The following is a 72,089-nucleotide window of genomic DNA, read 5'->3' as shown; positions in this document are numbered from 1 at the left end:
TCCCCTCTGTGTGGACAGTGACTGAGTTCTCTTGTGGGATTTAACCCTTACCTTCATCTGGAAGCTGTGCAAATTAGATGCTTTCACAAAGTAAGAAAAATAACTTCCCAACTACATTACAGTATAAACATTTTCCCTTGAAGTTGAGGTAGTTGAGTCATAAAAATGGTTTGTAGCATGGGTGGTCAGAATATGGAAACATAAACACAGAAGATGGAATTTATTCTGGAAAATATAATTTCCCAGTCTGGTAAAGGACCTCAAATGTCAGGTATTTTTGAAGAAATGTTAAATTACATTCTGTTTGTTCTTTGTCCTTCAAACTTTTTTGCCTTACGATTACTAAAAAGAAATCAGTTCCTTTATATATAGTGCATATGTAAAGTGCATACAGGGACACCTGGGTGAGTCAGTCAGTTAAGTGTTCGACATTGGCTCAGATCGTGATCTCATTGTCCATGACTTCAAGCTCTGCGTTGGGCTCTTTGCTGACAGCTCAGAGTCTGGAGCCTTGTTCTGATTCTGTGTCTCCCTCCCTCTCTTTGACCCTCCCCTGCTCATGCTCTGCCTCTCTCTCTCTCTCTCTCTCATATAAATAAACATTAAAAAAATTTTTTAAGTGTGTACATAACTTTCTAATATTTTGCCTCTTGGACTTAGGTTTTCGGGATTTACGAAGGTTAGCATTTAGGAACACAGGTTAAGGGATTATCGTGCAGCAAAAGTTGAGGGGTTTCCTGCAGTGACAATAAAGTCTTCAAATCCCCCTTCTCCACAACAAGAAAGTACTTTGGAGTTCTTGTGTACAGCTTGGGTGTTCAAGTCTGACAGGGTGAACACAGAAGAGCCAACGGCAGAGTTCATGCAGAGAATGTCTTTGCACTCATTACCCATCAAGTATGTGTGAGTGCTTACTATGTACGAGGCATTCCTCTAGGGCTTATGGATAGAATGAACACAGGAGACAAGATCCCTACTTTCCAAGAGTTTATATTCTAGTAGGGAATATACATTTAAGATTACATTGTATGTTCCAAAGATAAGAAAAGAGGACAATATGAGAGAATATAAGCAGAGCGAGGGACTGAGAGTACAAGGAAAAGCTATTGTACGGAAGGAAAAGGTTTTCCTTGACCTCTCAGTGTCCTTGTCTGGGTCTGAAAAGTAAACGGACAGAGTAACAGGAGAAAGGCATAAGAATTTATTTAATGTAAGTTTCATGTGACATGGGAGCCTTCTGAAGGAAATGAAGCCCCAAGACACTTGGATGGCTCAGTTGGTTAAGCATCTGACTCCGGCTCAGGTCATGATCTCAAGATTGGTGAGTTCGAGTTTTGCATTGGGTGAGTTCGAGCCCCGCATCAAGTGAGTTCACACTTCTCTCTCTTTCTCTCTGTGCATCCTGGGATTCCTTCTCTCTCTGCCCCTCGCTTACTTGCACTCTCTAAATAAATAAGTAACTAAATAAGTAAATAAGTAAGTAAATAAATAAATAAATGTTTGGAAATGAAGACCCCAAGAAACAAATAGTCCTGAGTACTCTTATGCTAGGTTTGCTGAAGAGTGGACAGGCGTGTAGATATGTGATAGGTTGAGGTGTGAGCTAAGTGTAGTAAACTGGGGCAGATTCTTCTTGTGGTCCCTTTGACTTAGGAGATAAGGATGCTTCTTTCCTCCAGATATAGGAAGGGCACGTCTGGCATAAAGTTTTTATCACTTGTTTCATAGGATATGGGAAGAAGGAAAAGCAGAATGACCTTCCTGCTTCTACTATTTTCTCAATTTCTTCAGCTTAAAATATTTGATGTGCCATATTTTGAAGTGCCGTGTCTTAATCTCCATCACTATACATATGAAGATCTGAGGAAGAGAATTCCAAGAAGGGGGGACAGCAGGTGTGAAGACGCTATAGGAGGAAAATGTGTGGGTTTTATAGGCAATGAAACAGAGGGAGGGAAATGGAAGAGTAGAAGGTAAGGATAGATGGTGTGCTTTCTTAGTTATATAGTTGGAAGACAGTGACTTACCCCAGGTGCTACATACAGCTTGGGGGGAAGTTAAGCTAACATCCTTGATATTTATCATTTGGCAGCAAAGTTCAGTTCACCAATAACAAATGTTTTATTTACTTTTTAAAAATTAAAAGAAAATTAATGTTTATTTTTGAGAGAGATAGAGACAGATCGTGAGCAGGGGGAGGGACAGAGAGAGAGGGAGACACAGAACCCAAAGCAGGCTCCAGGCTCTGAGCTGTCAACACAAAGTCCCACACGGGGCTGGAACCCACGAACCGTGAGATCATGACCTGAGCCAAAGTCAGATGTTTAACCAACTGAGTCACCCAGGCACCCTTCTGTATTTTTCTTGTTGTTGTTGTTGTTTAAGTAGGCTCTACACCCAACTTGGGGCATGAACTTACCACCTGAAGATCAAGAGTCATGTGCTCTACCACTGAGCCAGCCAGTCACCTCTCTTTCTCTGTTTTACTAGCAGTGAAATTGAGCCACAGAATGGTTAATGACTTACCTGTCTCCTGAGAACTAAGAGGCAGAGTCAGACTTAGAATTCAGAGCCCATACTCCTAACCACTGTGTTAGCTTGCAGTTTCCAACAATGTAGAAGGTTCACCAATATGAAAAGTACTCTCAACACAACACAGTTCAGCTATGCTGGACATGTGCAAAGACTGTGTAAACATTAGGAATGTTGACATAAATGCAACATGGGGTGCCTGGCTGGCTGAGTCTGTAGAGTGCAATTCTTCATCTCAGAATTCTAAATTTGAGCCCCATGTTGCATGTAGAGATTACTTAAAGATGAAAATCTTTAGAAAGCATATTTGCTCTTAAGTCATTAGCTGAAGTTAGACCATAAAGTCACGTTGGTGTTCTTATTTATGAATCAGTATATCCTATCTCATATGCTATTTGAATAACGCTATTTTGTAAGGCTTCTGTCTGTGTTCTAAAGGGGCTGACTAGTATCTGATCAACTCTCACTCAGTGCGAAAGGAAGGAAAGGCCATTGGTGTGGGAATAGAAAATGTATTACCCTTCACTAATCAACAGTAATGGGACTATGGGAGCAGGGCGAATTTTGCTAATGCAGATCTTTATGACAGTTTGAGGGATGGTTTATGCACCTACACCTAGCAATTATCGGTGCTTCATTTTTTTTGAAAGTTTTTGTTTATTTTGAGAGAGAGAGAGAGAGCATGAGTGTGTGCAGGAAGGGGCGGGGGGGGGGAGAGAAAGAAAGAGAATCCCAAGAAGGCACCACACTGTCAGCACAGAGCCTGATGTAGGGCTCGAACTCACGAACCATGAGATCATGACCTGAGCTGAAACCAGGAATTGGCCTCTCTACCGACTGAACCACCCAGGCACCCCTCTGTGCTTCATCTTTAATCTATAGGTAGCACTGAAAAATCATTAAAAGTAAATGGCCTCCAAAAGGGTAGAAAGCCATCTCTTTAGTAATTCTGCCTTGAGATTTTCCTTCCCCCTTATTATGTTGAAATGAAATGAGAAACAAAAAGAGAGAGACTAAAAAAGAAAAAGAGAAACAGAGCACAGACCCAGCAGAAAACAAAAAGGTTGATCACCTTCGTCAATTTTATTTTTAAGGTGACAAGTTAAAGAAAATAACACCCCATTGTTCTCGCTGCAATGGGGAGGAAGCATTGATATGTTAACTACCCTCTTGGCCTCTCTCGCTGAGGTGTGATTAGATGAAGAACGAAGTATTTTCAAACTTGAGATTGTAATTTCAGCCCTGCAGCTTCCTTAAATTCATTTGACTTGCTGTGGCTTTCGTGTTACCTTTCACAAAGAGCAATCATGTTATATGTTAATTAGATTTGCAAAACAGATTTTTCGGAGAAGTAAGCACATACAGACTCCCTTGAAATTCCTTCCAACTCTCTCCCTTCAGCTCTCTCTTTGTCCTGCTGCCTGTCCTTCCCTTTACATCTTCCATTCCCCCCTTTACTTTGCACTTTATTCTTTTCCTTTTCAAATGACTAGATTGCAATAAACAGTTTTCCTTCACACACACACACACACACACACACACACACACACACACACACATCCATGCACCAGTCTCCCAACTGCATCCGCTACTGATTGGCTTCTTCCAAAAAGGACAAAGGGTCAGTAAGAGGAGCCATTCCTCAGTTAGCTTGTAGAGATTTGGCAGACCCGGCTGAAATCAGTAGAAGTGACTGTCATTACAATGTTGCAGACAATCAAGTAATTGGATCCTTATGTGCTGGCTTAGAGGCTCTGAAAAAGAAGTTAACTTCTCAGTGGAATTCTGATTTCAGTAAGAAAGGGTGCAGAAGTAAAAGGACACACCTATAATTATTCATCTAGTTTACCCTTGCCAAGTTAGTACACCAGTCTTTTATAGAGAATTTGTACTCATGCTATAACAGATTTCTGCACTTGTATTATAAGGAAATTGGATCTTTTCAAGTATTCACAAGAAAGTAGTAGCTTAATCTAACTTTATCATTATTTTTTTAATGTTTATTTTTGGGGGAGAGAGAGAGAGAGAGAGAGTGCGAGTGGGGGGTAGGCAGAGAGAGGAGACAGAGGATCCCCAAAGCAGGCTCTGCATTAGGAGTGGAGAGCCTGACGTGGAACTCGAATTCAGGATTCGTGAGATCATGACCTGAACCAGAGTCAGACGCTTAACCCACTGAGCCACCCAGCTGCCCCTAAATTCCTTTAAGTACATGCATGCATACCTACATATACTATAACTCTGTAACCATTATATTTCTGGACAATAACATTTGCCGAGGAGTTCAGCAGAGTCAGAAATCCAACATGATTCCTTCACTTGAAGACCAGACCATGAGTAAAAGTTAAAATTCAAATAAAGCTTTATTAAAACCATAAAATTATTTTTGCTTAAATACTAAGGGAAACTTCACAAAGTTTAATATGTGATAAGGGCTGTTTTACCCCTGCATCTGAGGTAGCTTGCAACTCGGAACGGAAACTCTGGGGTCCCACTGACTGTATTCAAACCGTAGGTGTTTACTAGCTTGTAATCTTGGAAAACCATCTCATTTCTCTATACCTAAGGCACTCAATTTATAAAACAAGCAGAACTATGGTTGTTATGAAAATTGAATTAGTTAATCAAGTGAAGCGCCTACAATACTTGGCATATAGCAGGTGACACAGAAAGGATCTTTCACATTAAATTTGCTTCTAGGGGCACCTGGGTGGCTCAGTTGGTTGAATGTCTGACTTTGGCTCAAATCATGATCTCACCGTTTGTGAGTTCAAGCCCTGAATAGGGCTCACCGCTGTCAGCACAGAACCCTCTTCAGATCCTCTGTCCCTGCTCTTTCTCTCTCTGCCCCTCCCCATCTTTCTCTCTCAAACAAATATAAATAAATAAATAAATAGACAGACAAACTTGCTTCTAACAAGAGCCATAACTGGTGCATATTTGTGCTATCATAAACTTGCTTTGGCTTTCAGGAGGCCATTGAATACCAGTTTTCTCATTTGTATAAAGAAAGCAGATCAGACTTCCTTTCTTTCTTTCTTTCTCTTTCTTTCTTTCTTTCTTTCTTTCTTTCTTTCTTTCTTTCTTTCTTTCTTTCTTTCTCTTCTTTCCTTCCTTCCTTCCTTCCTTCTTTCTTTCTTTCTTTTCTTTTCTTTTCTTTTCTTTCCTTCCTTCCTTCTTTCTTTCTTTCTTTTCTTTTCTTTTCTTCCTTTCTTTCCTTCCTTCTTTCCTCTTTCTTTCTTTTTCTTTCTTTCTTTCTTTCTTTCTTTCTTTCTTTCTTTCTCTTCATCTCCAACATTCCTCCTAGAGACATTTCTAGGACCTTTAACAGACTTCAAAAGCACATAAACTGGTAAACTGGTTTAAACACTGTTGTGTGTGATATAGGCTCAACAACTCTAAAAACATCGCAGTAATTGAGTAATTGGCCACAAACACTTCTAGTTCAGATGCCAAGGTTAGGGAATGCAGAAGTAACAGCCTAATAATAAATAATCAAATACCCATACCATTCCAGCTGGGTCGAGAGGCATAACAGAGAGCTGTATCCCACATTATCAAATAGCCCCCGTGGGCACTCACTGTAGAAAGGAGAGAGTTGGAAATTATTCCTGACTAGTTATCAGGAAGACAGTCAGGCAAAGAAAGTATGGCAGTGCTAGACGACAACTGGGCTGAACATCCATTGGACTGGATTCTCTGGGAAGCAGAAATGATATAGTGCAGAATGCTACTAGGGAGTGAAATAAGGGTCAGGGTTGAAAGGACGAATTACTTGGAAATTGATCAACAAAATTTTCTGCACTTTGTCAACCACACATCAATTAGTATGATACCATCCTACTGTTCTGTCTGAGTCGTGGATGCTTTGGGCTTACATTTTTCTTTCTCATAAACTGCAACAAAATCTCTACATATATTAAGTGTTCACTTCATGTTTATTAATAAATTAATGAGCCCTCTTAAATTTTCAGCCAAAGGAAATTAAAATAGAGCCAAAAGCTGGGGTTTCAGAGAACTTAAAATTCTATGAATTTAAAGTTGAAATACCTCATTTTTTAAAAATTTTTTAACATTTTTGTTTTTGAGAGAGAGACAAGGAAAGACAGAAAGAGCACAAGCAGGGGAAGGCCAGAGGGAGAGCGAGACATAGAATCTGAAGCAGGCTCCAGGCACTGAGCTGTCAGCACAGAGTCCGACATGGGGCTCGAACCCACAAACTGTGAGATCATGACTTGAGCTGAAGTCAGGCGCTTAACTGACTGAGCCACCCAAGTGCCTCATTATTTTTATTTTGTAAAGAGAGAAATATTACTAATTGGGATCTCTTCTAAGTCACTAAAATGATTTTTACCTCATCTGGTTTTGGTGAGAAAAATATGTAAAAATCACCAATATCCCCTTCAATGGTACCACAATAACAAAACGACTTCTTGATGCCATTTGGTCAATCACTTTAACCCAGTAAACAAGAATCACCATTACATGGGGGCCATCTGAATATTCCAGATATGTTGCCACCTCTATTACTTTCGTACATGATATAATTAAGAGTCTACTCCATCCACAACCATGTTATTTTTTTCAGGTTTGCCAGGCACATGAGGGTTAGGAAGATTATCCATACTCTTCAAAAGTGTATGTGGTTTGTTTGTTTTTTTTTGGACTTATGGTTTCTTGTGAAAATATATATTTTGGCTCAGATATTAGCTCGATGCAGCGTTTATGATCAGTAATGTTTTTTCAACCAGCACATATGCCCAGGAAGGCCCTGGGAAAATGTTTGAGGGAGCATTGTACTGAATATATGTTTTTACCACACTCAATATTCTAATTTTAAACATTTGATATTTTCAATGTATCTAATTCACCATTTTCTCCAAACAGGGAGAATGCCAATTCCGGTCACTCAAGTCTTCAAAATAAATATTTTTTTATTTATTATGATTTCATTTTTCTATAATTTTGGTTGTTAACTCCTCTTCAGTGTTAATTTGGGGCCCAAGAATGGCAGTAAATAATTATGGGAGGCCTGGGAGAACTCATGTAGGGAATGAAGACAAAAAGCCTGGGATTGGGGCGCCTGGGTGGCTCCGTCGGTTGTGCGTCTAACTCTTGATTTTGGCTCAGGTTGTGATTTTGTGTTTGGTGAGATTGAGCCCTGCATTGGGCTCTGCGCTGACGGCGTGGGGCCTGCTTGGGATTCGCTCTCTCTCTCTTTCTCTGACCCTCCCTCCCTCATACACTCTCTCTCTCAAAATAAATAAATAAACTTAAAAAAAAAGGTGAAAGAACAAGTCTCTCCATTCAAGGGGTTTTTATTTCTGCAGAGCTTCATATGTCCTCAAGAAACTGTCAGACCAGGATGAATGTACTATGGCCCACAAGGGAGACTTAACTGTTATGGTGGTGAAAAGGCTATGATAACAAAGGAAACTTTCCAGATCCCCAGGAGAGCTGAAATCACTTTCAGTTGGCAGGAATCAGAAAATACTCATGGAGGAGACCTAATGTATTTCTTTTTTTAAATTAAATTAAGTCAGATAAAAATTTTTTTTAAATTTTTTATTTATTTCTAGGAGAGAGAGAGAGAGAGACAGCGTGAGCAGGGGAGGGTCAGAGAGAGAGGGAGTCACAGACTGGAACAGGCTCCAGGCTCTGAGCTGGCAGTCAGCACAGAGCCCGACGCGGGGCTCGAACCCACGAACCGCGAGATCATGACCTAAGCGAAAGTCGGACGCTCAACCGACTAAGCCACCCAGGCGCCCCAAGTCAGATAAAATTTAATGAACATTAAATTCAAGAGTGGGAACTATGTCTGAGTCCTCATTTTATCCCTGATATCTAGAACCAGAGCCCAGAACATAGTAGTAATTTAATTACTCGACAAAACACTTGTTGAACTGATCTTGAGTAATTGAATTAAACTCAAAACAACTAGTAGGGCTTCAATGAAATAAAATTGAGACACACAGACCAGGTCTTTCCAAAGTAAAAAAAAAAAAACAAAACAACATACAGCATGAGCAAAGAGGAAAACGCTAGCAGGGAGTAATCCATCCTAATTGGGATGGATTGACATTTTCACAGACACGGTTCTATTTGAAAGTTTAATGATTTTATATGAGACGCACAGGTTTTAGTATCATGGTTAAAGTTGGAGTCCAGTATCAGAGAGCTGTACCCGAGAAGGTGGTGAGGGAGTACATCAACGAGGGTGGACTCTTTATTTCAGACTTCTGGCTGAATGAAGCTGAATGCAATTGGGCAAAGACAGAATTTTTTGATTAGAGAGAGCACATTTATAGGGAGAGAGAAGGACAGATTCAGATGCAAGTGGGAAAGAAGGCAAGTTAGGTGAGCAGGGTCTCCTAGGGCAAATGAGGGCCCCGGATCAAAATCGAAGGAGGAAGACGTCCAGGGCCAGACCGACGCAAGCTGCATCTTGGCTTTGCTAGTAGCCATTTAATTTAATTTGGGACAAGTCACTGAATTCTCTGAGTTTGTTCTCTCACCTGCAAAATAGAGATGAAACTTAAATCATCAGCATATGGTGTGTAAATAAAACAACTTCTGTTAAATTCCTGACATCCATAGTATGCCACTATAAAAATAAGTATGTTTTTTTGTGGAATCATAGAGGCAATGTATCTACTCATAGAATATAGGGCTATATATAAGTGTTTTGGTTTCCTGGGACTTCTGTAACAAAGTACCACAAACCGGATGGCTCAAAACAATAGAAATGTATTATGTCACCATTCAGGAGGCCTTGGCACTCCTTGGTTTATAGCAACATAAATCCCATCTGTGCCTCTGTTGCAACATGGCCTTCTCCCTGTATGTCCCTGTGTGTTCCTGTGTCTCTTCTCCTTTTTCTTATAAAAACACCAGTCATATTGTATTTCGAGCCCACCCTATTCCGGGATGATCTCAATCTTAACTAATAACATGTGCAAAGACCCTAATTACATGTGCAAACAAGATCACATTCTGTGGGTCCAGGTTGACATGAATTTTGGGGGGACACTATTCAATCCAGTATAAGAAGTATATTCCTAACTTTACTTTCATAATGGCTTCAACAGACTATGATTATAAGAACTAGGATTTGGGCTAGGAGGGGAGGAAACCAAAATGACTGAGGGCTCAGTTCATGAACTTTGAATTCCATCTCTTCCTCTTCCCGGTTATATAGCCTTGGGAGCCATACCCTCTTTAGTTGATAGTTTTCTCATCTGATAAACCTGGAGTAGTACTTCAGTGTGTTTGGGGGCAGATTAAGTGAAGTAATATATGCAATGCCTGTAGCCTAGTACCTGGCCCAGAGGGACAGTGCTTGGCTCACTCCAAAGAGCCTGACTTGTGCTGTAGGTAGGGTGACGTGGAGGTTTTTGTTCACATAACCAAAGATGATCCATCATTTTCATCTAGTTGCAGACTAGAAGTACTGTTTGCAGAGCGACTTGCATTGTTTTGACTAATCATTTTGCTACTGAGATTTCTCCATGTCTTGTTGTTCAATACCAGCATAAATGATTTACCACCTTTGGTGATTCACATTCCAGAGAAGTGCTGGACCATATGTCATTGTCCTTTAGTGTCCAGCATTTTAGTTTGCCCATTGACTTAATTTTTTTAATTCTAAAAAAAATGTTAACTATTTTTGAGAGAGATAGACAGACAGAGAGAGCATGAGTGGAGGAGGGGCAGAGAGAGGGAGACACAGAAACCAAAACAGGCTCCAGACTCTGAGCTGGCTGTCAGCATAGAGCCTGCTGCGGGGCTCAAACCCACGAACCATGAGATCATGACCTAAGTGGAAGTCAGATGCTTAATTGACTGAGCCACTCAGGCGCCCCCTTGCTAAGCCTTAATAACTCTTACAGGTGGAAAACCTGATATTTTATATCAAGTTTTTAAAATGAGAAAATTGAGGGGCCCCTGGGTGGCTCGTTTGGTTAGACAGTTGACTCTTGATTTCAGCTCAGGTCATGATCTCGTGGTTTGTGGGATCAGCCCTGCTTGGGGTTCTCTCTCTCTTTCCCTCTCTCTTTACTCCAGCTCCTTCTCAAAATAAAGAAACTTTAAAACAATTTAAAAAAGAAATGAAATGAGAAATTTGATGTTTAAAGTAGTTACATGACAAATACAACACTTAATTGTATCCTGTTTGATGAAGAGGTCATATAACTATATATTCCACAAATATATATCTTGGCTTATATTGGCCATATTGTAGGAGTTCATTGTTTGTCATCTGATAATGACATATAAAAATTTTTAATCAACATATTCAGTCTGTGGTAGTCACTATTTTATCCTGAAGAAAAGTCACTATTATACCTCTGAATATTCTTTTTTTAAATTTTTTTTTAATGTTTTATTTATTTCTGAGAGAGAGAGTGCGTGAGCAGGGGAGGGTCAGAGAGAGAGGGAGATACAGAATCTGAAACAGGCTCCAAGCTCTGAGCTGGCTGTCAGCACAGAGCCCGACACGGGGCTTGAACCCACTAACTGTGAGATCATGACCTGAGCCGAAGTCGGACGCTTAACCAACTGAGCTACCAGGCGCCCCTATACCTTTGAATATTCTTAAAACTTGGCATGAAGTTATATTGTCAAAATCTGTATTGGTTTCCTGTTTTTCCTGTTGGTTTGCTTAAGTTAACACTCAATTTTGCTAGTTTGCTGTCTTCCTATATACTGTGCTGAGAAGTCTGAAAGAGAACTAACAATTTGAATAAACCCTTTGTTATTCATGGTGCACTTTTAATTTTTACTTTTCTAAAAGTTTATTCTCTTTTATTTATTTTTTAAATATTTCCTTACTTTTGAGAGAGAAAGAGGGAGAGAGAGAGAAGAAGAGAACGAGTCGAGGAGGGGCAGAGAGAGAGGGAGACAGAATCCCAAGCAGGCTCTGCGCTGTCAGTGCAAAATACGCAAAATATGTGCATCTCAAAGCCACAAACTGTAAATGACCTGAGCCAAAATCAGACACTCAACCCGCTGAACCACGTAGGTACCCTTGAGTTTATTTAGTTTCAAGTAATCTCTACACCTGGCAAAGGGCTCAAACTCACAACCATAAGATGAAGAATTACATACTCTTCTGATTGAGCAAGGTAGGGACCCTGATGCACTTTTTTTTTAAGTGTATTTATTTATTTTGAGAAAGAGAGAGTGCAAGCAAGGAAGGGGCAGAGAGAGGGAGAGACAGAATCACACACAGGCACCTCGTTGTCATCACAGAGCGTGATGTAGGGCTTGAACTCATGAACCACAAGATCATGACCTGAGCTGAGGTCAAGAGTCAGGCACTTAACTGACTGAGCCACCCAGGCACCCCAAAAGATTTCTTTTTTTTTTTTTTATTCATTTTTGGGGGGGAGAGCATGCGCACAAGCATGAGAGGATCAGAGAGAAAGAGAGAGAGAAACAGAGGATCCAAAGAGCCGATGTGGAGCTCAAACTCAGGAACTTCGAGATCATGACCTGAGGACAAAAGCAGACTCAACGAACTGAGCCACCGAGGCATCACCTGATACACTTTAATATGAGTCCAAACTCTTTTATTTCATTGATTTTGTGGAGCGACGTACAAATACAGCACAGTAGTGTAGTACTCCTTAACACTATGTTTCCAGTCATTAAATGGGCAAATCATCTTTGATATGAAGAACTACTGTATACGATTGCCTGTTATAAAGTACACGCATAATTAGGCAGGCAGGGAATTTTACAGACTGACTTGAAGAACTAAGACAAATCATGCATTAAAGTCAAATCTCCAGGAGCTCAAGGTTGTGTGCCAGCTGCCTGAACCTAGGGAAGTAAAACACAACAGAATGCCAGGTAGTTCGTTCGTAACAAGTTGCATATGCTCTAGATTTGGTATTTTGGCTCTACTTGTATCCCAGAGTGTATCTATACTTTCCTTTTGGTTCACTTTACAGTGAATACATGATTTCCATTTGTAAGAGCTACATATGACAAGGAAGTGCTTCAAAAGGTCTCAGAGCACATGTGCAAGAGACAACACTAGACTGTTCCTGTCTTCTGAATTCAGTGGGAGATAAAGTGAGGATTTTTTCTCCGTGTTTCATTTCTGTGTCTGTGCTATGTTAGCCTGGTATTCCACCACATATAAAATTTTTTTTTAACCGAACCCAGATTTCATGAGTTTGTGGCTTTCTTTTAAAAGTCCTGGATGGTATCGCAGAGGAAAGTGATCCCCACTACTTTTTAAATTGCACTTTGCAAAATAAAAATGTAAACATTTTTCAGATTTATTTCGGAACATTCGAAAACCCCAGGAATGTTTGGTGATATAAACCCACACAGATTAAGCAATTTAGAGATTTGGAGCAAATAGGCACCACTCAGCAGCGGGTTTAGTAAAGAGAAAGCATTTCAGCACACGTTCTGCCACAAAGTATTTGGGAGCCTTAAGTCAGAGCTTCAGAATTCCTTCTGAAAAGGACAAAAGAGAGACTTCCTGTCATTTCGACTGGTTTCTGCATGTGGGACCAATATGGGCAATTCAAAGTTTAAACAGATGCAAATGGTGAGGGGTGGCGGCAAAGCCCTGCCTTGTTTTACATATTTCTCCACATCCAGATCGTCGTCAGTCTCTCCTAGGAACTTTCTCGGTGGACTTCCACTACATTACAGCACGCTTGAATGGTTTATTTCACCAATATTTGCTTATGGAAATAAAGGGGAGTGACGGGGGAGGGGGAAGGAGAGGAGGGGAGGAGGGGTTTGAGACCGAGGGAGGCTCGACCACAGCACCAGTAACCTTGTCTGATGTGATCATTAACCTTTCTGGAAAACGCAGCTGGCAGTTCTCTGAGGCTCGTCATTAGAATGTGAGGAGAGCCACACAGATATTGCCCAGACTATTCAAAGATTGTTTGGTTTACGCCAAGAGCTATTGCTCCGCTCCCGTGTGGCAGAAAAATGAGGTTGCAACAATTCTTTTTTGCATTTTGTATTTTTGTGATGAGTCTTCTTCTTACCAACGGACAGAGACCAGGTAGGACTTTGATACATTTGTACCGAGTATCTTGTTTATGCCTGTTTGGGTTCGTGGGTCTGAGCACGATTATGTCCTGTTGAAAAGCTCTTAGGTGCGCTTAGAGGCATTGGGGGTAAATGTGTAGGATTTCGGAACTATGCTATCTCTCCTTTTAGGTCTATTATTTGTATATTTTTTAAAGTTGACAGATTTTAAAATGATGATAAATATTTTGCCACTGTTTTTCTAAATTCAGAGAAAATTTATTCCGAAGCAATTTTAGATATGTTGTCCTTACAAGTAAAAAGAAATAGACCTTTTGGTCTATTCATTACAGAGGCAAACAGACTTACAGATTTTTAGGTAAAATACAAAATTCAAAGCAGTTTATTGGAAGAACATTTTGCTGGCTAGAGTAGGGCAATATTAATAACTTGAATTAACAACATGAACACCATGTGACAAAATGCAGATAAAATCTTATAACAGGTTATTGTAGCTGTTATTTGTGGTTATATACTTAGATGTCTCAATTAAAAATACGAGGTTTAGTATTATTGTGCTTACAGAGCCAAAAATATAAAAAATATTTATAGTCAAGATAATGTTAATTTACTTGACACATTTTTCAAAGATGATACCTGTTGTGTTCTTAACCAACAGGAATTTAGTATGTAGAGTTATTCTAATGTGCTTTTACTTCAAAACCAAATATCTAAGATTTCAAAGCACTAGCACATAAAAAAAAAAAAGAATAAAGTTTTCTGACTCAGGAAAGAGCAACCCAGACTTAAATAGAAAGGTGAAAATATCCATTCCAAATATGTTAGATATTTTTTTTATGGTCATGTACTTCTCCGTTTAGAGTGGACAATGGTGCATAACGGGTTAAAAATTCAGTCTCTGCCTTTTAGTTAAACAGAAGTTTGATCACTGAGGTTATTTTGGATGATGTCCCCTGGTTTGCCCTTTTACATAAATAAGAAACATTTCCAAATCAGCAATTTGGAAAGCAGTTGATCCCTTCTAATTTATAGCAATTGCTAATCAAACTTTTCTGAACTACAGAACACCTTGGACAGTGTTCTCATAAAATACCTGTGATTAATTCACTACATGAGATGAAAAATCCAAGCATTTAGGAAGAAGTCCTGTGGGTGGAGGAGATTATGACTGCTAGATCCTGATATTAACATGAACTGTTAGGAATATACTCTGGGTCTCTGCATCGCGTTAATTTTTATGCCACAATCACATCGGGACAAGCAGCAAATAATCACAATATAGTTTGGATCCAAAATATCCCCCTACATCCTCTAGGTTAAATAACAGTTCATTTTCTGAAAAATGCTCCTAATATTTCTCCCTCTTTTTTTTTTTTTTTTTTTTAACTCAGCTAACTTGGCATTAAGAAGAAAATTGCACAGACACAACTGCCTTCAGAGGAGATGTATGCCTCTCCATTCCCGGGTGCCCTTCCCCTGAGGTATTTCTGATAGGAAATTGTAGGCAATATCCCAGATTAGAGATATTGAAGAAGGTTTATTTATATTTTGTAATATGTGCTAATACCTTTAAGGTGATACCAGTTTGAGGGATGCGTCCTAACAGATGAAACAGTGAATGGCCTGATATTTGAGAATTGTCGGAAAATCTTGATAATTGCTGAATCTGAGAGATAGCTGCATGGGGATTAATACTACTGTTTGTGTTTGACACTTTCATAATTAAAATATCACATACCAGGAGAATATAATTATGAGAGTATCTTTATTTTTTTTAATGTTTTATTTATTCTGAGAGAGAGACACACAGTGTGAGCAGGGGAGGGTCAGAGAGAGAGGGAGACTAAGAATCCGAAGCAGGCTCCAGGCTCTGAGCTAGCTGTCAGCACAGAGCCTGACGCGGGGCTCGAACCCACAAAGCGTGAGATCATGACCTGAGCCGAAGTCGGACGCTTAACCAACTGAGCCACCCAGGCACCCCTATGAGAGTATCTTTAAACATGTGTTTTGAAAAACACTGAATAGTTCTGTCCATGCTCCAGAACAAGCACATTTCCCACTAAGACCACTGAATCCTTAAAAGCGTTTGGACATATTTGCCCAATGACACCATATAAATGATGTACTATCCTTGCTATTTTAATAATTTATTTTTTTAAATAAATAAATAAATTATTAAAATAACTTCTTTTTCTTGACAAGATTTCTTTTAATGCATGCAATCAATTTCATAGTAACCGCGTGGAAGTTTTCCAGCCTTCCTCTAGAATTGGCTTTGATGTTTGTTTCATCTTTAAGGATAAATTCTGAAAAGAATTTTGCTCTTCTCCCCTCTTTTTTTTTTTTTTTTAACATTCGCTGAAATTCCATTGAGTTTATACCACCACCATTCCCAGTAATACTGCTTGAGTCATTTAACTTCAAACGCTGCCCAAGTTTGCATTTCTTCATACTAAAAACTAAATGACTTGGCATTCCATTGTAATTATGTTAAGCTCTCTTAATTCTTATAAAATATCTCATCCTTTAAAAAATGCTATAGAACTATCCCTCAGCTGGTTAACGTACACAGGCAGTTGTTAAATTAGCTTCTTCAGCTGGTCTGTAGACTGTAGTGTTTATGGCACTATTCATTCAGACGAAAGAATGGTTGCCCTGCCTATTGTTTAATACATGCTTTTCAAACCTGGTGAACGTCTTGTAGTAAAGTAGGACATTAAATGAAGGAAGAGCAATTCAGTAATCACGTGTCAGGAGGACTAAGACAAAAAGCCAAGTTCTCTGCACCTGTATCTATAACAAATTACCCTTGCTATCAAAATATGAAAAATAGCTTTGGTGGAGAAACCCAGAAAGATACAGCCAATTACTAGGGACTAAAACATTCTTGAAAAGGATTTTCTATGCTAACAAATCCTTTGGCGTGTGTCACCAGTGCATTTCAGTCTCACATATAAATAGTGGTAAAATCTGTGCTTAGGAGGAGTGGAGAAGTTCAAGACTTTCCCAGCACTCCCCCACAAATAACAAAGGAGAGGAGGAGGTTCGCAGTAGCAAGAGAATTCCTGCATATACAGGGAAAGATACCTTGCATAAGGCAAATAAAAGCCCTCAGTTAGCCTAGGGTTGTATCAGCTTTCTCCACAAACCACCTGCCATAAAAACTAGGGTTGCAAGTAAACAAGATAGAATTAACGAAATTCGAATTGTCAAAGTTAAGGAACATTTTGATCCATAAACCAATAAAAGCCACGTAAGCCGTTTACTAACGGCAATCCTGTACAAAATTTGGCTGATGGCTGTGAAGAATTGCTCAGGTTACAGCATCCATTTTCTCAGTGTTTAGACTAGACCTACATGCCAGTAAACAGTTCTTTGAAGAATGTATAAAACTCCCATTTTGGAATCCCTCGATAGCTTAAGAGCCAATGCAGGATAAATATTAAGATAATTTTCCAAGATCTTGCTCAATGAGTGCTATAATAACAAGTGCTACCTTCAAATATGAAAACATAACTCTCATTGTCCTAAACTTGGCGTATTTTTTAGTATTCCTACAACACAACTTGAGAACCAAGTAAATCACTATCGACCTAAGTGGTGGAACTTTAAGACAGAACCTCCCCCTCTGTTTTCTGCATGTGTTATTTATTTATTAGTGATTTGTCTGTTTGGTTACCTACTTGCTGTCTTTTACTTTTTACGTAAGCTCTACACCCCACGTAGGGCTTGAACTCCCCACCCTGAGATCAAGAATTGTGTGCTCTACTGACTAGCCAGCCAGGCATTCCTGTTTTCTTCACGTTTTAGATAAAAGTCACGCATTTGATTTGATTCAGTTAGGGTCATGGAACACTGTAAAAGGATAGGTAAAGTAAACAGTTGACTTTGGAAGTTTTCCGGATTAACCTTTAAAAGTAGTTAAGACTTGGGGCGCCTGGGTGGCTTAGTCGGTTAAGCGTCCGACTTTCACTTAGGTCATGATCTCGCGGGTCGTGGGTTCGAGCCCCGCGTCGGGCTCTGTGCTGACTGCCAGCTCAGAGCCTGGAGCCTGTTTCAGTCTGTGACTCCCTCTCTCTCTGGCCCTCCCCTGCTCATGCTGTCTCTCTATCTCCTAGAAATGAATAAAAACATTAAAAAAAAAAAAAGTAGTTAAGACTTTTAGGTCCCTTAATAGGAAAGCACTATTATCTTTACTTTGTCAATCTTACCAGCTCCTAGAGTCCTCTCAGTGACCCTCAGTGACATTTCCTACATTGTACAGTTGAGTTAATTAAGTAGAAAAATCTGTGCTGTGTAAAATTTATTCTCTTGATAATTATTTTTTCTCGCTGAAGTATGTTAACATCGCATTCAGTCCTAAGTGAATTAGAGTGGAGGAATACAAGAGAAAATGTGTCAGGAAATCAACTTTGCAGGTTAATAGAGAGCTTTAGAGTGGAAAATGAGGTATGACCTTTAGATTCTAATGATTTTCGGGGCGCCTGGGTGGCTCAGTCGGTTAAGTGTCCGACTTTCGCTTAGGTCATGATCTCGCACCTTGCGTCGGGCTCTGTGCTGACTGCCAGCTCAGAGCCTGGAGGCTGTTTCGGATTCTGTGTCTCCCTCTCTCTCTGACCCTCCCCTGCTCACGCTGTCTCTCTCTCTCTCTCTCCTAGAAATAAATAAAAATATTAAAAAAAAATAGATTTTAATGACTTTCCTCTTCCAACCATAAATCTACATACATATATACTCTATCTACTTTTTTTTTTTTTTTTTAAGTAAACCCAGGGAGCCTGGTTGGTCCAGTCAGTTAAGCATCTGACACTTGGTTTCAACTCAGGTCATGATCTCACGGTTTGTGAGTTCGAGCCCCACATTGGGCTCTGTGCTGACAGCATAGAACCTGCTTGGAATTCTTTTTTTTTAAAATTTTTTTATGTTTTTATTTGTTTCTGAGAGAGACAGACAGTGTGAGCAGGGGAGGGTCAGAGAGAGAGGGAGACACAGAATCCGAAACAGGCTCCAGACTCTGAGCTGTCAGCACAGAGCCCGATGCGGGGCTCGAACCCACGAACTGTGAGATCATGACCCAAGCCGAAGTCGGACGCCTAACCGAATGAGCTACCCAGGTGCCCCAGAACCTGCTTGGAATTCTTTCTCTCTCCTTCTCTCTGCTCCTCTTCACTCACACAGTCTCTGTCTCTCTCAAAATAAATAAATAAACTTAAAAAATAATAAAGTAATCTCTATACCCAACATGGGGCTCGAACTCACCACCCCAAGTTCAAGAGTTGGATGCTCCACTGAGACAGCGAGGCGCTCCTATCTAGCTTTTTAGTAATAATTATGACATATGCTCATGGTGTCAAATCTTTTCCTAACAGTATGAAAGAATGTAAAGTTAAAGGTAAAAGTCTCCCAGTCTACCCTACTACCCTTTGCCATTTCCCAGAGGCAATGGCTATGAAAAGTGTTTGGAAAAGGTACATTTTTAAAATATCTATTTATTTATTTTGAGAGAGAGAAAACGCAAGCAGGAGAGAGGCAGAGAGAGAGGGAGAGAGAGAGAGAGAGAATCCCAAACAAGCTCAGTACTGTCAGCACAGTGCCTGACAGGGGCCTCCATCTCATCGACTGAGATCATTACCTGAGCCAAAATCAAGAATCAGACTGACTGAGCCACACAGGCACCCTGATAAAGGTACATTTTAATACATTATTTTAAATTGAGACTAGCTAATACTCTCTTATCACTCTTGATTACGATTCAAAATGTTAAGTACTTCTAGTTCTCTATGTCCTGCCATATTCTTACCCCTCAAAGTTATGGGCTTCTGTCTCCTTTGACCAAACGTCTACCCGTGCCTGCCAGTTTTTTCTGCAATTGTCTGGTTTATTGTCTTGGCCCTTCTCACTCCATGCTGCCTCTTTGGCTGAACTGAAAGCCAGCTAACTCTCTTCAACACAGAGTCTCTACTTTTGCGAGGACTTTGTCCACAACGTTAGCAAGACTTTCTGGGCAGCTTTTTTTTTTTNACTTTGGACTTGAACTCACGTCCCCAAGATCAAGCACCACATGCTCTTCCAACTGAGCCAGCCAGGTGCCCCTGGGAAGAAGTCTTCAGCTTACCTTTAGGCACCCCTTATTCCCATTCGCTCTATTTAAACTCTAATGACCTCTAGTTTCCTTCTCAGAGAAAATGGAGATCAACAAGCTTTAAAATCAGACTCTGCATTCAAACTACAATCATTTCCATCTGCTACACTTCTATTTTCCCTTTGTAGTCTTTTATTAGGAGGTTCCTCTCCTGGGTATGCTCAGTCTCTTTACACCTCAAGAACCTGATCTAACCATTAACTCTCTTTCTACAGATTGTTCAATATGTCAAAGCTGATCTATTTTACCTTTTAAACGAGGAAAACAGGTGTACCACTGACCCCATGGTGTTCTTTAGTGACCAACCCGTGTTCTCTACATAACCAAACTTCTTTAAAAGATAGCTATTTTATTTCAATACACTGCTCCCACGACATTCAGGGAAAGGTCCCCAGTGACGTTCTTCCCAAGCCAGTGAACCCCATTTTGGTTCTAGTCTTGGTTATCTTGCTGTAGGTCAAAGAGTGAATAGATTTTCCTTGGTTTCTGTGCTCCCTTTTGATGATTAATCCCTGAAACAAACCACTATTCCTTTCAGGACGTGTACAGGGTGTCCAGTTGCCCACATGGAATCACCTTAGCTGTTCTAAGTCCCTTCAAGTTCATGTCTACAGTACATTTGCAAATCTCTAGCACGGCTTCTGCACAGCTTATTGCTGTAACTCAGTTCTCTGTTCTAGTACCGTGGTTGTCATCAGGAAGGACTTCCTTGATGGTCCTTTCTTTAAAAGAGCAATCCCAAAATAAACTCGTATTATAAAAAAGCAGTACCTCACCCTGCCCAAGATATTTCTATTTCCCTTTTCCTGGTTTGTTTTTCTCCATAACACCTACTGCCATCTGACATAATACACATTTACTTCGTTATTGTTTAGTTAGTCTTTGCCTCTCTTCATTACAAATGTAATTTCCATAAAAACAGGAACTTTGTTTTGAGCACAGCTATATGCCCAGTGAATCTAGTGAGCTCCATAGAAATATCTGATGAATGAATGAATACTTAAAAGTAAACTCTTCAATTCTGCCCACTCAGACATTTCTCCTGTGTTCTCAGAATCTGGAGAATAATTGTAGATCTATCATATATCAGATGTTTGCTATGTATCAAGCACTGTGCTATGAAATATACATTTTACTGTCTCAATGTAGATTTTTGAGCTGGTACCCTAATATTCAGTTCTAGCTGGTTTCTCAAGCCTGTCATTTCTACCTTGAAATATTTTTGAAAATCTGCTCGCTCCTTTTCATCTCTGTTACCATTATCTTAGTACCTGTTACATCTCTCTAGCATGACTTCGACTCCTTAACTGATCACTGCTCCAGTTCCGATTCTAGAAAATCCATTTTTTCTTTTATCACCTGATCTTTCTGAAGTATAAATCCTGTCATGTCACATCTTGATTAAAATTCTTAACTGTCCCTGTAGCCTTCAGGACGGCGAGAGCTCCCATAATTTGACGAACAACATCTCAGAAAATATACCTCTCCACATCATCTGTCACCTCCTCTCCCCTTCCATCTCCTAAAGGGGATGGATTTGAGCTCTGGCCACAAGCTTCTCTGTGGTCATTGGTAAGTCACTTGTCCTCTCTAAGTCTCCCTCCACTTCCAGCCATATAAGGAACTAGTAATGGTATTAACTTTGCCCTACCATACCTAGCACATGGTAACTGCTAAATCGATGGTAGCTAGAGTTAATATTACTAATTATTATTATTATTTTAATGTTTCTTTATTTTTGAGAAAGAGCACAAGCGAGGGAGGAGCAGAGAGAGAAGGGAACAGAAGGTCTGAAGCAGGCTCTGTGCTGACAGCAGAGAGCCTGATGCAAAGCTCCAACTCACCAAACTGAGAGATCATGACCTGAGCTGTTCAGACGCAAAACTGACTGAGCCACCCAGGTGCCCCTAGAGTTGTTATTATTAATGTTACTTTAAAACTAGTCTATTCTTCACCTCCTGTTGTCTGCCTGCAATGTTTTTTCTTTACTCTTCTCCTCGCTAACTTTTTTATACGATCTGAAGAGAAACCAGAGTATTCCTCGCTAACTTTTTTAAAGTTTTACTTACTGAAATCATCTCTACACTCAGTGTGGGGCTCGAACTCACAACCCTAAGATCAAGAGTTCCATGCTCTACTGACTAAGCGAGGCGGGCACCCCTTTTCCTCACTATTCCTCCTTCAAAAAACCTTTCCAGAGTGTGATACAAATTATGGGAGATCTCTACGTTTTGCTCTCTACCTATTTGAGTAATTCTGTCCAAGTACTTGGCTCCCTACACTGTAATACCTTGTTAACTGGCAGGACTGCTCATTCCCTTCCTCAGCATGCTGTAAATTCACCAAAGGCAGAAAGCCTGTGTTCTGACATTGTTAAATTAACATTTGTTACAGTGGAGCACCTAGTAGAGAACAATGAGGCAGGTGAGCCTTAGTTCAGAAGCTGACCATAAGATAAATTGTAATAGAGATGTTTATCACTCATGGGTACTGGAGGAAGTACACAGCATGCCTAGGGGGGCCACATGGGAGGGGGGTAATCAAAGGACAATGCAGACCTACAGAAGGATGTAGAGCACACGCCTTTATTAGAGACTGTGGGTGGAGTGCTTTTGGGTTCCTGGGCTGGAGTCTTATTGATCAATTCAAAACAAAAGGTGGTGGGGAGGGGGACTTGAGGGGGAAAGGGGTGAGGTGGCTGCCCCCACCAGAGTTCTTATCTAAGGAATACTTAAGACAATACAGGTCCTGGGAGGCAAGGGACATTTGATCACAAGGGCTGTTGGGGAAGTGGTATCTCGAGTTTACATAAATTTGCTCGTGACTCTGTGGCAATATCCATATGAACCTGCAGGAGGCGCTAGTGTCCTGCAAGGTCCCTGCAGGCCGCGTGGCCACACAAAATGGATGCCAAGGAAGCAGTACCGGGAGTGGCACAGTTAATCTCTCAACAGTGGGTTATATTGACCTCTGTAGCTGATGAAAGTGTCCCGAATACAGCAGGCACTCCATAAATGTTGCTAAGAGAAATGAAATGAAACGTTTAGTTTTTATCTTAGCATTTAAGACTTAGTATAATGAGGTTCGTGGGTTCGAGCCCCACGTCGGGCCCTGTGCTGACTGCCAGTTCAGAGCCTGGAGCCTGTTTCAGTCTGTGACTCCCTCTCTCTCTGACCCTCCCCTGCTCACGCTGTCTCTCTCTCTCTCTCTCTCCTAGAAATAAATAAAACATTAAAAAAATTTTTAAAAAAAGACTTACTATACTATAATGAGACCCCAACACACATTTTCAGGAAATAAACGAATAGTTGATAGGGAAAAAATCTGTTGTAAGATGACCAGCCGGACTGATAAGGAAGTACCTGTCCCTGATCAAAGGCTCCCCTTCTGGGTTCTTCTTCCCACCCTGCTTGTTGCATACATTAATGAGGAATGCGTAAGTAACAGGCTATAAATTATTCTCTCTGCTGATGCTCTGGGCTCAGATCTCTGGAGAAGGATCTCCTCTGAGCCCACCGGTGTAAAATAAACCTCCTCCCTTCCAAGCTCTCCAAGTGCCACTTGGTTCTTCCGCCAGGTGATCCAGACCAGATTCTGTAACAGAGTAACTGCCAGACAGAATTCTGATTTTTATCTCTGTGCTGGAAGTGTTTCTACTCCTAGGAATTGCTTCCTTCATCTCATTAAGTTCAAACCCTTCCCCTCCCGAAGGAATCTCTTCCAAGTTCCATTTTCTTTATGAGGCCCACCCTCATCCACTTAGCTTAAAATTATCTTCCACTCTCTCAACAATCACAGCATTTTTATCAGTATTATTTTTAGACTATCATATTCTACTATTTCTTTTTGCCAGATTTTATCAGTATTGGAATGTCAGCTCCTTGAAAGGCAAGATTTGGCCCCTAAACCTTAGAGTATAAACTTTTATAATGTGTGAATGGCCTGAGGGTGGCTCTAAAATATAGGGGATTTCTGCATGGATGGTAATATCTGTAGGATCTCTTACTTGAAACTAAATGAAAATCTTAAAGAAAAAAAATTTGTAAACCTAAATGAAATACAGAAAATTACCATTTTCTCAATTAATTATAGTCCACTGTCCAGAAACCGTACTCTAAGAAAATCTCTAATGTTGCTAACTTAGTGATGAAATAAAACTTTTCTGCAAAAATCATGCCTTAATGATGATATACTAAAAAATATATTACATATTGAACATACAAATCTATAAAATGTAGTTATGTTATAGATGATGTATTATAATAAATATTCCCCTACCAAAATGTGCATATGATAGACTAAACCCTAATTCCAGAGTTTTCTTTCACTTTGGAAACTGAATTAGTTACAAAGTATATAAAAATTACTTCTGCAGATATGCATTTAAAGTACTCTATCATGTTCAGATATCTAAAATTTTTTTGTAACATACATCTTTTACCTTAGTTTGTTCTCAGAGATGTATTCAATTAGTGATCGGTCTACTAATACCTGGTTGACTTTATTATTACATAACAGTAACATTTGAAAAATATTCTTAGATAACAGCAAGTATTTGTTGCTATTTGGGTGATGAGAAGAACAAAATCACTTACTGTTAACTACCTCACTACATTTCACACGTGGATGTATTTTTTTTCTTTCTTGATAGTTGCCTATTGAGGCTACTGGATGGCTCAGTTGGTTAAGTGTCTGACTCTTGATTTTGGCTCAGGTCATGATCTCGCGGTCTGTGAGTTCAAGGCCCTCATTGGGTTCTGTGCTGTCAGCTTGCGCTTCTTTGTCTCCCTTTCTTTCTGCCCCTCCTCCCCAAATAAATTAATGAACATTAAAAAAAAAAGTGGTGTATAGTATTGAATGCCACAACTCTTTCAACACTAACCATAGTACCAAAATGTAAACATGAATTCTGAAGTTCCTGATCTTAATAAAATTCTAAACAATCCTCACCAGAAACATTTAGATTCTTGTCACTGTATCTACAATTGCTCAGAATAGTGCTAATTTATAATTAAAGTCCTTGATACTTTACCTGTTACCACTCAGAATATTTATTTATAAATAAATAAATACTGTAAACCTTCTCACCTCTGCTTTGTTTATTAGAGAAGACAAATAGGCAGCACTTGCAGGCTTTCCCAAGAACTTTTCCTCCATCCGGTCTCAGCCGTGCACACCCAGTCAGCCACTGCCACTATTCTATTCCAACACCTTCCACCCTCCTCCAGACCTACTGGTCCTCTCTGGTTTTTCCTTCCTCAAGATCATACTCTATAATTCATTATTTCTATAATTGCTGCCAACATGACAGGTTCCCCTGCTGCTCTGTCTTCCTCACATTGTTCTGGAAGAATCCTGAAGTCTCCATCCAAGCACGTTACTGCTGCTGGAGAATACACGAGAAGTCAGACCTGAAACCACTTTTAAATTGATCATCTGCCACTCCCGTGCAGCAAGCCTCCTACATCTCTGGTCAGCTTGCTGCCTTGTGCTCCGCAATACTTCCTAGTCCCTCAGCTTCCCAGCACCAAATGAGAATCTTATCGAATCCACTTCCCAACCTGTCTACCCCCAGCCTCCTCTTCCCTCTTGCTGCCAAGGAAAGCATAACGATTCCTCCATCTAGGTTGTGGGTCTTGCCATCTGTTCGTGCTTTCTCAGGAATCTGAAACTGCCATTTACACATTTTCTTCATTCTCTTTGCCCTCGGATTATGTATCAACATGGAGGTTTAAATGCTGATAAGACTACACATTAAAACAAACAGTGCACACACCCCTGCACATCTCAAACCAGTCTTTTGTACCCCTCATCTCTGATCCTTTTTTTTTAATATTTTTATTTGTTACATTTAACTTTTAAAAAATAAACTGCACACCCAGTCGAGGGTTTGAACTCACACAACCCCGAGATTAAGAGTTGCGTGCTTTACCAGTTAAGCCAGCCAGGCGTTCCATCTGATCCATTATTTTCCATTCACATCTCAACCCACTCTAATCTGTCTTACACCTTCTTTAAAATAACCATCAATCACCTTCAGTTTCTAAATTGACATAGGTTAGTCTTCCTTTTTATTTCTAGGCAGAATTTAACAACTGAATACCCAGTCTGCAAAAATCCCTTCCCTTCTCTTCAGTTGCTGACACCATACTTTTACTTTTCCCCAAAGTTCAGCTAACCCCCTGGCTCCTAGGCTGGTTTAATCATACCTACAAAGACTTCCAAGGTGGAGTTTTTCTCTACTCTCTTCTGCTCCGTTTCAATCACCTCCCCCTCCCCTTTTTTTGAAATTGAAGTGTAATTGACACACAATGCATTTCACCCATCCCTTTGGCCTCAATCACCTCTTTATACTGACTGATAATAACTCTGGCGGGGGGGAGAAAAAAAGTCCATCCAGATGAGAACAAGTAAAGCTTATTTATCCAGAGCTTGCTAGAGCAAGCGAGTCAGCCACGGTCACTTGTGTTTGACAGAGGACCAGAGACAGACTGGGGAGTTGGAAAGTTTTATAGTGGAGAAAGGGTAGGTTGTATGATATGATTGGAAGTTGTTGGTATGGAGAAGTTGAGAGTCAGGCTACCGAGAAGTGGGGCTTCCTAGGTGATCGGTTTGGGGTGCATATGGCTTTCTTTGGTTAGTTCTGAATTGGAATGAGGAAAGAAGGGGCAAAATTAAGAGAACCTGGCAGTTATTGAGCAAATCTTGGCCGCTTGAGCCCAATTGCTACAGAGTAGTTATGGTTTGATTTTCTGGTTTGGTCGCTGTAGAGGTTGTGATTCAGAGTTGTGTTTTAATATATAGCCATTGTCCATTTGTGCATTCAGCCTCTCATTTCCAAACTTATTTCATCTCCAGTCCACACCACCCAAGTCTATTACTCTCTGCCTTGCACCAGCCTCCTCATACCTACTTTGTTTCTCTTTTGTCCATTCTTCATGTTATCGCTTCATACCGCTCAAGATCCTTTAGTAATTTTTTAAAATAATTTTTTTCAATATTTATTTTGAGAGACAGAGCACAAGTAGAGGTGGGGCAAATAGAGAGGGAGAGAGAATCTTAAGCAGGCTCCATGCTTATCACCCCCATAAAGATGGACCCACACCCCTTAGCAGACACTCCCCATTTCTCCCCAGCTTTCTAATTCTAGACAACTACTTTCTTCTTACAGATTTGCTTATTCTGTACATTTTATATACATTCATATAATTTTTTTCTTTTGTGATTGGTTGTTCCACTTAGCTTCATGTTTTCAAGACCCATCCATATAGTAGCAGGCATCAGTACTCCCATTCTTCTTTAATGATTAAATAAAATTCCATTGTATAGAAAAATCATATTTTGTTTATTTTCACTATTTGGTTATTAGGAATAATTCTGTTCTGAACATTTGTTTATAATTTTTAAGTTTGTTTATTTAGTTTGAGACAGAGCACAAGCAGGGGAGAAGCAGAGAGGGAGGGGGTGAGAGAATCTCAAGTAGGCTCTCTACTGTCAACACAGAGCCTGCTTCAGATCCTTTCTGTCTCTTTCTCTGCCCCTCCCCTGCTCATGCTGTCTCTCTCAAAAATAAATAAACATTAAAAAAATTTTTTTGTTTGTTTGTTTGAGAGGCACCTGGGTGGCTCAGTCAGTTAAACATCCAACTCTTGATTTTGACTCAGGTCATGATCCCATGGTTCGTGAGTCTGAGCCCTGTGTTTGAGCCTTGCGTTGGGGTCTGCACTAACAGCACATAGCCTGATTGGGATTCTCAGTCTCCCCCTCTCTCTCTGCCCCTCCTCTGTTCAAACGTAAATAAAACAAGGATGCCTGGGTGGCTCAGTGGATTAAGTGTCCACCTCTTGGTTTCAGTTCAGGTTATGATCTCTCAGTTGGTGAGTTCAAGCCCCATACTGGGCTCGGTGCTGGCAGCACAGAACCCGCTTGGGATTCTGTCTCCCTCTTTCTCTCTCTGCCCTTTCCCTCATCCCTCTCTATCTCTTTCTTTCAAAAATAAGTAAATAAACATTTAAAAATAAATAAAACATTAAAAATGTTTTTATTTGAACATATGCTTTCAATTCTTTTGGGCATATACCTAAGAGTAAAATTTCTGGGTTATATGGTTATTCTATGTTTAACTTACTGAAGAACTGCCAAACTATTTTCCATAGCGGTTGCAGCATTTTACATTTTACGTTCCTACCAGCAGTATATAAGGGTTCCAATTTTTCTGCATCCTCACGAACACTTTTTATTATAACCATCCTAGAGGTTGGTACCAGAGTCCCCCCCTGTCCGTGATTTTGTCGCCCATGGTTCCAGTTCCTTGCAGTCAGCAGTGTTTCAGAAGCAGATGCGCCTCCTTCTGACCTATCTTCAGAAGGTCAACAGCTGCCTAACAGTACATGGTAATGCCTACATCATTCACCTCACTTCATCTCGTCACCTAGGCATTTTATCATCTCACGCTGCCACAACAAAGGGAAAGCATAACATTGTAACGTATTTTGAGAGAAAGACACCACATTTACATGACTTTTATTAGTTTATTATTTTAATTCTATTTTGTTACTAGTTCTTGTTAATGTCTTACTGTACCTAATTTATAAATTAAATTTTATCATAGAGATGTGTGAATAGGAAAAAACACATAGTGTATATAGAACTTGGTACTATTCTGTGGTTTCAGGTATTCAGTGGGGGGTCTTGGAAGATCTCCTTCGGGATAAGAGGAGACTTCTCTGTCTATCTCACTGTGATTTTGATTTGCACTTCCCTAATGACTAATGGTGTTGAGAATCTTTACATGTACTTACTGGCCATTTGTCTATGTTTGGAGAAATGTCTCTTTAAATCCGTTGCCCATTTTTCAGTTGGCTTATTTGTCTTTTTATTGTTGAGTTGTAGGAATTCTTTATAGTTTGACGACATGGCCCATACCTGCAATTTGCAAAGATAGGATTTGCAGTTCTTTTCTTCCATTCTGTGGGTTGTGTTATCACTTTCTGGGGGTTATTCTTGAACGCAAAAATTGTTAGTTTTGTTAGAATCCAATTTGTCTATTTTTTCCTTCCGTTGCTTGTACGTTAGGCATCATATTTTAAAACCATTGGCTAATCCAATGTTACAAATATAATTTACACATATGTTTTATCTGTGAGATTTATAGTTTTGTCACTTACATTTATGGCTCTGATCCCTTTATTTATTTATTTTTTAAATTCTTATTTTTATTTATTTAAGTAAACTCTACCCCAAAGTGGGGCTCTAACTCACTGTTCCAAGATCAAGAGTTGGATGCTTTACGGACACAAGCCAGCTGCCCCTGACTATGATACCTTTTGAGTTAAATTTTATTTATGGTGTGAGGAGGGGACTTCCGGCCTCCTTTTTGTGTAGATAACCAGTTCTAGCACCATGTTGAAAACACTATTCTTTTCCCCATTTAATTATGTGGCTACTATTGTTGAAGATTAATTGTCCATAAATGCTAAGGTTTATTTTTGGACTCTCAGTTCTATTTCATTGACCTGAATGTCATTTCTTGTATTAATACTGTACTGTCTGGATTATTGTAGTATTACAGCAAGTTTTTAAACAGGGATGTGTGAGTCCTCTGGCTTTGTAGTTCTTAAGATTTTTTTGGTTATTCTGATTCTCTTGAATTTCTATATGAATTTTAAGATCTGCTTGTCAATTTCTGCAAAGAGCCAGCTGGAATTTGAATATGGACCGTGTTGAATCTGTCAATCAATATGGGAAGTATTGCCATTTAACAATTACGTTTTCTAATTCAAGAACATGGGTGTATTTCCATTTAGTCAGATTTTTTTCAACAATGTTTCATAGTTTTTAGAATATGAATTTTACACTTATTTTCTTCAATTTATTCCCAAGTATTTTATTCTTTTGATGCTATTGTGAATGGAATTTTCTTAATTTCATTTTTGAATTGTGCATTGCTAATGTATAGAAATACAATTTAACTTTTGTGTATTGATCTTATCTGTTGTAAACTTAATGAAATTATTGATTCATTCTTATAGTTTTTTTGTTTTTTTTTAAATTCATTCTCATAGTTTTTAGTAGATCTGCTATGTATAAGTTCATGTCATCGGCAAATAGATATTTTTACTTCCTCCTTTTCTTTTTCTTTTTTTAAGGTTTTCTTGTTAAGTAATCTCTACACCCAACACGGGGCCTGAACTCACAACTCCGAGATCAAGAGTTGCATGCTCTACTGACTGAAGCCATCCAGGCTCCCCTACTTCTTCCTTGCTAACTGGGTGTCTTTTATTTATTTTCCTTGCCTAATTGTCCTAATTAGAATCTCTAGTTCAATGTTGTATAGAAGTGGTGAGAACAGACATCTTTGTCTTAATCCTGATTTTAGATGGAAAGCATTCAGTCTTTTACCATTAGGTATTTTAACTGTGGGTCTTTGTGTACGTCCTTTATCAGGTTGAAGAAGTTCCCTTTTATTCCTAGTTTGCTGAAAGTTTTATGGTGAAGGAGGAGTATTCTATTGAAATCATGTGTCCTATTAAAATATTAAATGTTTGGGGAAAGAACATATTAAATGTTTGGTAAAAATTCACCAGCAAAGCCATCTGGCCTAGGGTTGTCTTTGTGGGAAGTTTTAAAAATTGCTAATGCAATCATTTTCATTTGGCATAGGTTTTTTTATTTCTGGGGTGTCTGGCTGGCTCAGTCAGTAAAGTCTGTGAATTTCGATCTTGGGGTTGTAAGCTCAAGCTCCATGCTGGGTGTAGAACTTACTTTAAAAAAAAAAAAGATTTTTGAATTTCTTCTTGAGCAATTTTGGTAGCTTGTGTCTTTCTAGGAATTGGCTCATTTCATCTAAGATATCTAATTTCTTGACACAGAGTCATTCAGAATATTTCCTTTAAAAATTTTTTCTATAAGGTCAATCAATAGAGACGCTTTCATTTTCATTTCTGAGTTTAGTAATTTCAGTCTTTCTTCATTCTTGGTCAGTCTAGGTAAGGTTTATCAATTTTTTTTTATCTTTTCAAGGGACCAACTTTGGGTATTTTCTTTTTCTTTATAGTTTTTCATTATTTTTACTCTCATCCTTAATTTTTTCTTTATTCTGTTTGCTTTACACTTCATTTGCTCTTTTTCTCTAGTGTGTCGAGGTGATGATATGTCTTTTTTTTTTTTTTTAACAGAAAGAGAGGGCACAAGTAAGTGAAGGGCAGAGAGAGAGGGAGGAAGAAAGAAAGATAAAAGCAAAGCTCACCCAAAATGGGGCTAGTGTTCATTCCATGCAGGGCTCGAGCTCATGAACCGAACATGCGATCATGACCTGAGCCGGTCAGATGCTTAGCCAACTGAGCCACCCAAGTGTCATGTCTTCTCTTTTTATACAGATGTTTAGTGATAAATTTCCCTATAAGCATTACTTTAGCTACATCCCATGTTTTTATCTCAAAGTATTTTCTTATTTCCTTTGTGATTTCTTCTTTATTGTTTAGCAATGTGTTGTTTATTTCCACATATTTGTGAATTTTTCATATTTATTTGCTATTCATTTCTTTTTTTTTTTTTAATGTTTTATTTATTTCTGAGACAGAGAGTGAGCAAGGGAGGGTCAGAGAGAGAGGGAGACACAGAATCTGAAACAGACTCCAGGCTCTGAGCTAGCTGTCAGCACAGAGTCCGACACGGGATTCGAACCCACAAACCATGAGATCATGACCTGAGCCAAAGTCGGACGCTTAACCGACTGAACCACCCAGGCGCCCCATGTTTGCTATTGACTTTTAACTTCATCGTGTTGTTGAGTCATCTGTTTCTCCTTTTAATTGTGTCAGTTTTTGCTTCATGTATTTTGAGGGCTCTGTTTTCTGGTGCATATATCTTCATAATTCTTATCTCCTCAATTGACCCCTTTTATCATTATAAAATGCCTTTGTCTCCAATAATATTTTTGTCTTACCGTTTATTTTGTCTAACATTAGTATATCTACTGCAGCTGTCTTATGGGTGCTGTTTGCCTATCTTTTTGTATGCTTTTACTTTCAAATTATTTGTGACTTTGAATCTATAAGTGTGTCTCTTACACAGAACATATAGATGGATCATGTTGTTTTTTTTGTTTTAAATTCAAGTTAGTCAACATATAGTGTAGTATTCATTTTAGGAGTAGAGTTTAGTGATTCATCCCATACATATAATACCCCGGGCCCATCCCAACAAGCACCCTCCTTAATGCCCATCACCCATTTAGTCCATCCCCCACCCCAACACCCTGCCAGCAACCCTCAGTTTTTGTTCTCTGTATTGGAAAGTCTCTTATGGTTTGCCTCCCTCTCTGTTTTTATCTTATTTTTTCTTCCCTTCCCCTGTGTTTATCTGTTTTGTTTCTGTTTGTTTGTTTTTTTATTCAGTCTGACAAGATCTGCCATTTGAATGGATTGTTTAGTAGATTCACATTTTTTTAAGTAGGCTTCATGTCCAACATGGGGCTTGAACTCAGGACCCTGAGATCGAGTCGCATGCTCTTCTGACTGAGCCAGCCAGTTGCCCCAGATTCACATTTAATGTTATTGATAGGACTGGATGTACAGTTGACACTTGAACAACATGGAGGTAGGTTGCGCTGACCCCATGTGCAGTCAAAAATTCATGTATAACTTTTGACTCCCCCAAAACTTAACTCATAGTCTACTGTTGATGGGAAGCCTTACTGATAACATAAATGGATCATTAACGTATATTTTTCATGTTATATATATATCATATAATGTATTTTTTACAATCTGTGTTGTTTTTACCAAATCTGTGTTGTTCAAGGATCAACTATATATCTGCTATTTTACTTTCTTAGTTGTTGCTCTAGGACTTAAATATATGTCTGAATTTATCAGACTCTACTTCAGATTATACTATTTTAAGTCCCGGGAGAAACAGAAATATCTGTATAGCTATATTCTCTCTTGCCCCTTTTAATTTCAGCATGGTTATACACATTACATCTATATACATTACACATACAACTTTGTTAAAATTATTACTTTCTACAATTTTAGGTGTCTTAAGCCTGAGAGAAGAAAGGAGAGGAAATAACTATATGGAGTTGTTATATTAGCCTTCTTACTTACCATTTCCAGTTCTTGTCATTAGTAGATTTTTCTGGGGTCTTAGTCTGTTCAGGCTGCTATAACAAAGTACCATAGACTCAGGGCTTATAAACAGAAATTTATTTCTCACGGTTCTAGAGGCTGGTTCATAATGTCCATCTTCTCACAGTGTGGAAGAGGCTAAGGAGCCCTCTGGGTTCTACTTTATAAGGGCATTAATCCCAATCATGAAAGTTCTACCCTCGTGGCTTACTCACTTCCCTCACATTGGCATTTAGGTTTCAACATATGAATTTGGGGGAGACATAAACATCCCATTTATAGCACTTGAATCAGTATTTCTCTATTTGCTGTATTCCCTCAGACAATTTCCAGAGACTTTTCTTTCTCTTTTTTTCTTTAATTCTTTTAATGTTTATTTATTATTGAGATATGGAGACAGAGAGCATGAGCATGGGAGGGGCAGAGAGAGGGAGACACAGAATCCAAAGCAGGCTCCAGGTTCTGAGCTGTCAGCACAGAGCCCGAGGGCAGCCTCGAGCTCACAAACCTGAGATCACGACCTGAGCAGAAGTGAGACACTTAGCCAACTGAACCACCCTAGAGACTTCTCTTTTTAAAGAAAATTTTCACCAGCTAAGATTGGTCCACCTGGAAGAAGAGTTCCTTATATTATCGTTTAAGAATTCCCCAGTTATGCATTTTTTTTCCTTTTAAGTAAGCTCTACATCCAGTGTGGGACTTGAATTCACCACCCTTGAGATCACTGGTTGCTGGATTTACTGACTGAGTCAACCAGGCACTTCTGGTCTGTGCGTATTTTAAACATGGATACCTAGTGGTAAATTGCTCTCTAGAAAAGTTACACCACCGAGGCACCTGGGTGGCTTAGTTGGTTCAGCTCGGGTCATGATCTCACAGTTTATGGGCTTGAACCCAACATCGGGCTCTGAGCTGATAGCTCAGATCTGGAGCCTGCTTTGGATTCTGTCTCCCTCTCTCTGTGCCATACCCGCTCCGCTCACACTCTGTCTCTCTCTCTCTCTCTCAAAAATAATAAACATTTTTTAAAAAGGTGGGGGGCACCTGGGTGGCTCAGTTGATTAAGCATCTGATTTTGGCTCAGGTCGTGATGTCATAGCATGAGTTCTAGCCCAGCATTGGGCTCTATATTGACAGCTCGGAGCCAGGAGCCTGCTTCTCTTCTGATTCTGTCATATTCCTCTCTCTCTGACCCTCCCCTGCTTCCTCTCTTTCTCTCTCTCTTTCTCTCTCTCTCGCTCTCAAAAATAAATATTTTAAAAAATTAAAAATAAAGAAAAGCTATACCACCTTACATTTCGAATAGCAGGTTGTGAGAATGCTTATTCCCCAAACTTTTGCCAACACTAGGTGTTATTAATGTTTTTAATCTGTGCTGATCTGATAAGCAAAATGCCCATCTTATTTTTATGTTCAAACTTCAGACAGTCTGAGGTGATTTCCAGAAGAGGCATACCGCTTCTTTCCACTGCTGAATTATTTATAGCTGCCATCCCATCATGATTGTCAGGAAAGTGAAATCTTAAGTAGATGGAAGCTTCCAAAAATGAAGCAAAACGGCCTGCCTTCATGTCTTTGGGAGGAAAACCAAACAGATTGCCTAGGGAAACCTTGATACCAGTGATTGTCTTCTTGCAAAAGATCCATTTTCTTTAAAAAAAAAAAAAGTTATATGTTGCTCTACCATATATTTAAAACTTATTGCTAAGTACTAATCATTACTTTTATAACATTAAAAGATTCCTAGGGACCATTTTATTGGCTAAAATACCCCAAATTAAGATATTCGTTCTAGGGGTACCTGGCTAGCACCTGGTTCAGTTGGTAGAGCATGTGACTCTTGATCTTGGGGTTGTGAGTTCAAGCCCCACGTGGGGCATGGAGCCTACTTGATAAGAGATAGTGGCTCTGGTATGTTTTTGTTGACCTGCTCCAAATTAAACTGTCTAAGCTGGTATAAATATCAGAAATCCAAATCCAAAAATAATTAAGAAAATTGAACTAATTGGTGAAAAATAATTTAGTGAAAAAAATCTCTTTAATAACATAAATTCAGGCTTTTGAAGGAATATGGGTGCTATTTTCATATTGAAAGGTAAGAAAATATAAAGTTGCTTTTAGCACTGAAAAACCTTGGTAAATTTTCATAATTCATTATCTATTAAAAAAAATTAAGCCTGGGTAAATTAGTGTGCTGGATAGCATTTCTTATTATACTGTGTTTCTTGTTTGTCTCCCCAATGTAGATCTTCACTAGCTAACCTCACCTGGTCTGCCAGAAGAGGCGTGAAGAAAAGATACCCACCCACACCATAGAGTGACTGCTTAGAAGTTCCTGTACGAAAAGGAATCATTTGAAAGTACCTGCGATGGTTTATTAGTTTTACAGGATTCTCTTTTTCCTGGTTTCTCTTTAGAGAGGAAAATAACATAAATTCAAAAGCAATTCCAGTCTGAAGCACAATTATTTGCTTGTATAACAAAATCTCTCATCTTTTTCTGCATATTACTATTCTTAGATGAGTTAAAAAGAAATGTACTTTTTAATGTCTTAGAACTCTCTAATATTAAAAAGTACAAGAATTAAAATTTTTCTTTCATATTCCTGTAATTTTCCAAAAGTATTAAAATAAATATTTATATGTTTGAGTGATTTTTTTTCAAAAATGTTAAATCTGAAATCAAATGCACTGATCATTTGGCTTTACAGAATAGGGATAAATCAATTGTTTCATTGATTATTTATATAGAGAGACTAAGAAAGAAGCTACCGACTGCTACCAATTTTATAGTCTTTAAAGTTTATGAAAGTATTTTAAATTTTAAATACTATCCATAAAGTGGTAAAGAAAGTTTGAAATACTAACTGAAATGATCATTTCTGAATCTATTTCTCATTATGTAATTATAAAAACCCAATGTTTGATTTTCTTTGAAGTTCTGTTAACTCTTTCCAAGTTGTTAAATACACTCTTAATTTGTATTCATTGAAAAGATCGCTCAATGTCATAAGTTTTTATTTTACCATAAATTATTCCAGGTATGAAATTTATAAATTCTTTTCTTGATTAGAAATTTTGCTTTATAAACATTATAGAGTAGGAGAAGCCATAAGCCATTACCCTTATTTTGTTAAAATAAAAGGCTGGGATTGGTATACTATAAAGAATTTGAGATAGAAATTCTGAAATCATGGAGTTTGTCTCACTTTCACAGTTTCTTAATGGTGTCTTTTGGGATGAAACATATTTCTAGAAAGCACTGTAATTAACTTTAAACACAAAAGATGTTTTATGAAATGTGTTACCTCATTTAGATTGGATATTTTGGGGGATTCTTTTTTAAAAAAATTCTTTGGGGGCTCCTGGGTGTCTCAGTCAGTTAAGTGTCCAACTTCAGCTCAGGTCACAATCTTGCAGTCCCTGAATTCGAGCCCTTCGTCGGGCTCTGTGTAGACAGCTCAGAGCCTAAATCTTGTGTTCGATTCTGTGTCTCCCTCTCTCTCTGCCCCTCTGCTGCTCGCACTCTGTTTCTCTTTCTCTTAAAAAAAAAAAGTATTAAAAAATTTTTAATAAGTTAAAAAAAAATTAAGAAAAAGTTTATTAATTGGGAATGCCTGGGTGGCTTAGTCAGTTAAGCGTCTGACTTTCGCTTAGGTCATGATCTCGCGTTCCTGGGTTCGGCCCCGCGTCGGGCTCTGTGCTGACAGCCAGCTCAGAGCCTGGAGCCTGTTTCAGTCTGTGACTCCCTCTCTCTCTGACCCTCCTCTGCTCACGCTGTCTCTCTCTCTCTCTCCTAGAAATAAATAAAACATTAAAAAAAAAAAAGAAAAAGTTTATTAATTAAACTCTACCCCCAATGTGGGACTGGAACTCACGACCAAAAGATCAAGAGTTGCATGCTCCACCAACTTAGCCAGCCAAGTGCCCCTAATTTTGGGGAAATTTTAAATAATTTTCTGAATAAATTGTAATTCCTTTACACAAGTGCATTCTAATAGAAACATAAGCTATTGTCAGTTATATTTATTTTTTAAACAAATACTTGTATATATATTTTGTTCAAAAAAAGAAAAGCAATATTTTATACAGTTCAAATACATCTCATTGAATTCAAGCCAATACTTTTTCAAGTACAGACTGACATCCACAAAGTTAAACCAGTCATACCATTGTAAGGTATTAAATGATTGTAGATTTCTATTGCTACAACTGCAATAAGTTTTCAATAAAACATTTGAGTGTCTAGTTGTCCTTACTGTGTATAAGAAACATTCAAAGTGTTGAGCCCAGCACGGTAGAAATCGTTCTGAACTTGTCTTTATTTCCATTGTTTGTTCCTTTTAATTGAGGCATTTGAGACTATACAACCGTGATATATACCCTGCCACTACAGACTTTTTACTTAATTCAATTTATCAAAGTGGACAGATTCTCAAAATCTACAGAAATCCAACAATAAAATCTATAAAAACTCATGAATGCTGAAAGTGGCATACCAGAACAAAACATTACAATGGAGCCAAATTTAGTCACTAATGAGATGGAGGAGGAGACCAGAAGAATGTCAAAGATGTATATTGGGGTTTTTTTTGTTTGTTAGTTTTTAGAGAAAGTGAGAGCCAGTGAGCACGTGTTGCGGGTGGGGGGAGGGGCAGAGAGAGCTCCAATGTTAAGCTGTCTCCTTGCTAGGCACAGAGCCTGAAGGGGTAGTTGGGAGGGGAATCTCGATTTCACAACCGTGATATCATGGCCTGGGCCTAAGTCAACATGTGGTCGCCTAAACAACTGAGCTACCCAGGCACCCCCAAAAATGTATGCCCTAAAGTTTCCCTGTGATTTTGTGTTTGTTTTATTATTTTTCTATTAAAAGTTCTTTGTAATTTCTGGGGCGCCTGGGTGGCTTAGTCGGTTAAGCGTTGGACTTTCGCTTGGGTCATGATCTCGCGGTTCGTGGGTTCGAGCCCCGCGTCGGGCTCTGTGCTGACTGCCAGCTCACAGCTTGGAGCCAATTTCGGAGTCTGTGTCTCCCTCTCTCTCTGACCCTGCCCTGCTCACGCTGTCTCTCTCTTTCTCCTAGAAATAAATAAAAAATATTTTTTAAAAAAAGTTCTTTGTAATTTCTAACCTTTTCAGAACCTTAAAGGAAAGTGGATTTTACATAGCTTAATGGAGATGGTTAAGGAATGGGGTGTCTGGGTGGCCAAGTAGTTAAGTGGCCAACTTCAGCTCAGGTCATTATCTCACAGTTTGTGAGTTCGAGCTCCCACAAGGGCTCCCTGCCATCAGGGCAGAAGCTGCCTGGGATCCTCTGTCTCCCTCTTCCTCTGCCCCTCCCCTGCTCTCTCTGTCACCCTCTCAAAAATAAATAAACATTAAAGAAAAAGATGGTTGGGGTTCAGAAGTAATGGTGCACCCCAATTTGGGACCATGAGGTGAGACACTGAAGTGTAACAGATGGAGGGTGGTGGACCATATATGAATTGGAAATGCTGATCCCTCTCTCTTGGCTCAGTTCCTTCCAAACTCTTAAGTCAGTGCAGTCTTTGGTCACATTCCTGCACTATTTTTACTCCTCCATAGGACCAGGACTAGAATATGTGGACACAAAATTTTAGAGTGTGCTCAAAACCTCACTGATTGGGGCGCCTGGGTGGCTCAGTTGGTTGGGCATCTGACTTCCGCTCAGGTCATGATATGGTTCATGGGTTCGGGCCCGCTTCCCTCTCTGTGCTGACAGCTCGCTCAGAGCCTGGAGCCTGTCTTTGGATTCTGTATCTCTCTCTCTCTCTGACCCTCCCCTGCTCACGCTGTCTCTCTCTGACTCTCAAAAATAAGTAAAAGCATTTAAAAAACCCTCACTGATCAAGATAACATTTTAACACCATTTTTGCGAAAAAAATTTTAACATAAAAAAGGCATAATGAACAAAATATAAAACTTTTAGATACAGAATCGACTGAGCCTTGTTACAGCCTGAGGCAAAGGGAAAAAGCTAGTAATTCTAATCTGGTAACAAGAACCTTGTTTTAGTACATTGGAGCCTGAGTTCCAGGCTTGGTTTCTTCCCTTCATTCTCACTTCCCAAAATGACTTCACTCCCTAAACTCTAGATCTGTATCCCATTTTCCGTTCTTGGCCTCCACTACGCCAAAATGTTCATGGAAAGAACATTGGATTCTAGCCCTGGCTTCTTTTTACATTTACGCTCTCATTCTTCCATAAAATTATAATTGGATTCCAAGCAGTCATGGTAAGTGGTAGTGAGGTTGATGATTTGAGGCTCTGGTCCCTATCAATTGCTCTGGAGAAGAGTTCTCAACTTCATCTGGGAGTTTGTTGTTTGACTACAGTACTAATCCCAAGAACTACCTATGCCGCCATCTGACTACATATTTAGGAGTATTATAAACTCAGTTCCTAGAAGTATTCAAAATACTTAGTATCAACTGTTTTGTATCACTTGCTATGTAGTGACTATAGAAAATTCTCTAAAGCTTTTAGCTTGGTGATGGATAAAAGTAAAGAATATTTTGGTATGTATCCATTTCTCAATTTTTCTATTCTTTTTTTAAAGATTTGTATTTCTTAAGTAATCACTATACCCAGGGTGAGGGGGCTCAAACCCACAACCCCAAGATGAAGAAATGCAGGCTCCACCAACTGAGCCAGCCAGGTGCCCCACACTTTTTCTATTTTTAATGTAACATTTCCTGGGAGAATGTGTTAATATGTCAGTTTCCCCACTGTTTTTTCTTCCAGTGAGGTGTTAACAAAATTTTTGTGTTTCATAACTCAAACTTTAGTCATGCTTAACTAAATACGACTTGTATAAACTGAGCCATAGTATCATGAAAAGTTCAAATACAACAAGTAAGCCAAAACAAAAATATTTCTAATTCTTTAACTTTTGGTAAGAGAGTGAGCACAAGCAGAGAAGAGGGGCAGGTGGAGAGAGAGAAAATCTTAGGCACGCTTTTCATGGAGCCTGACACGGGGCTCAGTCTCATAACACTGGGATCATGACCTGAGCTGAAATTGATTCAGATGCTCAACCGACTGAGCCACCCAGGCACCCTCCCCTTTTCTTGTTAAGATTTTTTAATAATACTAACTCTGAAAAATGAAAAAGTTCTAAACTTGCAATTTGACAAAACACCAACATGTTTTCTGTTAAGATACTCTTTCCTGTAATGAGGTTGTGGTTGATGGTTATTGTCCACATTGTGATTTTTGGAGTTCTGTTTTATGGGTGTCTGAGCCTCTTTAAAAATTATTATTGGGGCACCTGGATGGCTCAGTAGGTGAAGATTCTAGCTTAGTTTTGGCTCCGGTCATGATCTCATGGTTCACGGGTTTGAACCCCACACTGGGCTCTGTGCTGACGGTGCAAAGCCTGCTTGGGATTCTCTCTCTTTGCCCTCTCCCCCTTCCCATTCTTTCTCTCAAAAATAAANTGGTTCACGGGTTTGAACCCCACACTGGGCTCTGTGCTGACAGTGTAAAGCCTGCTTGGGATTCTCTCTTTTTGCCCTCTCCCCCTTCCCATTCTTTCTCTCAAAAATAAGTAAACATTTAAAAAATTATTATTTATGTTCTCTGTTTAATTTAAAAAGTACACTTGTCAAAAAGGAAAGGAGAGAAGGAGGGAGGGAGGAAAGAAGGGGCTCGCTCAGCCTTTTGCAAAGTAGTTAACCTATAACCCATATTTTGCCCAGTTTTAGATGAGGAAACTAACTTAGAGAATAAGAATAAACTAAAATCACACAGCTAGGAAACGGACACAGTTGGAATATAAACCCAAGTGCTTTCCCAAAGGTACTAGGATATACGAGGAGTATTACATTATTAAAGCCACATATTTTATAATAAAATATGGAATAAAGAATAATTTCCTGACCTGTAACAGAAAAATGGATCAGATTTTCTGGTGTGTAGACTTGTGCCTCCTCTTGGAGGCAGACTGCTGGAGTGATCACTACTACTTCAGCTTTCTTAGCCAGAGACACAGAGAGTATGTGTGCCTCGTACCTAATTCAACAAAGTTTGGGTTCATTCCTTCTCAACTTTTCTTCTCCACTTTCAAGGAAACTTGGAAATTATTCTGCTTGCTTTAACTATTCTCAAGAAAGGAAAAAAAAGCCTAAAGTAAAATAAAATTCTTCCTTTTATGTTTAAGCGGAATATTTCAAACTATTCTAAACATAGTTATAAAGGGGCTTGGCTGTTCTCTTTAAAAAAATTATTTTCAAATGGAAGAAACTTACAGATTTTATTTTATTATTTGTTTTTAAGAAGCTTTACAACTGATACAAAACAAAAGGGAATATTTACACCTGCTCCTTCTGAACCTCACTTCTGCTTGCAGGGAAACAGAAATAGGCATTTTCAGGTGAATTTATAGATAGTGTGCGTGTGTTTTAACACTACATTTGCCATGTCAAGCACTAGTGCTTGAACTACAAACTCAGTACTCCAAGAGGTTAAGTGGTGCTAGGTCGTGAGCATGCTATGAAGGTGCACACCCAAGTTGCTACATTCCACAGTGTCAGCATTCTTCAGCCACAGAGCGAGGTTAACATTAATTATAAAGCAGGTTCAGGATCTCAAACTCAGTGACATTTCACTACATGATTAGCTTGGCTTCTTACCCGGCACACAGAGCGGAACATAAGACACATCACGCAACGAACAAGAGAACACAGAGGGTAGGAAGTTAATGAACCAAAGGGAAGTCAGTCTGTAGACACTCAGTGTGTGGGTCTGGTCCGGGTCAGCTCTCGGCACCTAACGCTCATTATGTTCCAGCAGTGAAGGAGCTCCGTTCTGTTCAGAAACCAGTGGGGCAGAGCCTTTGGCGACAGCTGCCTTTTTTCGAGTGGTCAGACATAGAGGGGTCACTGTCTGAAGAGTCTGACAGTTTGTTGCAAAAATCCTCCCTTTTTAAGGGATTTAATCAGCCTTGAACCCCTGCAGGTCTCCTCTGCTTCTCCTTATCAGTTCTGGGGTGTCGTCAGCTGGTGTTAGGCTTAGCAATATCTGGAAGTTGCAGAACCCTTAACTGCTCGCGTCATTGCTTGACACACAGGCCCCTGCCTGACATGAGTGACTCCATCTTGCTCTCTACATAGTTACTTCCCCATTTGTTGTTTACTAGGTGAGAAACGAGCACAAAAGAATAACCTGCCGATTGCTTCTTGGCCTTTTGGCTAAGATCACATGTAAAGATAATCTGCCAAAGGTTACTCAAAGCAGTGCTTGGATTTGAATTCCTGGGAGCCTCGTTCCAAAACAGACCTTCACGATCACTCCTTTTCCTCTCTGCATGCAGAAGCACACAGGCACACGTGTGTGCACCCACATATAACCTTACAGAAATGTGTTTCATCCTACATATTAAAAGCTTGTCATGTGCCTTTGAGGCCTTTACATAGATGCATGAAGGGTAGGGAGAAGAGAGTGAGAGATTTGCTAAAACAAGATGGAGCAGCTAGCAGACTACACAGCATCTCAGGGAGTAACAGGCATGAGGAATATTCCTTGCCTGAGAAACTAGATCGCTGATAAACTAGGAAGAGCTTCAGTTCTTACACAGGAGGACTAAGGGTGAAGGCCAGATTGCCTCTGACCTAGTCTTGTAGGATGTGAAAAATAATTCTTAAGAGCAATGAGCTCTGAAAACAAAATAGGGAGAAACTAAGAAACAGAATGGTGTGACTGTGTTTCACATTGAGAAGTCATATTGAAAAAAAAAAGCCATGTCTCATAAAATAGAGTTATAAATATAAAAAAAAAAAAAAGAGCAATGAGCTCTGAAGAAGGATCTAATGCATAACAATCAACCCCTTAGTTAGCATATAGCAGGTTGGCTGGCCCAGGCTGGTTGGATTATGCTGTTCGCTACAAAGCATGGCCAGCCTTTCAGGATTCAGGGCCATACTGATGGGATTTCTGGTCATAAATAATTTTTATGCCATGATCTGTGATAGGAAAGGACTCCAATTTTGTATCTCACAGTATTTAAATTAAAGCCATCTATTCACTCCACAGTAAAAGAACAAAAAAAGGGGCGTGGGGGAAGGAGCTGCCACCAGCAAAGGCTTAGGAACCATAATAACCCTATCTGGTGAGGATTCTTTAAATCACACCTGTATTTTACTTCCCACCACTCACCACTTCTTGGATCTCTTTAAAGCCAGTGAATTGTATAGCCAATCATCCTTTCCAAATTCAAATTTTATTTTTTTTATTATTTTTTAATTTATTTCTAGGAGAGAGAGAGACAGTGTGAGCAGGAGAGGGTCAGAGAGAGAGGGAGTCACAGACTCCGAAACAGGCTCCATGCTCTGAGCTGTCAGTCAGCACAGAGCTCGATGCGGGGCTCGAACCCGTGAACCGTGAGATCATGACCTGAGCCGAAGTCGGAGGCTTAATCAACTGAGCCACCCAGGTGCCCCTAGGTGCCGAATTTTTATGTGGATGAATTAATCTTTTTTTTCATTGCTTCTAGTGGATTTTTTGTTTTTTAAAGCACACTACGGAGGCCTTCCTCGTTCCAGTTCTTCCAGGACTTTGTAGTTCTTACGTATTTTCATTTTTATTTATTTATTTATNAGGCTCCAGGCTCTGAGCTGGCAGTCAGCACAGAGCCCGACGCGGGGCTCGAACCCACGAACCGCGAGATCATGACCTAAGCGAAAGTCGGACGCTTAACCAACTAAGCCACCCAGGAGCCCCTCAAATTCAAATTTTATCATCTCATGTTAAGTGTTTAAAATGCTTTCCCGCAGGGGCACCTGGCTGGGTCAGTGGGTAGACCATGTGATCCTTGATCTCTGGGTCCTGAGTTCAGGCCCCACATTGTGTGTATTACTTAAAAAAACAAAACCAAAGAACTTCACTGGCGTTTCTTTGCACTTGATAAAGAGTAAAATCCTCAAATTTGGCTGAAAAGTACTGCAGCAGCAACTCTGGCCCATCTTACCGGCTTCACAAAAGCCATTTTCCATCTTTTCTACATCGTACACCTCCCTGCTTCCCCTTGAGGTGCCAGCCAAGGGTACATGATTCTTCATTTACCAAGTTCTTTAGAGTTAAGAGTCTCCTCATTGGCTCTTCCTTCACCCTTGAAGACTTTTACGGTGAAGACTTATCTTGAAGACTTGTCCAATGAACTTAATTCATTCCTCAAATTTTACCTTAAATCTCACTTCCTCAGGAGAGACCTTTGGTAAGCCTGAGGTGGGACCTGATTCTACAGGGTGGGACAGACCCACCCACTCACCCACTGAGATGCAAATTGACCCATTAAGGTGACTTTTTCTCTCTCCTTTCAAGGCTTACTACCTCCTCACCTACCATCCTAGACCAAGTGAACGGGGTCCATAGGAGCAGAATTCTCCGTTCCCTTAGGGTCCGAGAGGAGGAAGGTGTGGTGGTAAAGCTTTTAAAACCAACCTTCAACCTTACTTTGATCCTCAAGTTGCTCATAAGAATACAAAAAGCAAGAATATGTAAAAGGTTGCCACTGGGAATCAAAAGATCCGTTGATGACAATGGCTTGATTACTGAAGGAAACGCCCTTCTGCTCAAGATCACTCCTCCCTCTCCGAGTCAGTTCTGGGGCGTTGAACTTGCGCAGGCCATTACCGACCCACTTCCGGAAGGACAGCCAATCGCTGCAGGGGCTAAGGGTGCGCCTCTGGCAGGAACCCGCCCTTGCCTGCTGTTTGGCGTTTCGGGATTATTCTGCGTCAGACTCTGGGGCCACAGCCATCTCCCGCCACGGAAGGGCCGAGCCGTCGGTTCCAGGTAAGCTGGGTGGGCTGTCGTGAGGCTCAGCTGAGCAGGAGCTCCCTCAGCATCTTCGGGGCGCCGCACATCGGGGCCGCAGCTCGTCCAAGACTGGGTCTCCTCAAATTTGACGAGATCTTGTAAAAACCAAGGCTTCTTGCTCTCAGACCTGTGGAATCAGAGTAAGAGTGGTGGGCCTGCTTTCATTAAATTATCAAGCAGATTTTGATGTGAACGAGAAATGAGGAGTTGCTAGGTTATCTCCAAAGAATTACTGCCCATGTTTGGTTGAAGAGAGGATGGAGGAGAGGTGGGAAGGTACGAGAATGGAGTGGTAGCCATCGTTTGAGAACCCACTGCTTTGCATCGCCTACACCTTCTGGCCAATTGAAGCATCCATTAACCTTCACAAGCATCTTACAGTTAAGAATTATCATTACAGCTTTGCAGATGAGCCAGCTTAGGCTCAGGCAGGGAAGAATCATTCAGTGTGGGGGTGACTCGGTCGGTTGAGCGTCTGACTTCTTCCGCACTGGTCATGATCTTGGGACTGGTGAGTTTGAGCCCCGCATCTGGCTCATTGCCGTAAGCCTGGCAGCGCAGAGCCTGCTTTGGATGGTCTGTCCCCCGATCTCCCCTCCCCGGCTTGTGCTCTCCAAATAAATATTAGAAAAAAAATAATTCAGTATGGGGTAGGAATCTACTAACAGGTTCCATTTATTCATTAAATACTTTTTGAGCCCCCATTGTATGCCCAAGGACTTCCATAAGCTGGAGACGCATTCCCACCAAGAAGCTTACAGTCTGGCAAAGGAGTTGGACACATTACTTAAGGAATTGCAAAAACAACTGCAGAATCGAATCACAACTATGAGGTATGATTCGATGAGGAGCGAGGTGGAGAGGCTAGGACCAGATCTTGGTGGGATTTTGAAACTTTTCTTTTCCTGAAAGCAGTGGTTCACAAACTATGGTCCGTAGGCCAACATCACCAGGGAACTGAGAAGTACAGCACACCCACTGAATCACAAACTGGGATTTGGCCCAGCAGTCTTTTACCAAGATGTATAGGTAATCACGATGCAGTCTAAGGTTTGGGAGCTGCTTTCTTAAAGTAATAAAGGACTAGTGGAGTGTTTTTAAGTGGTAAATAAAAGGATTCTACTTGTGTTTGAAAAGAATTAGCTACAGAATTAAGGAATTGATTGGAGGTGCCATGATGTTTTGGGGTAGGAAAAGGGCTCATACTGTAATGGGGGGAGAGAAGTGGGTAGATGAATCAAGGTGGTAGCAGTGAATACAAAACTGGTTGTTAACTTTACAGTCTGTTAATGGCTTTATTCTGAAAAGTAGAAAGGCCTGATCTGTGTATGCACTTTGGAAAAGTGGGGCACAATGGTTCCTTGCACTGTGCTTTTTTTTTTTTAATGTTTATTTTTGAGAGAGAAATGCAGAGCTTGAGGGAAGGAGCAGAGAGAAAGGGAGACACAGAATCCGAAGCAGGCTGCAGGCTCTGAGCTGTTGTCAGCACAGAGCCTGACGTGGGACTCCAACCCACAGACCGACTCCAACCCACAGACCGTGAAATCCTGACCTGAGCCGAAATCCGACACTTATCCGACGGAGCCACCCAGGCGCCCCCTGAGTCCTTTCCTTCTACACACTTTCTTAAAGGTATTCCAAGCATTTTTTTTATCTTAGTTCGCCCATTATGCTTTGCAGTTTACTTTTATGTTGGGCAAGAGTCTTAAAACTCTCTTTAGGCCCTCAGTTTTCTAATCTGTGATCCTTCTGTGCAACCTTACCCCCAAAGCTATGCACTCATCTTTCTTAGCGTACTCAAAAGTACCCGTTTTGAAAGTATTAAGCAAGAATTGGAAGTCACTGAAGCCTTAGTAGCTATAATAACATCTAGTGTCAGCAGGTAGGGAGAGTGGCTTGGAAGAGACCTTATGTAGTTCTGTGTTGTTGAAATTTATTACAAGCTGAATGTATTTTAACAAAATCAAAGGTGGTATTTGAAAATTCTGAAACTCCTTTCCTGCGCCTCCAATGTTAATGTAAGAAAATTTCCTACATCACGTTATTACTGTAAGCCTGGTAGAAGTTAATGCCTTTACCAGTCACTGGGGACTTAGCAACCATACAAGACATAGCAACTTTTAGGTTAAATATCAGTACTTTTTATATGTTAAGTGTACACACACACACACACACACGCCTCAGAGATGTTGTGGGATCATTTCCAGACCACTGCAGTAAAGTAAGTCAAATGAATTTTGTTTCTCAGTGCATATAAAAAGTTAATGTTTGCACTATACTGTGGTCTATTAAGTGTGCAATAGCCTTTGTCTAAATAAATAATCAATGCACATACTTTAATTAAAAAATAACTTATTGCTAAAAATGCTATCCATCTGAGTTTTCAGTGCATTGTTAATCTTTTTTGCTGGTGGAGGATCTTGCTTCTATGGCTGCTGACTGCTCAGAGTGGTGGCTGCAGCAGTTTCTTAAAATGAGACCATGAAGATCACTACTTCTATGGACTCTTTTCTTTCATGAATAATTTCTCAGCTGCCAGCTATGCTGTTTGATAGCATGTTAGCCACAGTAGAACCTCTTTCACAATTGGGAGTCTGTTCTCATAAATCTTGCTGCTCCTTCATCATCTGAGTTTTTGTAATCTAAATCCTTTTTTTTTATTTTTTTATTTTTTATTTTTTTAAATTTATTTCTGAGAGAGACAGTGTGAACAGGGGAGGGTCAGAGAGAGAGAGGGAGACACAGAATCTGAAGCAGGCTCTGAGCTGGCAGTCAGCACAGACCATGATNCTCAAGAAACTTCAAAACATCTGTTTTTAAAAAAAATTTATTCTTTTTTTTTTTTTTTAACATTTACTTATTTTTGAGAGAGCATGAGCAGGGGAGGGTCAGACAGAGGAGGCGGAACAGAATCCGAAGCCGGTTCCAGGCTCTGAGCTGTCAGCACAGAGCCCGATACAGGGCTTGAACTCACAAGCTGAGATCGTGACCTTAATGTTTATTTTTGAGAGAGACAGCATGAGCAAGGGAGGGCCAGAGAGAGACACACACAGAAGCAGGGCTTAACTCAGGAACTGTGACATCATGACCTGAGCCACCCAGGTGCCCCTAAACTTCTTCACTTCTTTACCAGGAGTACATTCCATCTCAAGAAACCACACTTTTGTGGCACCTGGGTGGCTCAGTCGGTTAAGTGTCCAACTTTGGCTCAAGTCATGATCACACGGTTCGTGGGTTCAAGCCCCGCATCAGGCTCTCTGCTGACAATAGCTCACAGCCTGGAGCCTGTTTCAGAATCTGTGTCTTCCTCTTTCTCTGACTTTCCCCTGCTTACGTGGTCTCTCTCTCTCTCTCTCATCTCTCTCAGAAGTAAATAAATATTTTTTAAAAAATAAAAAAAAAGGAAAGAAACCACACTTTTGTCCCCATATATAAGCAGCAGTTAACTCTTCATCCATTCATGAGATTCCAGCATTTCTGTCTCATCTTCAGGCTCCACTTCTAACTCTAGTTCTTTTGCTATTCCCACCACATCTGCAGTTATTTCCTTCACTGAAGCCTTAAACCTACAATTTGTTTAAAGAAGAGAAAAAGGCAACTCAGTATCTGCAAAGTACGGCATGTGAAGCACGGGAAAACAAGGTATGGCTGTATATAAAAGTATGTGACTTCAGAAAGATTTCTAAGAGCTTTTGAAATTTTATGAGATAGTGTTATAATACTTTTTATCATACCTGTATGTGTTAAATGGCAGGCACTGTAACATGTGCCTTAACTTTTCTTGTTTAATAATTGCAATATGAGATGGTATTATTCTCCCTTTGTGAAAAGAAAAGTGAAGCTTAGAGAAATTAACTTGACCAAGGACTTGTAACTAGTTAAGTGGCAGTATTGGATGAAAACCCAGTTCTGTCAGATACTGCTGCCTCTCGATTTGTTACATGTTTTTGTCTTAAGGTGCTGGAATCAGTAAACTTCTGTTTTTCCCCTTAAAATTTTTTGGAATAGGGGTGCCTGAGTGGCTCAGTTGGTTAAGCATCTGACTATGACTCAGGTCATTATTTCATGGTTCGTGGGTTCAAATCCCGCTTCAGGCTCTGTGCTGACAGGCTCAGAACCTGGCATCTGCTTCCGATTGTTGTCTCCCTCTCTCTCTGCCCCTCCCATACTCTCTCTCTCTCTCAAAAATAAGCATTAAAATTTTTTTTTAAAATTTTGGAATATGTTATCAAATTTGGGAAAATGTGAATATATCAAATATGAAAAATATAAGGTGGTTTCAGTTAGATGTAGAGGGACGCATAGGATGCCACGGGAGTATGAAGAAGGGACAGTACAGCTTAGTGGGTCTCATGCCAATTAATGCAATGTCGTGTGAGTGAACTCAAATATAATATACTCCTCTTTTACAGCTCTAATTGAGGATGATAGTTCCCTAATTTATAAGGTTGCTTGGGGAGCTTAATTGCAGCAGTGACTACATGAAAGATCCTTAAGTTAGTGGCTGACACATGATAAACTGTCCTAGAGAACGTTTATCTCGGCCTGAGTCTCCCAAAGGAGCAGAACTCAGTCCCAAGGAAAGAAGGGAGGAAAAAGTAATCTAAGCAGCCAGTACCTTGTGCAGGAAGGAGGACATGACATCTGTCTTTAAAAAAAAAAACAGCCAACTGCTTTAGGGGACTGCAGCCAGGTGAAGATAAGGTATCAGGGGCTCTGATATCAAGCTAAGGGTGGAGCACTTTGTCCTGTCTTCTGGAGGGTTATTGACAGGTTTAACTGAGAGGAAAGAGTTAATCAGTTTAAAAAGTGAAGGTATGAGGGATGGATTAAATTATATCAAGAAGCAGTAGGGACACCTGGGTGACTCAGTTGCTTAAGCATCTGACTTCAACTCAGGTTATGATCTCACAGTGAGTTCAAGCCCCGCGTGCCTCTCTCTCTCTGCCCCTCCCCCACTCATGTTCTATCTCTCATAAGTAAATAAACTTAAAAACATTTTAAAAAATGAAGCAGGAGGCAAAATGTAGAACTTGGATAGCCCACACGGACTAAAGGTAGAGGCAGAAGACAGTATTCTAGATTGAAAGGTATTTAAGAGTACTAAGAAGCAAATGTATGTGTCATCGGTGTTTGGATCCAAATTCAAATAAATCTAAAATAGAAAGCTGGGCACCTGGCCAGCTCAGTTGGTGGAGCATGTGACTCTTAACCTCCAGGTTAGTTTGAGCTCCATGTTGGGTGTAGAGATTACTTAAAAAAAGTAAGTCTTAAAAAAAAAATAGCTTATTTGCCAAGAACAATGGTCGCATTGGCTGCCATTTATGTGAGATCCTTATTTTTAAAAAAGTTATAATCCCCGATTTTTAGGTCAAAGAAACGGATTCTTCAAAAAGTTGCATGGGTTTTCCTAACGTTACACACTAAGTAGCTGAACCAGGATTCAGACCAAATGGCTTTTTAATGTCAGTCCTTACATTGTGAAACATTCTCTCCCGTAGCGCGTTGCTATAATGGCTTTTGCTTGTGCAGGCTCAAGACGCTGAGTCAGTCCTTGAGATGGGGAATGATTTAGAAATGGAAGCTTTCTAGAATTATTGCATTTTTCCTATTCTGCTTGTAGGAAGAGTAAGTCTGTATAGTAAAAGAACTTCCTATGGAACACCTGGGTGGTTCAGTCGGTTAAGCGTCCAACTTCAGCTCAGGTCATGATCTCACGGTTCATGGGTTCGAGCCCCGCATCTGTCTCTGTGCTGAGATCTCAGAGCCCGGAGCCTGATTGGGATTCTGTGCCTCTCTCTCTCTCTGCCCCTCCCCTGCTCGTTCTCTGTCTCTCAGGAAATTTTTAAAAATATTTTTTAAAAATTAAAAAAAACCCAACTTGGCTGAGCCACCAGGACAAGGCTAATTTCAAATGTCAAAACCTTGGCCACAATTACTGTTCTGTCTTTGGGTTATGAGGGAGGGGAGAGGAAGAGCAAAAGTTGAGAAAGTGTTAGTGTGGGGAGAAAGGAGAGGATACTGTATTGATGGTAAAATGGCTCACAAACTTGGAGGAATTTGATTAGTATAAAATTGGGTGTGGTGGGTATCTTAAAAACAAGCCATGAAATTTTCTCCCTAACTTTTTTATTTTGATCATTTCAAACCTATAGAAAACTTGAAAAAGGATGTGCAATATACAAACCTTTTGTCCGGATGCACCAGTTTTTAACCTTTTGTTGTACATTTAAAATTATTGAACTGTCTCAAAGTACATTGCAGCCATCAAGATGGCCTCCCCCACCCATGTGTCTTTTTTTTTTAAGCTTATTTATTTTTGAGAGAGGGGGAGAGAATTCCAAGCAAACCCCATACTGTCAGCATGGGACCCAATACAGGGCTCCATCCCAGGAACCCTGAGATCATGACCTGAGCCAAAGTCAAGAGTCTGATGCTTAACCGAATGAGCCACCCAGGTACCCCTCGTTGTTTTATCTTTTAATTCCAGATTCAGTCAGGAATTGCACATTATATTTGTTTAGTCTTAAATCTGAAACTTTTTTGTGTCTGTTCTTGTCATTTACATTTTGGAGAATACATACTGATTAATTGTCTTGTACAATGCTCCACAATTTAAGTCAGACTATTTGTTTTCTCATGATTGGATTGAGATGGAGTATTTTTTGCAAGGATATTTTATAGGCTTTATTGTTGTTTTCGAAATGTAGGAAATGAATGAATCTCTCTGAACTATGGATTCCTGTTTTTCCCAAAACCTCCACCTAATAATTTTAGTATTTATTAATGAGTCTTGTGTGAATGTTTTCATACGTTGGTGAATGTGGTTTCAATATTTTTAACTTTCATGTCTTCTCACCCATAGGAAAGATTCCTAGTCTTGGACCTAAAGCTACTTTCTTCAACAGGAACGTCGTTAAGCCTGACTTTACATCATTGAGTGGGAAGAACAGCAGCCCAGCTAATACATTCTAGTATGCGGTAGACTGCAGCCTGTGGGGTGTTCTTGGCAACAGACTGTAAAGCTAAGGGGAGGGAGGCCGACACGTTTATGCAGGCTATCAACACGCCAGTCCAGTGAAACCGAAAGCTGGGCAGTTTTCAAGGTCTGTGGGAGGGTATCCACTGCTCGCTGGGTCCTGAGCGTTCCTAAAGGACTTAGTACCGTACCTGCCACCATTGTTCACGGCTCCATGGAGTTTGTGGCAGCCCTAGAAGACCTCCAAACAGGGGCCAGCTGTCCCATCTGTCTGGACTACTTGAAAGACCCTGTGACCATCAACTGTGGGCACAACTTCTGTCTCTCTTGCATCAGTATGTCCTGGAAGGGTCTGAATGATACTTTCCCCTGCCCCTTTTGCCGGCATTGCTGTCCAGAAAGGAAGTTCACAAGCAACCCCCAGCTGAGCAACTTGATTGAAATTGCTAAGCTACTGCAGGTAAGAAGAAGCAAGAGGAAGAGGAAAGAAGAGAAGCTTGTATGTGAAAAGCATAATCAGGTTTTGACCTTTTTCTGTCAGAAGGACCTGGAAGTTTTATGTCCACAGTGTAGTTTCTCCACTGATCACCGGAATCACTACATTTGGCCCATAGAGAAGGCTGCTCCCCATCATAGGAGAAGATTGGAGAATTGCATTGAGCCATGGAAGGAGAGAATAGAACAAGTTGAAAAGGTGATAATAATGCAAACCAGAAAATCATTGGAACTGAAGAAGAAGGTAGACTACAGGAGGGAAGAAATAAAGTCTGAATTTGAGCAACTTTTGTTGTTTCTCAAAAATGAGCAAGAAGCTGTTCTTCGGCAATTGCAAGATGAAGAAGTGGACATTTTAACGAAACTAAATGAAAACCTAACAACATTTTCAAATCATCTTTCCACATTAAGATATCTATTAAAGGAGATTGAGAGCAAACATATGAGGTCAGAGTTGGAATTGCTAACAGATGTTAAAAGTATCTACCATAGATATAAAACCTTGAAGTCCCCTGAACCGTTTTCATTCCAGTTAAGGGAATATGGTTACCATCTTCCCCCACAATATTCTGGCCTAAATAAAATTATCAAGCAATTTCAAGTAGACTTAAAGCTAGATCCTGAAACAGCACATCGTAAGCTTATTATCTCGGAAGATAGAAAAACTGTGCAATATGGAAATAAAATACATAGCCTACCTCATAACCAAAGGAGGTTTTATCTCTGCCCTGCTGTTCTGGGTTCTGGGGGTTATAATTCTGGCAGGCAGTATTGGGAGGTGGAAGTGAAAGACAAGCCTGAGTGGATCGTTGGTGTCTGCAAAGACTCTCTTCCCAGACGGAGAAGGAACCAGAGTCAACCAATTTTAGTGCAAGATGGATTATGGGGTGTTGGGCGATGTAGTCAGAATAATTACATTGCATTGGGTCCTAAAAAAATTAATCTTCTGCCAAAAGTAATACCCAAAAAGATTGGCATTTTTTTAGACTGTGAATTGTGCGAGATCTCTTTTTACAACTTGAGTGATAGGTCTCTTCTCTATATTTTTAACTATTATTTTACAGAAACGCTTTGGCCTTATTTCTATACTGGAACTGACTCAAAACCTCTTAAAATCTGTACAATAACAGATTCTGAATGGTGATTTATTGTAAAACTCTTAACTTTTTTGTTGTTGGGGTGGTGGACAGAACTAAGCCAATGCATCTATTTTAAACAATTTTGTTGGTTTTTGTTGTTGACGTCTTGTTTAAAGTCCAATAAATTTCTTTGTGTTGCCTAGGTGTTTTCCCTTAAAATGTATATAAGGCCTTTATTAAAAGTATCCATTACCATTCTAGGACCATGTGATCTATAAAGGTAGCCACTTTGAACTTTCACCTGTTTATCTCAATATTTCTTTTTAACATGTTTTGTTTTTTGTGTTTGTTAGTCTTGACTTAGTACTAAGGAAAATGAGGTAATGCCCCCACCATGTACATACCCCATATACTTATTAAATGACATATACACACAACAAATCATTGTCCCTCTGTTTCCATTTGGACAGTGTACCCTGTAGCTGTGTTCAACTACCATCCTTCATTTGGGGAACTGACCTCTTCTCAGAATCCTTTTTATTCTATGCTTTCTTTCTNAATGCCCCCACCATGTACATACCCCATATACTTATTAAATGACATATACACACAACAAATCATTGTCCCTCTGTTTCCATTTGGACAGTGTACCCTGTAGCTGTGTTCAACTACCATCCTTCATTTGGGGAACTGACCTCTTTTCTCAGAATCCTTTTTATTCTATGATTTCTAGGCTTTTTCTAGTCTGGAAATTACGTCTTTCAGTAGATAACATGTAAAATTTAGAGCTTGTATCAAAAAAATACTGCTGAGCCTTTGGGTTTGTATTGAATCTAGATCACATTGGATAAAATTCGCATCTTGACAATATTGAGGCTTCTAATCCATGAACTAATTTATTTGACTCATCTCTGCAATGTTTGTAGTTTTAAGCATACATGACTCTTACATTTTTTGTCAGATTTGTTCATAAGTAGAGTCTATTGGGTTTTCTACTAAGATGATTTTGTCATCTTCAAAGAAAAACATTTATTTCTTTGACACTCTAGGTTGTTTTCCTTTTTCTTGCCTGATTACACTAAGTAAGACCTCTAGCACAATGGTAATTTCTTAACATTTCATGATTGGTATTACCCATCATTTTACTGCTCATATTTCCTTGATTTTTATACTTTTTTTAACCTAACTTTGATACCTCCTAGTATTTACATAAAATAGTTTCCATTCAGCATTAAATAGCAAAAATGCTGTCAATTCAGTATTATCCGATCCTTTCCCCACTGATATTTATTTAGGTCATACTTTTTGCAAATAATTTAGTTTACACAGATACTTTTAACAAAATAGACAATAGAGTATAATGAAAAATCATGTATGCATGACCCAATTTAGTAGAACATTGGCATCACCTGTAAGGTTTCCTTTGTGTTTCTCAACCTCAGCCTACACTTCCTGGTCATATCTAGTTCCCTCCACTAATAGTTTGACACTCCGTTTTCTTGAACTTTTGCTGCATATGTTTGTATCCCTAAACAATATGTTTAGTTCCACATGTTTTTTTTTGAGTTAACATAGTTAATTATAACATGGTTAACATACAGTGTTATGTTAGCTTCAGGTATGTGATATAGTGCTTCAATAATTCCATACATTACGCTGTTCATAAGTGTATTCTTTGGTTCCAAGATGTTTTTGAATTTTACATAAAGTTGATTGATCATGTTGAATTTCTTTCATTCACCATTATGTTCATGAGATTCATATTTTTGCTTAAAAGTTGAACTTCATTCTACTGATGGATATTCAGTTTGAAACTTGCTCAAACAGCTGCTATGGAAAATAAATTGGTATTATCCAATAAAGATGAAGGTTTAGGAATTCACTCCCCAGAGAAACCAGATGCATAATTCACTTTGGAAAATAATTTGACATCATCCAGTAAGGATGAAGATTTAGCAATTTCCTCCCCACAGAAACCAGGTGCATAATTTCCAAAGTGCTGTGCCAATTTATACTCCCACTACAGTGTATAAATGTTTTCATTGCTCTGCTTCAATAGTACTAGATTTAACTTTTTACTCATTATAAATGTTAAGTATTTCCAATTTTAATAATTTCTAATAATAGAGTATATTTTTATAGTTTGATAATCATTTCTGTCTCCTATAAAATACCTGGCTACCCCTCTACTTCCATTTTTGTATGAGTCTCTCATTAATTTTTAAGAATTCTTCATATTTCCTGGATTTTAGTCCTGTAGCAATTCTATTCATTGGAAGTATCTTCTCCAAAGTTTATCTCACTCTTACTATGGTGCCTTGAACAGAAGTAAGTTTGATATATTTGATTTTATCACTTTCCTTTTGAGGTTTGGATTCTTTAAGAAATACTCTATTCCAGGAGGTAAACCATAAGAGACTCTTAAATACACAGAACAAACTTGCTGGAGGGTTGGGGGGATGAGCTAAATGGGTGATGGCCATTAAGGAGACAGTTGGGATGAACATTGGGTGTCATGTAAGATGAATCACTGGGTAATACTCCTGAAGCCAAGACCACACTGTATCTTAAATAACTTGAATATAAAAAGAAATTTTAAAAATGTTTCTACTCCAGAAACATTAAAATATTCTATATGTGCTTCTAATCATCCACTTAGAAGTTGATTCTGTGTTTGGGAATAGGATGGGGCTTACCTGTATATTTAGTTGTACATAATGTATGAATAACCAATGGTCACACCACCATTTATTGGAAGGTCTATCATTTCCCTGTCGATTTGCAATGCGACCTGTATCTGACATCTATTATGATCTACTGGTCTATTGGCCTATCCTTGGGTCAATACTATACTCAAATCTTACAGCTCTCTCATTCTTGGTATCTTGTGACAATTTTCATCATCTCTTCAGGCTTACCTTGACAACTCTTGGCCTCTTTCATAAATTTTAGAGTTAGCTTGCCAAATTAAACATAACTTGGAAATTTTATTTGAAATCGCATTGAAACTGTAAATAAAGTTGGAGAAAACTGATAACCTTTATTGAACTGCCCAATCCATGTATTCCTTTACATTAATTTACGTCTTTAAAAGTTATACACTACCACCAGTGGGGTGCCTTAGGTAAAACTAAACATTCTAACTCACATGACTTCCATAGGGCACACTTGACATCAAGATTACTCAGAAGAATAATGAATGTTAATAAGCAGCTTTGCAGCAAATAGCTTCATTAATTTCCATGGGAACTCTCACTGTAGTCCACAAAGCTGCACTTTTGGGTTCCCTGTGAGATGGTTCAGGTAGGAGTAAATGAGACATTGACCAAATGAGGGACCTGCACTGATTTAAAAGCTTCATGTCCCAGGAGGCCACTAAAATTTCTAAGTTACCTGATGTGAATGGGATTCATGGACTGGAAGAGACCTGAAATATCACTTAAGAGTTGATAAGTGGTCTCTGGAGGAAGCACCTGTACTAGATACAGGGAAAGGGTTCTGAAGTTGTTTGAACTTGATAGGTTTGGGAAACAGTTTCCTTATCTTTAAAACTGAAAAATAATCTAGTTTATAGGATTAATCAAAGACAATGCTCCTAGCGGGCCTACTGCAATAACACCAAGACTACAGGCTTAGTCTCCCCTTCCTCATAACAATTAAACTCTGTGCTAAGCATTTTGTACATTAAGAATAGCTCGTGTATGGGAGCCTGGGTGGCTCAGTCGGTTAAGTATCTGACTCAGTTTTGGCTCAGGTCATGATCTCACTGTACGTTTGAGCCCTGTGTCAGGCTCTGTGCTGACAGCACAGAAACNCCCCCCCCCCGCTCACTCTCTCTCTTTCAAAAACAAGTAAACAAAATGAATAGCTCATCTTATTTCCTCTAGGGAGAGGGTTTTAAAGCAGACATTTTCAAATACAATTTTTGTTTTTTTGTTTTTTAGTTAATTTTGAGAGAGAGAGAGCGCGCGCAGGCATGTGTGCAAGCAAAGGAGGGACCGAGGTGGGGGTGGCGGGGGGGAGAGTGTTCAAGCAAGTTCCACTCTGTCAGTGCAGAGCCCAATGTGGGGCTCAATCTCACTAACTGTGAGATCATGACCTGAGCTGAAATCAAAAGTTGGATGCTTAACAGACTGAGCCACCCAGGTGCCCCTAAATCTAGTTTCAATGTTTCAATTATTCATTGTTTACAAAATTGCTTTACAACCATTGTTGCCAGCTTCTCAGAGGCAATCACTCTCAAATCTTGTTCTTTGGGTGCTTTATACTCACTAGATCACAAGCTAACAGTAATTCTTATGGATTTTTCCATTTTTGGTAGTTTCATTTAATGTCCTACTTTGGAAGATGAGAATTTAGAGCAATTTTCACTCTATGGTCCTAATAGAATTTTTCATTTTCCTATAGAACGTTTTCTGATGTTTATGGTACTTCGGCTATGTCACTACCTTATGCAATGATTGCATTTTGTTTTTCCACAACTTTGTTTTCCTATAGCGAACAGTTGTTTTATATTTCTCATTTCTTTAGTTTCCCATGTCCTTATCCTTGTTCATACCACAACTGTCCCTACAGTTGTCTAAAATTTTCAATTTAAACATATTTAGTTTCCTATCACTTTGATCTTGCCAACTACCGTCAAGGAGCCCCATCACCTGTTCCAAGGCAGGCAGGTCCACGAAGCCAACTGCTCATTCAGCATCTTGGGGACGCCCTTGGCATCTCTTGAGTTGCTGTTTCTGTTTCTGTATGATTTTCCACTAGGAGTTTGGTTTCTTGCTTCATTGGAGAGGTCCTTCAACAGCGTCCTAATAGTGGTGCATGGGAAATAAGTTTTTTGAGACATTCAAGTCTGAAAGTATCTTCAGTCTATCCTGATATTTCACCAAAAGTTTCACAGTGTCTAATTTTAAAATAACTTACCATTACATACTTTTTGCATTTTTTTGTTGTGAAATATATTGTTATCATATATGAAATATGTTTTAAAATACACCAGCAGGAACAATGTTTCTGTATAAGCATGTTTTTTTTTTTTTTAATCAATACTATGTACAGAATTAGCCAGTTTTCCTAATCAGGAGTTCACATCCAGGGGTGGTCAGTTGGCAATCTAATAGGAAACTCAAACTCCAAATGCTACAACATTGCTTCAGTTATCTTTTTTTTAAACTATTTTTTAATTTTATTTTTTGAGAGACAGAGAGAGACAGAACACAAGCAGAGGAGGGGCAGAGAGAGAGGGATACACAGAATCCAAAGCAGGCTCCAGGCTCAGAACTGTCAGCACAGAGCCTGATGTGGGGATTGAATCCACAAATGTGAGGTCGTGACCTGAGCCGAAGTCGGCACTCAACCAACTGAGTCACCCAGGCGCCCCAGCTTCAGTTATCTCAATCTCCCTTAAATTCTGAGGCTATACTTAAATGAATGGATTATAATGGACATCAAAATTGGGTGATATTGGTGAAATTAGTGGTATTGAACATATATATGTACATATATATGAATTGAGTGAAATATTGGAGTCGCTCACTGCACACTCTTGCATGTATAGGACACTAAAGTCTAGGAAACTGTGTAGCCTCTACCTGATAAAAATGAGCCTTGTCATCAGAATAAGTATAATGTTGGATGAATTCTTGCCTTTATGGAATCGTGCTTGCTTCAAGTGAATCTTTGGTGCAAGATCAGAACACTTAAGCAGATGGAATGCTGGGAATGCTGAGTTTACCAGCAAGGCCATATGAACACCTAGGGTGTAGCTGCTAAGTAAATGACTATTTCAAAAGCATCTACAGGTGGGGTAAAATTTTGATTGAGACTTGCTTTTATTATTACCTGGGAGTGAGTAGTTAGGCTTTACATACCCATAACTATTGACAGTTATACTGTTACCTGTTGAGAAGAGTAATTGTACAAAACCAAATTGGCTTAGCTCCTTTCATAACATATATGGCAGATAATAAATCTGTGTAAATAATGTATATGTATTCCTTTATATGTTTAAAGCAAAAGAGTAATCTACTCAAGTGTCTACCATTCAACTTTAAAAAATATACTTATAACTTAAATGCATTCTATCTCCTCCCTGGAGCCAGGGCTAATCACTACCCTGAATTTTGTATCAAGTCACTTGTTTGCTTTTCTTTATAGATTTTATCATATATATCTGTAATAAATTGTTTAATTTTGCCTGATTTGGGGCTTTATACATAGAACCTACAGTACAGATTTCTCTATGACTTGCTATTTTCTCTGAACATTGTTAAGATTCATCCATACTGGGGCACTTGGCTGGCTTAGTCGGTAGAGAGTGTGACTCTTGATCTTGGGGTTGTTAGCTCAAGCCTCACCTTTGGTGTAGAGATATCTTAAAAATACATACTGTTACATGTAGCTTTGTCTTTTTGTTTTGTTTTGTTTTGTTTTGTTTAGAGAGAGTTACCAAGCAGGGGAGAGGGGCAAAGGGAGACAGACAGAATCTCAAGCACACTTCACCCTCAGCACAAAGCCCAAGGAGAGCTCAATCCCACAACCCTAGGTTCATAACCTGAGCTGAAATCGAGTCTGTCACTCAACCAATTGAGACACCCCAGCGCCCCTGTCTCTTTTTCTTCATTGCTGCATGGTGTTTATTATACGATCATAACACAATTTGTCCATTCTGTAATTTCTACAGTTAATAAGAGGATCTATAGGACATTTTCCTTTGCCAGAAAGGAAATATTTTTCTTTTTTTTTTAAATGGATGCATTTTATTTTATTTATTTTTGAGAGAGAATGAGTGCATGCACACATGTTGGGGAGGGGCAGAGGAAGAGGGAGAGAATCTTAAGGAGGCTCCACACTTGACTCGGGTTGGGGGGTGGGGGGTTTGATCTCACCAACCAACTGTGAAATCATGACCTGAGCTGGTTCCCTTTAACCAACTGAGCTGCCAAGGCACCCCAAGGCACATCTTTTTCTAGTCATCAACTACAATCAAGCTGATTAGCAATTTGTCAACTGAAAAAAAAAGTGGTAATTGCTATAGAGGAAAACAAAACAAGGTACTGTGATAGAAAGTATTGGGGTGGGGATAGAAATTTTAAACAGGGTTGTTGAGAAGGCCCTATTGAGAAACTGGCCTGTGAGGCAAGCATTGAAGAAGTTATGCAGAAATCTGGTAGAGAATGGTCCAGGCAGTTATTTATTGAATTTATATCATTGAAACATGTATCTTGCCTTCTTTGGGCTTAAATCAAAATTTAAAACAATTTTTTTAAGTTTTTTAAAAAATTTNCCGTGGGATCATGACCTGAGCCGAAGTTGGATGCTTAACCAACTGAGCCACCCAGGGGCCCCTAAGTTTTATTTTTTTAAGTAAACCCTACACCCACATGGGGTTTAAACTCAAAACCTCAATATTAAGAATTACATGCTCTTCTGACTTTGCCAGCCAGGTGCCCCAGCTGAGGATTTTTTTATGATTCCATTTTATCTCCTCTATTAACTTATTTTTTTGTACCTTGAAAAAAAGATTTTAGTGGTTCTACTATGGCTTATAGCATACATTTTATTTATTTTTTTATATTTTTATTTTTGAGAGAGAGAGAGAGAGGGGCAAAGAGAAAGGGAGACAGAGGATCCAAAGCAGGCTCCACGCTGTCAGCACAGAGCCTACTGGGGAGCTTGCTCACCAATTGTGAGATCACGACCTGAGCCGAAGTCAGACACATAGTCAATTGAGCCACTCAGGTGCCCCAGTATACATTTTTAAATAATCTGGGGTCATCTTGAAAAATTATACTACTTCCCATTTAGGAAGGGAAAGAGAAGGCTCTTGTAAAAGTATATTATCAACTTCTCTCATTGACCTTTGGTGATACTATGGACATATATTTCACTATTCTATATGCTAGCAACAAACTATACATTGTTACCATTATTGCTGTAAGCAGCAGTTATCTTTTAGAGGATTACTTTCTTTTTTTTTTTTTTAATGTTTTTTTAAAATTTTTTTCTAGGAGAGAGAGAGAGACAGTGTGAGCAGGGGAGGGTCAGAGAGAGAGGGAGTCACAGACCGAAACAGGCTCCAAGCTCTGAGCTGGCAGTCAGCACAGAGCCCAACGCGGGGCTCGAACCCACGAACCGCAAGATCACGACTTAAGCGAAAGTCGGACGCTTAACCGACTAAGCCACCCAGGCGCCCCCTAGAGGATTACTTTCATTTATTTCATTTTTGATACACTTCATTTCTTTCTGTAGATACAAGTTTCTGACTTTGCCTGAAGAACTTCAATGAACATTCCTTGTAGTGTAAGAATGACAATGAGTTCCCTCAGTTTTACTTTTGTAAGCATTTTATTTTCACTTTTGACAAGTATTTCCATTAGTTATAAAATAACACGTTGACAAGTTTTTTTCTTTCTACGCCTTAAAGATGTCTCTCAAAAAAAATTGCACACACACAAATCTTTCTTCCACTTATAAGTGGTAAAGACAGAATTTAGAATTGTAGACTGTATTCACCAGTTGAGTTATACAGTATGTAGTCTCTCTCCTAAATATGTAAAATAAGGAAATAAAGCAGAATGCATAAGAGTTTTAAATAGTTCATTATTCATAATCTATTACTTGTGCAGATTGTAAGAGGTTATGCATCAGCATGAAGTAAGGTAGAAGTGCTTTGGTAAAATATCCCTTGAACAGATATGAGCGCAGGCATTCAAATTATAAGATTAAACTGTACCGATTTCATACTACAGAAAAATGCAAGTCCTACTGGGTTTTACTTTTAGCAGAAAAAAAATTGCCACTGTAACTGTTATAATTACTGCAGCAAAGCTATCACAATTCTGTAGCTAAATTCTACAGACTGAATCCTGTGTGATTTTGTCTTCCTCCTTTAGAAATCTATTTCCTATTTGGTTTTGTCTTCCATTTCCTCCACCTAGTAATGCTAGCCTGGCATAATGTGTTTGGACTGTCAGTTTTGTGACGTCTTTTGAAATCTCAATGTCTTTTCTCTCTTTAAAGATAGCAAGATTAGGGCGGCGCCTGGGTGGCTCTCAGTCAGGTAAGCATTCGACTTCAGCTCAGGCCATGGTCTCCTGGTTCCTGAGTTCGAGTGAACTAAGAGCCTGGAGCCTGCTTCGGATTCTGTGTCTCCTTCTTTCTCTGCTCCTCCCCTGCTCACGCTCTGTCTCTCAAAACTAAATAAATGTTTAAAAAAACCTTTTTTTTTTTAAAGATAGTAAGATTAGGATGTGCTATTTTAGGATCTAGAATCAGATTTCTCTTGATCCGATACTATTTTTTAAGCTATAGTGTTGTGACGAAAGTCTGTAATCCTCATTCTTTCATTAAAATGAAAAAGCCCTGGAGTTTGTATCATTTAATACCTCTTGTGGATACTTTTCATGTGTGTGTATTTGCTAATCCTCAAAGGGTGGCAGGGAATTAGTAATTGTCAATCTGTAATTGTCAGTCTGCTCTCTCGCTTGTTAGAGATTTGAGTATGAAACCAAGGTCTGAAATTTGTTTCCATTTAGTTTGTATCTAAAATCCCATTCTTTATACTTGAAAACATTCTAGACTGCAGCCCATTCACTTTCCGATAGAGCAAAATTGCTCAAAACCTGAGCTTAATCTCCCCCTCTAATATTCAGCTATGTTCTGTAGCTTTAACTTTTTTCTCCTTTACATGGCTATTGCTTCATCTTCGAGGTATCCTGTTTTATGGAACAGGTGAACCCTGTGGGAGACTGCGTCACAGACATAAATGCTCTCGGTCCTTCTCACAAAAAAGGGCGAGAACCTGATGGTATTTATCTTCCTGGCTTTTCCTTGTGCTATTTCTGATTTCAAGTTGCTTGGCAATTTCAGTGATTTGCGGGGAATTGCTCACTGGGCAGAGTGAGGGGCAGGTAAGGCAGGGAGAGGAAGCATTTAGCTTCTTCCAGGACTGGTGGATGCAAGAGCAATCGGGGTTTTACTGTGTGATTGTCACTGGGTCTATTAGAGGAACAGCCAGGGTAACTGTACCTCAGCAGGAGGTCTGCAGGGCGACAGACATGTCCTGAGCAGGGAACAGGGTGCTAGCCCAGCTGACTGTACAGCCAGCTCCCCGGGTGCTGGGTCCTGGGAGAAGAGAACAGCTTTTCTGTTCACACCCCATATCTTTCCATCTCTCTGGCGCCTCGCCTTCTGGTAGTCTCCAAAACCAAGATTGACTTCTTCCTTCTATCTCACTGGGAGCCAAGGCCCAGAAGCTACCACAGCTGGGCACTGCCTATCACAGCTTGGCTGGCCACCATTTGTGTTCCAGAGTCTTCTGCGCTGATGACCCGTGCAACAATTCAGGAAGTGGGAGCAGACTTGTCTTGTGGGCTAGAGGTCTTTGCTTTCTTAAAAGACCTGGGGTGGTGGGTTGGTTGATTAATGTTCTGCCACCCACTCCCCATCTGGCCAGAGTATGTGTACCCCATACGTGGAACTCCCCACCGACTATCTTCTTCCTTCCTTTTTTCTTTCTCTTTTTCTTTCATAGGATGTGGTAGCCTACCTCCAACATGGCCCCCAAGGATCCCAACTACCCTGCAAATAAGTAGGGCCATGTTCTAGTTCTAGCTGAAAAAATAAGTACAGACATGATGAGTGCTATTTCCTGCCTGGTGTAAGAGCCACAGGCCATCACAATGCTTTCTCTTTTATACATTTAAGTAACTTTTTTTGTTGTTTTAGCATAGGTTTAGATATACAGCCAAGTTGCACAGATACCACAGAGAATTTTTATATACTTCGTACTCAGTTTCCCTACATTTACTGTAGTACCTTTGTCACAACTAATGAACAAATATTGATACATTGTTAACTACACTCCATACTTTATTCAGATATTGTTAATTTTTCCCTAATGTTCTTTTTCTGTTCCAGGATCCCATCTATGACACCGCCTTATTCGATTATCGTGTAAGCTTAGGTTGGTTGCTGTGGTCTGTGAGTTTCTCAGACTTCCTTGGACAGTTTTGAGGACTATTGTATCAGGTGTTTGGGGGAATGTACCTCAATTTCAGTTCACTTTATATTCTTATGGTTGGACCAGGGCTATGGATTTAGGGAAGGCCACAGAGGTAAAGTGCCATTTTTTTTTAATTTAAGATTTTTTTTTTGAGAGAGAGGGTGCAAGTGAGCAAGGAGTAGAGAGAGAGAGAGAGAGAGAGAAGCAGGATTCACTTGAAGCAGGGCTCCTGTTTAACCAAAACAGGGCTTGAGCTCACCCGATGCGGGGCTCATGCTCCCCCAAAGCAGGGCATCAGGTCACCCAAATGTGTGACTCAGACTAACAAACCATGAGATCATGACCTGAGCCAAAGTCAGATGTTTAACCGACTGGCCCATCTAGACACCCATGAAGTGCCATTCTTATCACATCATATCAAGAGCACTTGCTATCAACACGACACATTGCTGATGATATGAACCTCGATCACCTGGCCAGTGGTTTGTAAGCTTCTCCACTCTGTACAGTACCATCTCCTCCCTCCCTTTTCCATGCTGTAATCTTGGGAGCAAGTCACTGTCCTCTTTGGAAACAAATCACGGTGCTCTCTTGACCTCTCTAAAACAACTCTTTGATGGTGGTGTCACAGGTCAGAGAGTGTAGATCTCACACTCACTCAGTGGAGCCAGAGCTTCAGTATTGGACATCTCAAGAGCAAAACATAAATTTTGTGGCACTAAAGCCATTGAGATGTCAGGGTTTACTTATTATAGCAGCATAGCCTAGTTAAATTTCATAAACAATATTTTTACCCATATTTTACTTTCTATTTTGTTGTTCTTTTTCAGTATCATTTTGACTATTAGGGGTTTCTTGCATCACCACATAAATTCTAAGATTTTCCATTTCTACAAAGACAGGCTAGTGGGGTTTTGACAAAGGATGCAGTGAATCTATATATTGGTTTGAGCAGTATTATTATCTTAACAATATTAAATCTTCCAATCCATGAATATGATATATATTTCCATTTTTTAGGCCCATAAATAATTCCATTTATTTACGTCCTCTGTAATTACTTTCAGCAATATTTTAGTTTTCACTGTATAAGTTTTGAACCTCCTTGGTAAAACTTATTCCTAAGTGGTTTTCTTTTTTTAAGTTTATTTATTTATAAGAGAGAGATAGAGATAGCGTGAACAGGGGATGGAGCAGAGAGAAGGAGAGAGAATTCCAAGCAGACTCTTTACTGTTAGCACAGAGCTCTACACGGGACTTGAACTCATGAGTCATGAGATTATGACCTGGGCTGAAATTAAGAGTCAGATGCTTAAACCCACTGAGCCACTCAGGCACCCCTAGTCTTTTTTTTTTTTTTTAATAAGTATTCTTAATGTCTATTTTTGAGAGAGAGAGAGAGAGAGACAGTGAGCAGGGTTGGGGCAGAGAGAGAGAGGGACAGAGGACCTGAAGCAGGTTCTGTCCTGACAGCAGAGAGCCCAATTTGGGACTCAAACTCACGAACCATGAAATCGCAACCTGAGCCACAGTCAGATGCTTAACTGACTGAGCCACCCAGGCGCCCCAGTATTCTATTCTTTTTAAGACTACTGTAACTGGAATTGTTTCCTTTATTTCTTTGTAGAATTATTCATTGCTAGTGTATAGATACATAACTGATTTCTGAGCATCTGAGCCTTGATCTTGTATCCTGCACTGTGGTACCAGACTGCAACTTCTCAGTCTGTTTAACAGGTTGTTTTTCCTCCTCTCAGTCTGCTCAAAAGTGGGTGATTCCCAAATTCCTTTCCATGGCTCTTTTCTCAGTTGACATCATTGGTTCTTCATTTCAAGGCATCCAGGCAGCTCAGAGTTCACCAGACAGTTACATCCTCTTTCGCACTGCATTGATATTCAAGAGAGCAGCATGGAGATGGGAGCAGATCCAGGGCTCCGTAGGTGCTTAATAGCAACATGTTTTGTTTTTTAATAGACAGAAAACTCTTGATATGTTCTACCCACCACTCCTGGTGACTTTATGTGCACAAAGGCTGAAAACTGTCAGATATGCATTTCTAACCCTGATCTCAATCCCATCAAGGCATCTCATTTTTAGTAACTCATGATGAGACTTTTCATGAGCTCTCACAACATTTGAGGCCCTAAATGCAAAGGTCCCATCTCGAGCTGCCACCATCAGAAAACGAGCAAGTCCAGAGACTGGGAGCAATGTAGACTGTATCATTTTGTGGACTTCCTCAGTGTGGATGGCTCGCTGTTCAAGGAATAAGATAAAGGTTTCTCTTTAAACAGCAAAACTAAAAGTAGCCATTTTCCAGTTAACATCAAATAGATTTACTTGTTGTTGGCTTTTTTTTAAGTGAAAAATATAGATGACTTTAGTAAAAAAAAAAAATTGCTTGTTAAATAGAGTGCTCCAAAAAGCAAACTGCTCTCAGGGCACCTGGGTGGTTCAGTCAGTTAAGCATCTGACTCTTGATCTCAGCTCAGTTCTTGATCTCAGGGTTGTGAGTTGAAGCCCTGCATTGGTCTCTGCACTGGGCATGAAGCCTATTTTAAAACAAATAGGAGGTGGCTGGGTTCAGTCAGTTGAGCATCTGTCTCTGGATTTCAGCTCAGGTCATGATCCAGGGTCATGGGATAGAGCCTTATGTCATGCTCTGTGCTGAGTGTGGAGCCTGCTTAAGATTCTCTCTCTCTCTCTCTCTCTCTCTCTCTCTCTGCCCATCTCCCCCACTTGCATGTATTCTCTCTAAAATAAAGTTAAATACAATAAAAAAATTAAAAAGCAAAATTCCTCTCTTATCCCAGATCATCAGGGCTCCTAGCACATCTCAAGTGTTACCATTCCTAAGTATATCCTGTGTCTTTGCTGAAACATTGATTTATATACACATATGAAAGAGCAGAAAAATCTTTTTTATTTTTACTATATGAACGTGCTATGTGTGGTGTTTTGCACATTTATATCTAGAGACTTTTCATATCCACCTACATAGACTTGGTTACCTTTTTTTTTTTTTAAACATTTACTGCTTCTTCAATGTAAAGCCAAATGTGATAGATTATATTTATGGTAGATTTTGAAAACCCAATAGTGTACTCTTTTATTCTTATAAAAGGTTTTCCTTAGAGTTTCGTAGGTTTTATAAGATACCCTCATGTTCCCTACGAGAAATGGGGAATGATAAAATGTTATAGATTGCTGTGGACAGAATTATGTGAAAAAAAATACTGAGGAAATAGGGTTTAGTTGTTTCAGCCATCCTGTCTGCAATATTTTATTACCGTAGCCCAAACAGACTAATACATAGATAATTATAGAAAAAGAGGGACAAACCCTGACTGTCTTGTGATAGTTGAAAAACATAAACAAATACACTAGGCACTTACATGTACCTCCTTTATGTAAGGGATACATATGCCTCCCTTATGGCAAGGGATCAAGAACAGGGAGGGCAGGGGCGATATGCCAGAAGGTCCAAGTTCAGCTCATCCTGTAGCAAGGCCCCAGTAGCTATGCTGGGTAAGTGGGGTGCTGCACCCATGATTCAAGGCATATTGGGCAGGTGAGGCTGGACGGCTTAGGTTCAGGCTCTGTGAGAGCCTCTGTTTCCAAGAGATCTCACTACAGAGCTTCCTTGACTCACAATGGGGTCATTTTTCAATAAACCCATCAAAAATTGAAAATATGGTCAGTAATAATACTGTAAAATAACCTACCGAACACCATAGCTTAGCCTAGTCTATGTTGAATGTGCTCAGAACACTTATGTTAGAGTGCAAAACCACCTATTTTATAGATGACAAAGATGACAAAATCATCTGTCTTATAGATCACAAAGCCTATTTTATTTTTTTTAAAGTTTTTTTTTTTTTAAATTTCTAGGAGAGAGAGAGAGAGAGAGACAGCGTGAGCAGGGGAGGGTCAGAGAGAGAGGGAGATACAGACTCTGAAATAGGCTCCAGGCTCTGGGCTGGCAGTCAGCACAAAGCCCGACACGGGGCTCGAACCCACAAACCATGAGATCATGACCTGAGCCAAAGTCGGACGCTTAACCAACTAAGCCACCCAGGCGCCCCTACAAAGCCTATTTTATAATAAAGTGTTGGATATCTCATTGCAGGGGTACCTGGGTGGCGCAGTCGGTTAAGCATCAGACTTTGGCTCAGGTCATGATGCTACAGTTCATGAGTTGAGCCCTGCATCGGGTGAGCTCAAGCCCTGCTTTGGGAGATGAGCTCAAACCCCTCTTGCTTTCTCCCTCTGTCTCTCTGTCCCTAGTGGGATTATCTCTGTCTGCCCCTCACTCACTCATGCTCTCTCTCAAAATAAAATAATAAAATAAATTTTTAAAAATTAAAAAAAAAAGAATATCTCATTGCATACAGTACTGAAAGTGAAAAGCAGAATGGTAACTTTTTTTAATGTTTATTTATTTTAAGAGAGAGAGCATGAGCAGAGGAGGAGCAGAGAGGTAGAGAAGAATACTAAGTAGGCTCCCTACTGGTAGCTCTGAGCAGACACAGCACTCGATCTCATGAACAGNAACCATGAGATCATGACCTGAGCCAAAGTCGGACGCTTAACCAACTAAGCCACCCAGGCGCCCCTACAAAGCCTATTTTATAATAAAGTGTTGGATATCTCATTGCAGGGGTACCTGGGTGGCGCAGTCGGTTAAGCATCAGACTTTGGCTCAGGTCATGATGCTACAGTTCATGAGTTGAGCCCTGCATCGGGTGAGCTCAAGCCCTGCTTTGGGAGATGAGCTCAAACCCCTCTTGCTTTCTCCCTCTGTCTCTCTGTCCCTAGTGGGATTATCTCTGTCTGCCCCTCACTCACTCATGCTCTCTCTCAAAATAAAATAATAAAATAAATTTTTAAAAATTAAAAAAAAAAGAATATCTCATTGCATACAGTACTGAAAGTGAAAAGCAGAATGGTAACTTTTTTTAATGTTTATTTATTTTAAGAGAGAGAGCATGAGCAGAGGAGGAGCAGAGAGGTAGAGAAGAATACTAAGTAGGCTCCCTACTGGTAGCTCTGAGCAGACACAGCACTCGATCTCATGAACAGTGAGATCATGACCTGAGCCAAAATCAGGAGTCAGATGCTTGACCAACTGAGCCACCCAGGCACCCCAAAAACAGAATGGTTATAAGTTATTGCTTGTTTATCCTCATGGTCACGTGGCTGACTGGGAGCTTCAGCTTGTGACTGTGGTCTAGCATCATGAGACAGTATCAGACCACATGCTGCTAGCCCAGGAAAAGATCAAAATTCATAATTTAAAGTACAGTTTCTGTTGACTGTGTATCACTTCCACACCATCATAAAATTGGGTCATCTGTATGTGGCTAACAATGGCTTACAGCATATAGCTAAGCAGCCCGCATCAAGAGCCCATAAGGGGCATAAGGGGCAACTTATGGCCATGCTGCTCCAAAGTCTCCAGGAAGCATGGGGGCACTAACAGGAACACCTAATATATTCCTATTTAGACAAATTCTAGAGCCTTCTTTGGAAGTCACCTCCTTAAAGGTGGGCTGACTTGCAAGTAACAATAAAAATGGCCACAAGCAAAATTTATAAGTGAGGAAGAAGTTGCCTCCAGCACCCAAAAAGTCCTCAGAGATGTTGGGCTTGTTTTCACACTGTGTGTTTTGAGAAGGTCAATGGCTATTTCTGGACAGCATCAGGGATAGAGGTGACCTCAGTTACAAGTAGCTTTCAGGAGTATAACCAAGGTTGTAGTCAATCAGATCTCTGGAGGAGTGTTTCATAAGTGTAAATCATAACCCTAGAAAAAGTTGAATGTAGTAAAAATCTTGTCCTCAAAGTCTGTATGCCAAGGCAAAGCTATTGAGGTACCTACGATTGCCTGTAGACGTGTATGAAATCCTTTTGGAGGTGAAAGTTATGGTTGGGCGGCTGTTGAAATAAACCATGAACCTAATGTATTGGCCAAATTGGTATCAGCCGGGTATTTACCAGTTGTCAGTTGGATGTAGTAATTCACCGTGAGATGGCTTCCATTCTTTTCAACTTAAAGACAAGCAAAGTTTTCCCGTTAAACAGAGAAGCAGTAGGGATAACGTCTACTCTCCCTAGATCTTCAATAATGTGTTTCAGTTCGTGAATGCCCAGGTTTGACTAACATTTAGTCATATTATCTATTTTAACTAGGGGTGGGGGCATTTATTGGGGTCCATTTTGGAAAGCCAACTTGTAAGTGCCAGTGATTTGATTTAATTTTAATTTATTACTCACTGGATCATCTCATCTATGCCTCCTCTTGGGCATTTTAGGATAACGTGCGCTGTGATCATGGGGAGTTTAGACAAGGCCATTGTTCTGGTAGCTAAGATGAGGTAACCTCTTTGATGTCCATTTTATGTTCAGTAACATCACTAATGTTATGGGGGGGTACCACGTCTGAATTTAATGGGGTCCCACTAAATCAGCATCTAAGTTAAGGAGACACAAAATGGAATCTCACCCTTTTATCTTTCTACTTCTGTAGATTCTTGCAGTAACTCTTGATTCGCCAATTGGGCCAAATTATGGACCTCTGTTCTTGTGTTTTGGTTCCTTTCCCTGAATCCAGTTTATCCTTCCTTCTTTCTCTCTGACTTAGACTCTAGAACCTTTCCTTGGAAGAGACAACATTAAAGCTGGGCTGATTTGCAAGTTAAAGCATAAATGCTTAAAATGCATGATTGCTTTGGGCAGCAGAACCAAAGAAAAAGAGGAGAAAACCCCCTGAAGATGTTAGTCAACATCTCCTTAGGTCTGCTCAGAACACCAATGTGAAGACCAAGTTGTATAGTCAAAGTAGATCCTCAACCAAAATTTTGTTCACTGTTGGGACTGATGATGCCACACACAGCAGAAAGATATGAAGAGGTTTATAACTCATGTAATGAGGTTTAGGGGAGGACAGTATGATGGTTACTTGAGTAGGTAAAGTATGACTTGAGTGTGCAAGGGAAGGAGACTAGCTTGGGGGTTTCTTATGGTGGTTACTGGATGGCACTGATGTGAGGGTTCTGGTACTACCAGGGGCTTGCTTGGCTTGAATTTCCCACCTGCTCCAAAGGATGGAGCACCTGGACTTTCTCTTCAGCTTTCCCAGGTATGGGAAAAAGCGGAGGAGAAGAGGGAGTCCTAAAAGTCTGGATGGAGACGCCATCTCTCTCTCTCAAGGCTGCTCCCCATAAAAACATCCTTGAACACATAATTTGGAGCAATCAATTCTTTACTCCCATGCAGAAACAAGACAGACCCACTGAGAATCATGTCCCTATAATTTTATCTTCTCTCTTGCCTAGAATATAAAAGGTACTAATGTATAGGACCACATAGTAAATGTATACAAAATTTCTAATATATATAAAGGTACATATACAAAAATCTATTGGAACTGTAAAATTACAATGTATACACTCTAATCTTAGAATTCCAGAAACAGTCTTCACATCTCTGTTAGTTCCCAAAACATCTCTTATTGCTATTGAAACAAAATGGGGGGGGGAAAAAGAGGAAACAAAATGAAAAAATCTGTTTAACTCATAAAAGTATTTTAAAAATCTTAGTACCAGATTTACTAACACATATCCAATATTCTAACTACTGTCCATAAACTACAGAAAGAGAATGAAGCCAACTCCCAATTCATCCTTCAAGATCCCTTACTGCACAGATCGTAAGAGGTTTAGGGTCCTGCCCCATGCAGAAGTAAGGCTTTAGTACTTCAGAAAATGCATCCGTGAATGAATGGATGTGAGACCTGTCATTCAAACAGTAAAAGGAAATCTTCCCCAACTCATAGTCCAGATAAATGCCCACCTCTCTGGGCTTT

The 72,089-nt window shown here is 39.7% G+C and overlaps 2 protein-coding genes, 1 non-coding gene and 1 pseudogene across 4 annotated transcripts; 3 read left to right on the top strand and 1 right to left on the bottom strand.

The window, feature by feature from the left end:
* The first annotated feature begins 13,491 nt into the window (after positions 1-13,491).
* APELA (apelin receptor early endogenous ligand) lies at positions 13,492-35,285 on the top strand. Its single transcript, XM_077752751.1, has 3 exons — positions 13,492-13,567; positions 14,946-15,035; positions 35,076-35,285. The coding sequence occupies exons 1-2, from the start codon at positions 13,492-13,494 to the stop codon at positions 15,032-15,034; spliced, it is 165 nt and encodes a 54-aa protein (XP_077608877.1). The 3' UTR covers position 15,035; positions 35,076-35,285.
* A 9,309-nt stretch (positions 35,286-44,594) lies between these two features.
* On the top strand, positions 44,595-53,476 carry LOC144222259 (tripartite motif-containing protein 60-like). Of its 2 annotated transcripts, none has more exons than XM_077752753.1 (3): positions 44,595-44,639; positions 48,204-48,305; positions 51,529-53,476. In XM_077752753.1, exon 3 carries the CDS (start codon positions 51,857-51,859, stop codon positions 53,279-53,281), a length of 1,425 nt encoding a protein of 474 aa, XP_077608879.1. In that variant the 5' UTR covers positions 44,595-44,639; positions 48,204-48,305; positions 51,529-51,856; the 3' UTR covers positions 53,282-53,476. The 2 variants fall into 2 exon arrangements, with proteins under 2 accessions (XP_077608879.1, XP_077608878.1); XM_077752752.1 differs by lacking the exon at positions 44,595-44,639 and adding an exon at positions 46,153-46,295.
* On the top strand, positions 48,676-48,760 carry TRNAH-AUG (transfer RNA histidin (anticodon AUG)). Its single transcript has one exon. It is a non-coding gene; the product is annotated as a tRNA-His (tRNA).
* Positions 53,477-71,902: 18,426 nt separating the features above from the next.
* Positions 71,903-72,089, bottom strand: part of LOC144222242 (tripartite motif-containing protein 75 pseudogene) — a 1,413-nt pseudogene continuing 1,226 nt past the window's right edge.

The sequence above is a fragment of the Crocuta crocuta genome, unplaced genomic scaffold (assembly GCF_008692635.1).
Source record: "Crocuta crocuta isolate KB4526 unplaced genomic scaffold, BGI_CrCroc_1.0 scaffold346, whole genome shotgun sequence".
Taxonomy (NCBI): domain Eukaryota; kingdom Metazoa; phylum Chordata; class Mammalia; order Carnivora; family Hyaenidae; genus Crocuta; species Crocuta crocuta.
The sequence above is the reverse complement of the archived record's forward strand: the minus strand, read 5'-3'. Positions and strand labels throughout refer to the sequence as shown.

Bases quoted from the DNA above. Each gene is read 5' to 3' on its own strand.
- APELA (XM_077752751.1), top strand. From the start codon at position 13,492: ATGAGGTTGCAACAATTCTTTTTTGCATTTTGTATTTTTGTGATGAGT. The intron at 13,568-14,945 runs GTAGGACTTTGA...TTTTTAACTCAG, and splicing joins TACCAACGGACAGAGACCAG to CTAACTTGGCATTAAGAAGA.
- LOC144222259 (XM_077752753.1), top strand. From the start codon at position 51,857: ATGGAGTTTGTGGCAGCCCTAGAAGACCTCCAAACAGGGGCCAGCTGT.